Source organism: Urocitellus parryii, chromosome 6 (assembly GCF_045843805.1).
Source record: "Urocitellus parryii isolate mUroPar1 chromosome 6, mUroPar1.hap1, whole genome shotgun sequence".
NCBI lineage: Eukaryota > Metazoa > Chordata > Mammalia > Rodentia > Sciuridae > Urocitellus > Urocitellus parryii.
Window position 1 is genome coordinate 109507238 of NC_135536.1, and position 72089 is coordinate 109579326.

The following is a 72089-nucleotide window of genomic DNA, read 5'->3' on the forward strand; positions in this document are numbered from 1 at the left end:
CTGGAATGTATGAGAACTCAGTAGGAGTTGAAGAGACTCCTACTGTCCAAAAGATGGAGCAAGCAATAAAGATAACAACAATGGTTTGATGGTTTTTAAAGAAAAATGTTTAGGTCCAAATTCATAAAGATACTTAAAAACAAAACTTGGGCAGTGGGTGCAGCTCAGTTGTAGAACATTTGCCTGGCATATATGCAAGATCCCAGGTTTAATCCCAGCACCCCACACCCCACAACAACAACAACAAATGTGCAAAACAAAAATCACTGGTTACCTTTGGGGGGATGTTAAAAACCAATTCATTATTTTATGAATCTGTAAATAAAAAGAATTAAGTATTTATCTCTTGCTTTCCTAAACAAATTATACTCAAGGATAACCAAATAGTTGATGAGGGGAAGTTTCTCTTTTTGTATTCCAGTTAATAACTGAAGAATGACGGAATTAAATTACTACTATTTTCCCACCCCTAATGAATTAATGAATCTAGGTCTTGATTATTAGTGGCTGCTAACATCCCAATGGGACAGACAGTAGAACCTGCTAAACGAAGTACATACCACGTATGTAAAGTAGTCTTGCCATAAAATTCCAATCCAAATGTCATCAAGCTTCTAGAACAGTGTTACCTAGTAGAAAGAATGTGAGCCACGTACATTATCCCTATCTTAATTCAAACTAGTTACATTTCAAGTGCTTACTAGCATATGTGACTATCATATTGGATGGCACAGCTGTTGAACCACTAAACTAAAGAAGTATGGAAACAGAAGGATATGATATCACAAAGATGTAATTGGTGAGATGGAGACTGGGAACTCTTCAGAAAAAAAAAAAACCTCATTAAATGTGATAATAGTACTGTGGTTAAATTTTTTTAAACTAAGGTTCCATACTCAAGTATTCATGGATGAAGTAGTTTGATGGGATCTGCTTCAAAATAATCCAGGTGAGTGGTGGAGATACAGATGAAACAAGACTGTATGACTTGATAATTATTTGAAGCTGGATGTTAAGTACATGGGAGAAAAGGTCACACTAACCTCTTTACTTCTGTATATATATGAAATTTTCCATAGTTAACAAAAAGACTGGACCGTAGGGTAAGATATTTACAATGACACCACTTGTAGTTTTGAAAGTACAGTTCATTAAAGATGCTGTGATTCTTTCTAAGCCCGTAAAGAAATGCCATAGCACAAAGGCAATAAACCAGGAAAAACTTAAAACAAAAACCAAATAAAGTTCACTTTATAAAAACCTTGCAAAGGTCAAATAAAAGGTAAGAGGAATGTTTTTTTCCTCTACCTAAGGATAAATGCTCCCTCTGCTTGGGTTTTGCTGCCTGATTCTCCTGAGTCCCTACCTCACATTCTCCGCCTTCATCAATGCAGATATCTTAGTGACAAGACTGTTCAGGCACCAAACATAGATGGTACAATTCATCTTTTATTTCTGCTCCTACTGCAGTTCATCAGGGTAAATGGTGGAGGTTTCAAAGGAAAAGTCACCACAGGACTGTGGGGTTTACTTGAGGTCAATCACTTCAGATTTTAAGGTTTATGAGCTTGGACACACTTTGGAAAAGTATGGTCCCTCATTCCTTGTGAACTCTGAAACACATAATGTGCAGTGCAAACTGAACAACACAAATCAAACAACAGAAGGAGACAAAGGCATTAGTATCTTGCACCCAGGAGTGTCCAACTATAAATCATTTCTAAGTTGATGGTGTCCATTCTTGCTTAAAAGAGTTGGATGTTGCAGACAAAGTTTGGTGTTTGAGATTCATTTTCCTGTAGCAAATGCCTGTTTAATAAATTTCAATTTTGGAATGAAAATGTTTCAGCAATGTGAAAGTGAAATGTGTTAAATGACTTAAGAGGCAACAAATTGGGGGCAAAGGCTGAAACTAAAAAATAAAAATGATGTTTATTTAGTTTTTCAGAAATTAAATAACAAAATTGGCAAAAATCAAAACAAACCAAAACAAAAGTTGACATGTTATATGACAGATCATCTCAACAGCATTTATTAGTGAATATAAAAAATAAATTTTGTCATTCTTATTTCCTTTTCTCCCAACTATGACTACATGGATGTTTTGGGAAGCTTGAGTTCCTAAGAAAATTCCACAGCTAAACTAGCCTCCTACAATGTGACTGAGTGAGATTAAGGTCCCACTCCCACAGAGAAATTTCTATTCTGAGAGATTCTGAAAAAACTAGACTCCTAGGAACTTAAAAAATCAGATGGTTTCACTAGAACGGAGAACATGAGGAAAATACAGTCATTGTCCACTAAAACATGATCCAATTTGAATATGGGTACTCTTCAGATTTTCTAAGTTCTCTGCATGACAACTGAAACTAGGCCATCATGTTTTCTGGCAGCCCAGCCTGTAGCCACTGCCATCTTCTTAACTTGCCATCTCCCAAGCTGCACAAAAACTAGGATTAAGAAAGCTGAAGGCTTTTGACCTTTACCCCAGGGAATTAGTGTTCTCTAGATAGGAAGGTAAGAAGGTTTTTGCATCAAGCTTGCCTTTACGCTCAGTTATTGGTGACGGGCTGCTAAATCCACCCAGCACACACTTGTTCTGAGTATTTAAGTGTATTGAGTATACTTACCCATCACCATACAAGGAAGCTAGACTAAATTAATTAGTCACTCTAGACCAAGCCCCTCAAAACAGAGGCAAATTTAGTGAACCAAGGTCACTACCTATGGTAATAACCTCAATTCACCTAGGTCCTTTTCTGAAGAACCATATTGTTTTTGTGGTGCTGGGGATTGAACCAGGGCTTTGTGCATGTGAGGCAGGCACTCTACCAACTGAGCTATATCCCCAGCCCCTCCCGAAGAACAATATTAATCTCCTGATTCAAGAGGTACCTCTGGCCAGGACAGAGCATATAAGAAAGCATAACTTTAGGCTAGGGCATTGACACAGGGAGTTTAGCAGTTATGGTTTAGTCTACAGCACAAGATGGCAACATCATTAATATTTAGAGCTGGAAAGAGCGTTGGCTGGACCACACTCCTGGAGCATCTTTCCTAATGCAGCTTAATGGCGGTTGCCCAGATGTCGTTGCTGGGGAGCGGGGGAAGGACCCATCCTTGGGGAACGGAGTTGCCTTTAGGATGATCGGATGGCACCAGGTACTGATCCCAATCATGCCTTAATAAGAACATTATAGAACAATGTTTATTTCTGGTTTATTTTCCAAGCAAGATGTTCAATAATTCTATTTCCAGAATTGAGCTTTCAAATAACTAATGTATTAATCTACTATAGAACATGGTTTCCAGGACATATGCAAAAGGTTACATTTCTTAAATGTATACATTTAGGGAAAAAATTCTGAAGAACTTACAACCTTGTGGGTAACCAAATAATTAACATACAGTTGAGCCTCATTATTAGCAGATTCTGTATATACGAATTTGCCTACTCACTAAAATTTATTTGTAACCCCCAAATCATCACTTATGGTACTTTCATGGATACTCATAGATGCAGGGTAGCAAAAAAATCTGAGTCACTAAAATACTTGTTGTGAGCTAAGGTCAAAGCAACACTCATTCTGCTTTCTTGTTTATAGTTCTTTCATTGTATATAAGTGTCCTTTTTGTGGTCTACTTCCTACCATGTTTCCCCCTCCCCATATTTTTGTGCTTTTTACTGATAGTCTCTCTGTTTAAAATGGAGTGTAGGGCTGGGGATGTGGCTCAAGTGGTAGCGCGCTCGCCTGGCATGCGTGCGGCCTGGGTTCGATCCTCTGCACCACATACAAAGATGTTGTGTCTGCTGAAAATTAAAAAATAAATATCAAAAAATTCTCTCTCTCTAAAAAAAAAAAAAAGATTAAAATGGAGTGTAATGGTGAAGTGTTGGCTAGTGTTCTACATGTCAGAGAACTATTGTGCCTTGTGCTTCATTTGGGCATGGGTTATCGTGCTGTTAGCCATAAAGTCCTTGTTAATGAAGTGACAATATGTGTTCAACAAAGTGTCTTTAAAAAGAAGACACACGAAACAAGGTACAATCAGTTGATGAAAATGAAACCAGAGGCTCGCGGGAATCTCCTAATCTCGTGTTTCCTTTAGACGCAATGGTTTGGTACTCTGTAATTCAGTGTTCATAGTGACCTGATGGAACACAGCTATTGTGAATAATAATAAACTGTACTTATGTTTAAAAGCTGAAACTTGTACATCAGTCAAAAATAAACTCTTGGGGCTGAGGATGTGGCTCAAGCGGTAGCGCGCTTGCCTGGCATGCGCAGGGCGCTGGGTTCGATCCTCAGCACCACATAAAAATAAAGATGTTGTGTCCACTAAAACCTAAGAAATAAATATTAAAAAATTCTCTCTCTTAAAAAAAAATGAAGCCAATGTTTTAAATCCACAGAAGAGCTATGCAAAAGGGCAAGTCTCACAACTGTTTGTTTCTTTACCTGTTAAAATGGATCTAATGAGAACTAAACAAGACGTATGTGGCCTCCATGAAACTTGGCAACATAATAAACCTATAAGAAACTTTAAAAAAAAGTACAGTAACAGGCCTCAATAACATAAGCACTTCATTAAGTGCTTCTTGCTACCCAGGGAAAGACAAGAGGAAGAGAAAAGAGAAAAAGACAAGGCTGCCCCTCTGACCTTATCTGGATGAGTGCTGGCAGGGAGTGCTCGGCTTGGAGGTAATACTGTCGGAAAGGCTGCAGGAGGTGAGCAAGTGGGAACTCATCTGAAAGAGAAAAGGCAGGAGACCACATCATTATGCTTGCTATTGAGGGTACTTGAGAAGCAGGGTGACTGAGCCTATGATTATGACAATATGATCAAACATGTTTTATCTGTAACCACGATTTGCAAATCAGAAGGCGTCATTTGTTGCCTACCACCTCCTAGCTTAAGTGAAAAATCACACATGATAAAAAGAGCTGCCAATTTATTATTTTCCTTTTCTCTACTGGGTAAAGAGAACTTACCTGGATCCCCAAATAACTTGGACTCAATTTCACGTTTCTGAAGTAAAAATTTCTCTTTTTCTTTTCTTTGTTTCTTTTCCAATTCTCTTTTCCTCTCTTCCTCTTGTTCTCCTTCCAACATAACTCTAAGGGCTCTCTCTTCAGCTTCATATAGTTCAGAGCGTTTTTTAATGAGTTTTCTCAGTCGCTGAAGATGGTGCTCAAAAGTCTCATCTGCTGAGGCTGGAGGACAGACCCCTGGGCAAGAAGAACCAAATAGTATTTTAGATAACACTTTTTCTTATCCCAGAATCCATGTTCAAATGATCTGATTCAATGTCTTACCTTTAGTATGAATTTGCTTAGAATTTGGAAATTCTACTCGGTCTTCAAGGCTCAATTTAATCTTTCCGAATCTCCAATAAGGCTGACCCCTACCAGGAGAACCTCCTGTATCTCCTCCCTCTGGATCACACCACTTAATCTTTGGTTTTGTCTCTAATGGTTTTGATCTTCCAGTTGGACAGCAAGCTCATTTAAGGGAGGCATCTATCGTAACTTTTTCATTCGTTGTGAAATTCCCTCAGCATCAGCTCTCAGACCTCATAGACAATTCTCTACCATTCTGAATTCCGAAAGAGCATACTCCTGAGGTAAAAAATACATAATCAACCACATTGACTGACCTCAAAGCCTGTGGTTGACAGTGGGATGACCAACTGTTTGCCTTCTTTAGCCTTATGTCCCAGGAAAACTGGGGTATTTATTAACTCTGATTAATCTTGGAGATCAGCTAACAGTACAATCAATATAACTAAAGCCACAACTGGGAAAATCTACGTACAGACTACTTATTAGGCAATATCAAACAATTATTGGTCACTTTTTTGGTGTAATAATGATATCACAGGAGCCAGGGTTGTGGCTAAGCGGTAGAGTGTTTGCCTAGCATGCGTATGGCATTGGTTTCGATCCCTGGCACCACATAAAATAAACAAAATAAAGGTATTGTGTTCATCTATAATTACAAAATATTTTAATACTTATGTATTCTATTTTTGTGCATGTGTGAAATTTTTCATCAAGTTTTATAAGAAAACATTTAAAATTTTAATGAATACGTGAATAGATTACAGTTGTGCATTCACTACTCTATTGGCCTTTCAATATAAAAGCTGCTGAAGCTGCTAAGTGATTCCTTGTGGACTGATGTGGTTATAGTTCATTCTGTCAAACCTTGAATACTTTTCTTTTAATATTTTTTAGTTTTAGGTGAACACAATATCTTTATGTTATATTTATGTGGTGCTGAGGATCTAACCCAGTGTCTCGTGCATGCTAGGCAAGTACTCTACCACTGAGCCACAACCCCTGCCCCACCTTGAACACTTTTAAAGGAAAATGTATTTATTAACCCAGCATTTGAAAAACCAGAATCAAGGAAGAAAAAAATTCCAACCCCACTGCCTTCATCAACCATTTTTATTTCCTTATATTTCCTTCTAATCTTTCCATCCATATATTAGCAAGTTCATTTAGTTCAACATAACATGTACTTAATTTTCGCATCTCAATATTGATTCTCCCCATTTTATTCCAGTATTTATAGTTAGTTATTTAGTGTCTATCCAATTTCAACAAATAAATGTTATCATAATACACTTAAAAAGCTCACTACTACTGAACTTTTAGCTGTTTCCAATATCCTATTGTTACACAATTCTAGCATGAACATTCTTGGGTGTGTTATTTTTTTCATTCCTTATGTTATTTCTAAGAAATTCTCAAAGTGGAAATACTATGTATAAACTTTCAAAAATTACCAAAATGTACTAAACAGCTTCCTAAAAGAGCTATACATTTACTTATACTGAAAAGGTAATGAATGAATATTTATTTGGTGAATGAATAATTTAACAGTGTTTTAACAATTTATACTGCCACCTGTGAAACATAATACTGTTGGCTTTGAACACTAAAATTTCAATTCTAGCTGACAAAAAGACTAAAATAATGATTCCTCAAGCTTAGTAATTCTATTTCTTGTAAAGTTTTAATTGGAGGTATGATTTTTCTCCCTCAATCACTCTATTAAATGATTATGGAGCTCATTCTCCTATCTTTACCTTCTAGGCTGACATTTCTCTGGATCATTTTCTCATACCTCTCTGCTTGAACATATTTCCATTCACTGATGCCCAACTATGAAACCTCTACAGTTCAAATTCATTTTCTACTAAGTTGCCAGGCTAATACTTTCTGTTGGGTCTGGGCCACCCACACAGCTCTCTTAACATCTCACTGACCACTCCTGGTGCACTTGACACACTCCTTTGGAAAGGGCACTTCTCATCCAGTCTTCCTCTCAACCCCATGTACTAGCATCATGTAGATTCCTTTCTCCTCCACCACACATACCCTTAGTCTGTATCTGTAAAACACAGACGTGTTCACCTCTATTCCCCTTCAGTCATACACTCTGGGACCTCATTCACTCTTTGGATCTTGGCATGATCAGAAAAAAACTTTCCATCTCTGAAATCTAGGTAGATTATTCTCTTCTGTCTATAACTTTCTATCCTCTCAAGATTTTTAGTTCCTTCTCCCCAAATACTGTTAGTTTTTCCCAAAACCTCCAAACCTGATATATCAGATTTCATTGGGGCTGGAGATGTGGCTCAGCGGTAGTGCGCTCGCCTGGCATGCGTGCGGCCCGGGTTCGATCCTCAGCACCACATACCAACAAAGATGTTGTGTCTGCCGAGAACTAAAAAATAAATATTAAAAATTCTCTCTCTCTATCTCTCTCTCTCTCCTCTCTCACTCTCTCTTAAAAAAAAAAAGATTTCATCCTCCTTCCACTCCTTTTTTGAGCAACCACCAACATTTATGGTAACTCTATAAAGTAAAATCCCCAACAGCCCCAAGCTCTGTCTTGTGCGCACTTGTCAGCTGCAGAGTACTCCTGGAAGAAGTCATTTAGGTGGGTGACCTCAATATATATAGGTTTATCAGCCAGACCCACAATATCTCTCTGCAACCATCTAACCACCTTCCATGGGTCTCCTGCTGGCCTCACAGCATTATTTCAAACTTCCATGACTCTCTTAAAGCCCTACTTCTCTACTGATTCTCACCAGGCTGGCTATTCTATTTCCAAGAAAAAACAGACCAGCAGTCAGGAAATCTATCAACTCTCCACCCACAACTGCACTCATCTACCTTAGTTCCCATCTTTTCATCCTTCATTTTCATGCCTGAGGGAGATGGGTCCTTTTTACTTAGGTTAATATCTCCACCTGATATCCAAATCTTCCTACCTTCTGGGAAAACCTGAATCAGTGACTATGTCTCCTGCTTCTCTTTTTTTTTTTGAGAGAGAATTTTTTTTTTAATATTTATTTTTTAGTTTTCGGCGAACACAACATCTTTGTTGGTACGTGGTGCTGAGGATCGAACCCGGGCCGCATGCATGCCAGGCGAGCGCGCTACCGCTTGAGCCACATCCCCAGCCCCTGTCTCCTGCTTCTCTTTGAAGCTTCTTCCTCGCTCCTTCCCTCAGCACTTAAAACATGCTCAAGTTTTCTCATGACTCTAAGTCACATAACACCCATCACCATTACCACTAGACATATGGCCAGATACTAACCTTGCTCTCTGCCTTTTCTTCACAGGCAATCTTTTTTTTTTTTAGCTGTAGGTGGACACAATATCTTTAATTTTTATTTATTTATTTATTTATTTGTATGTGGTGCTGAGGATTGAACCCATGGCCTCACGCATGCAAGGCAAGTGGTCTACCACTGAGCCACAACCCCAGTCCCACAGGCAATCTTTTACTAAGCTGAATTCACTGTATCTCTTATCTCCTATCTACTTTCTAACCTATTCTAGTCCAGTTTCTCACCCCCACCACTACTTTATGAAATGCCCCTACACAGGTCATAATGACTTGTTGCGTATTAATTCCCATGATGTTTTCTAGCCTTCATATTACTTCAGAAATAAAAAAACCACAATAATATGAAACATTTATATAGCGTTTTTATGTGCTAGAATTGCTTTAAGAAATTTACACACACTAATTTAATTCTCACAATATTCACTCATGGATAGGAACTACCATTACTACCCTTTAGCAGATGAAGAAAATAAGGCACAGAGAAATTAAAGTAAGGTACTCTCAGCACCTGTCACTTTCTAGGAGGTAAAGGATTTATGTCTGCCTCTAGGAGACTTCCTTTTCCTCATCTCTCTCTGACCTCCCTTGGTCTGTTTTGTGGTCTGCTCTTTGCTCACATGGATTTTGACATTCTCTAGGATTTCATCTTTTGAGCCCTTAGTCCTCTTAAGGCCATTCTTACTTATGGCTACTTGCTGATTAACTCTTATCCAGGATGTATCTAAGTTCCTCAAACTCAACTGGTCCCCAACTAAACTGATCTACCCCATCCAATTCTTCATCCTCTATATTCCTTTTCAATTAGAGTGGCATCAACTGGGCACAAGTGTGTATACCTATAATCCCAGTGACTCAGGAAGCTGAGATGGGAGAACTCCAAGTTGGAGGCCAGCATCAGCAACTTAGGGAGACCCTGTCTGAAAATTAAATCCCTGTAAAAAGGACTGGGGATATAATTCAGGGGTAAAGTGCCCTGGGTTCAGTCCTCAACCCCCTTCCTGCCAAGGGGTCATCTGATTCTGAGGGCTGAGTGGAAATTAGCTGCTCTGACGGCTGACATGCTGAAGCCAATCACTTAAGTAGTGAATGAGCTTAGCTGAATGCATAATAGTCACATCCCAACAAAACTTTACTAAGGGTCTAAAAGAATCACAGTTTTCATTTCTATTTTAAACCACACGGGGGAAATCATTTCGTACAGTGGCACCTTCTGATCTGTGTACTCTCAAATATCCCTGATGAATGTCAAAGGCTTATTACCTACTAAAAAAGGCAGTATGTGGTCAAAACCAGGTGCAAGTGACAGGAAGCAAGTCATCTCAGCCCAATCAGGGAAGGATGGAGGATGTTGCATCTGTAATCAATTTTGAAGGATAATGAAATCTTAAAATGGAAAAGATGGAACTGAGGGCCGACAAACAAACTGAATGGCAAGAGCAAAGACTGAGATAGGCAAATGGAAAGCATGACTGGGTAATTTCCAGAAAACCAATGTGGCTGGAACAAATCTTTGTGGAAAGGCTTGGAGGCCTGGCTATGGTGTCTAGTACTCCATTCAGTGGCAAGAGGAGACCAGTTAAGTCTTCTGAGTTCAAAAGGAACACATAGGGAAGCTGGGGACATCCATAGTCAAAGCACTCCCTGCCCTATTAAATCACTAAGATCTCTTCAAATAGCAATAATTCAGGTTTGAAACACAAGTTTTCAACACTTTCTGAAGCAGCAAACAAGAGGAGGGAAACCTTTACCTTGGCACATGGCAAAGCTGACCAGCTATAGTGAACCCACTCAGAAAACTGTGGCTTGAAATACCCGTGGCAGGAGTGATGAGTGGAAGGCAAGAAAGTACAGTGGATTCCCACACTGTATTTCTTTTCAACTTTGTCTACCAGGGGCTAAACATCTTCTGAGGCTTTTTGCTTCAAAAGTTCTAAGCTACTGCTGACAAATCCAGTTACCAACACTGTGAAAATATCAAATATTTTTTCCATTAAAACATTTGGGGTGGAGAGACACTAGATAAAGAAGGAGAAGAAAGAGGGAAGAAATGAAAGTACAAATACAAAGCCTTGGTTACCTTTCCTTGCTGCTGCTTCTTTCCTCAGTTTCCTCAGTTTCTCCAAAGCTCTAAGAATGTCCACCATTCTTTTGGTGTCTGCTTGTTTTTTCCTCACTTCAGATAAGACTCCATCAGCAGCAGCCTTGAGTTCCTGCTCCTGGAGGAGAAACAGACCACAAGACTCTGTATTAGAAACAACCTTACAACAGGACTTATAGCTGCTGATTTCAAAGGATCAAACAGTCACAGGGTTAAGAAAGACTCTACTGAATCTATACTAAGTTTCATAGGCCTGGCACAACTACTCCCCTCTACAATGGTCCAATGAAGGCCTTATCTTCCTCCACTAACTGTATAACTTTCTTAAAGGAAAATCTCTCTTTTTTGCATCTTCAACATTGACACTTGGTCCTTGTTTCTTTGTTTCTCAAAGCTTGGTCCAGGGAGTATCTGCTCCCAACTTACTTTGTTAAGTGGGGCACTCTCATTAAAAATGCAAACTCATTGGCCTAAAGATTCAGATTCCCAGGGAAGATAATGCTGTTTCACCCTTCTGCTTAGATTATTCCCTCTGCCTGGAACAGTATCTGATGCCTTTACTTACTTTGACATTTCTTTCAAGGCTCAGCTTACACGTCATTATATCATTTGGACTGAATATTCCTTCTCTTATCTCCTTATAGCACCTATAGATGAAACCCTAACACACACCATGCTACAATGACATGATCCTTCTGAGACTCTAAGATTCTCAAGCACAAGGGCTATGGACTACTCATCTCTATCCTTGGTATTGTGCACTGATTCTGGCACCTAATGGGCTCTTGTTAAATTCCAGCTTAACTGACTCAAATTCCCTTGGGTTAAAGTGCTGCCTGTCCAGACATTCTCCTTTAAAAGCAATGATATTCTGAAGTGCAATGATACAGCTTGCCATTAATATACTTCACTGCAAAGTTATATCAGACTCCAGAGTAGCAGCAGACCATAAAGAGGAGGAACTGACTGGGGAAAGTGGAGGGAGGGGGTAATGGAATCCCAACAGCATTCAAAGGAAAAGAGAAGGCCTTAGCAGAACATCTGACCAATTTACATTTTCACCCTGGTCCTACTTAAGAGCTTGAGACGACAGGCTTTGAAACAGACAACTGGGGCATAAATCTGAAGTTAAACTGCCACAAACTGGTTGTGATTGTTGGCAAGTTAATCTCTCTATGCCTCATTTTCGAATCTGTAAAACTGGTGAAATTCCTCCTATATCTTGGGGTTGTTATAAAAACTCATGATCTAGTTTATTTAATACCTTAGAGTAGCACCTAGTACATGTATAGTTAAGTGCTCAAAAACATGATTGGTAAACCTAGGGAGGTTTTATTTATTGATACTGGGGATTGAACACGGGGCTGCTTTGCCACTGAGCTACATCCCCATCCTTTTTACTTTTTGAAGGTTTCACTAAATTGCTGAGGCTGGCCTTAAGCTTGTGATCATCCTGTCTCAGCCTCCAAGTCGCAGGGATTAAAAGTATGTGCCATTGCACCTGGTTGATAGATGTTTTAAAACCAGCAAGCAAATCCTGGGAAAAACACTATTGCTCCACCAGCCAATTAGGGTACGTTCCTTGAGGCAGGGTCCCAAGTTCTCTATATTTTGCATTCTTAAAGTCACTTAGGGAAGTAAAGTCACTTATAAACCTTATAATTTTGGTTTACAGTCCTTTACAGTGCACTAGAGCTTTGTTTTGTGTGCCATACATCATTAACACGCAATTAATATAGGGGTACCAGGTGGAAAGGGTGGCTAACATTTAACAAATAAGGAAACAAGACTATGCCCTGAGAAATGGCAGCTTAAAAGCTTCACACCGCTCAGGTTCCAACCACCACCACCCCTACAGCCATGTCCTTCGCTGCTCTCACCCGCTTCTTCTCCTCCACCTCCTGTACGCACTTGACCCGCCAGCGGTCAATCTCCTGCTCGCGTTCCGCTGCCCGCGCGGCCTCCGCCTCCCGCTCGGCCTCGCGTTCCCGGGCTCTTTCGCGAAGCCGCAGCCGGCGGCGCCGGACCCTCTCTAGCCTCCGCCGCGCCTCGCCCATATAGGCGGCCTGGGACAGTGGCTGTAACCGCTCAGCCAGTTCGGTGCGCAGCGGCGCGGCCTGGGCATGCAATAGGGACCAGGCCGCGCCGTCGGCCTCCGCCTCGCGCAGGGCCTGACCCAGGCCACGAAGCCGCCGCACCAAGCGCAGAGCACCACGCAACCGCGCGCGTACGTCGCCTAGGCTGGGCGCGGCGGGCGCACGCTGGGGCACCGGGCAGCCCGTCCGCCGGGGGGTCCCGAACACCGCCTCCAGCCACTGCCGGTCGCGCAGGCGCTGCAGGGCCGCGTCCCCAAGCACGTCGGGCGGCGGCGGCGCCTCAGCCCAGCGTGGGCTCCAGGGCGGCCCCGGGCCTGGAGGCGGTGGCCTCGGGCGCTCGCCGGCATCGGTCCCCGGGAAGGGCCGGCACTGGGGCGGCGGCGGAGGCAGCGGCGGTGGCGGCACCGAGTAGAAAGCGCTGCCGCCGCCGCCGCGGGAGGCTTCCGCGGGGGCCCGAGGCTGCAGAGCCAGCGGAGGCTGGAGGAAGGGGACAGAGGCCCCCGGAAAAGGGCCGGGCCGCTGGGGAAGAGGCGGCGGAAAAGCCGGGGAGGGCAACGGCGGTGGCGGACAGCCGAAAGGAGTAGGAGGCGGTGGCTGCGGGGGCGGCGGGCCCGGGCGACCCGGGTTGAAGAAGGGCGGTAAAGCCATATTCACGGAAATACTGAGAAGTGACAGGAATTCCAGCGGTTCTCCGTGAGTCTTCCGGGCGGAAGTGACGTCTTGTAATGCGCGACTCCTTACGACACGTCCCTCCAAGAAGCGCAGTGTAAGGGTGGGCGTTGATTGCATTCTCACTCTTTCAAATCAAAAAATACTCTTCTAAGTATTCTTGATGCGTAGCTATGAGCTCCGTGCAAGTGAGACAACGAAGCAGTCTATTCCTGGAATTGTCTAGTAAAAGAAAACCTATTAATCATGCAACAAATGTCGAAGTGTAATGATGATATTCGACTTGGTCAGAGTTTTAAAGTTCGTCCTAAGGATTTAAGGCTTCTGTTGCGATCTGAAGGACAAACAGGAGTTATATGGAAGAGACAGAAGCATGGTCCAGATGGGAACAGCATCTGCTAGTGGATAGGAGTATAACTAGTGGTGGTGGGGGACCCAAGGGGAAGTGAAGGAATGCCCGTGTGTGTGGAGCTAAGACCTGAGGGTGTCACCGTAAGAGGGTTCGAGGAGACGTTTACTTAGACCTTCCAGGCTCTTGACACATTGCAGAAGAGAATTTAAGAAAGCATCAAGTTTTAGAACATATGAAGGTGTTTATTAGAAAGTGAAAGGTGAAGATAAACATTTTCAAGAGCAGAACGCGGGTTTGTTTTAGTTTTGGTACTGGGGATTGAGCCCAGAAGTGATCCACCACTCACCTTCACTCCTAGTCCTTTTTATTTTTTGAGACACGGCCTCGCCAAATTCCTGAGGCTGGCCTCAAATCCCTAGTCGCTGGGATTATAAACCCGAGGGCCACCATGCCTGACTGGGGTTTTTCTTTTAAAGGAAACTTTATGAAGGGTAGACGTGGTAAGGTTATGTGGGACCCTTGTCAGCCTGGTGAACTCAGTTCTTTGATCATAAATCACAAGCTGTTTATGGTTATCTGGTCTGTATCCAGGATTTTCAGCTTGACAATATCTATCTAATCAATCTTTGGAATGTGTCTAAATTATGTACGCTAACAGTGCACCTATTTAATCAAATGAGGCAATTTTCATAGATGAGTGAATTTGTAGTAACTCTTTTGTAGATTTCTCAGAAATCTGGGAATGACAAGCCTGGGAGTGATATCTGGAGAGAAGGTCCAAGCTTGGGGCTTTTAGAGTTACAGCTATAGGCTTTTTTCCTTCCCTTTTGTCTCCTTTTTACCTATCTTTATTCCTTCTATCCTACTTCAAGGGGAACCTCGTGATCTTGGGGAAGTGGACAGAAGTTATAAAATCCAGAGGAAACAATGGTGAAGGGAAAACCATGCCATTTGAAGACAATTGCAAATTAAAATGCAATTGTAAGAAGAAATACAGGGAGATCCTGTGTACTTTCCCCACTTTCCCCTAATGACAACATCTTGCAGAATTGCAGATTACATATTACAATTACATATTACAACCAGTATATTAACAATTGCTACAGTCAAGATACAGAATGTTTCTGTCCCTGCTAGGATTCCTCATTTGTCCTTTAATAGTCACGCCATTTTTTCCCCTTAACCCACCTTCTCCTCAATCCCTGGAAACCACTAATCTATTCTGTATTTCTATAAATTTTGTCCTGACAAGAATGTTATGTATTTATATGTGGAATCATATAGTGTATAACCATTTGGGATTTACTTTTTTCATTGTGCACAATCCTCTGGGGGAACAAAGTGTTTAAAAGTATACAGATCACTGTAAATATATGAAGCACTATGGTAAATACTCATTATAGTGAACAAAACAAGTTTGGTCTTCACCCTAGTGGGAATTATGGTGTAGTTGGAAAGATAAGTGAAAAGGCTTGGGAGATTTGCTATAGGATAAGGAATTCTCGGCAATATTTTGATGTTTCTAGGAATAATTCACAAGGAAGAAAACAGTTAATGTAATAAAAGAACTGGAGGCTTTGAGAAATGAGAGGGGATTATGGGACTCAAATCATATGTGAAGTGTTTGCATTTTGGTAAGGGGGACCCTTCGGTTTCAACTAGAAAGATTGGATGATGCAGTTGGTAGGTTCAGAGATGGCTTCTCAATGAAATAATAACAGAAAGCCATAGTTGCTACCTATTTCTCAACTCCTAAGGTTCTCTAGTTGTTTCACACTTCTGAGATTCCGATTTTAACCCTTTTTTTCTTTTCTTATTTTAGTGACCCTGGGGATTGAACCCAGGGACACTACTATTAAGCTACATCCCTAGCACCACCACCACCCTTTTTTTTTTTTTGAGACAGAGTCTTGCTAAATAGCTGAGGTTGTCCTCAACTTGATCACTCAGCTTTCTGAGTCACTGGGATCACAGTTGTATACCATTACTGATTTTAATCCTCATTTTCCACCGGACAATTCCTACTTATTAGACTCATCTGGGCCACCACACCCCCACTATTATAATTCAATGAAGTCTATGCTTACTTCCCTTAGAAAACTAGTAAGGTTCTTGAAAAGCTTGGTCTGTGGTCCTTAGTGTCAGATTCCATGCAGGATATTTAAGTAAGGATTTGCAATAATGTTTAACATAAATTTTAATAAAACTTTCTCTGAATCTATAACTAGGAATATTTGTTAGAGGGACATGAAAGGCCAGGGATTAACCAATCCCTGGAATAAAGCAGCTCATATAACATCTGTGCCCTTTTAAAATGGCACTGCTAGCCAGGCATGGTGGCATGCATCTGTAATCCCTGCTACTGAGAGGCTGAAGCACATGGATCAAAGCCAGCCTGGGCAACACAGCAAGAGCCCACCTCAGCGCTGCTCTGGCTGTCCTTTTTACTGTCAATGTAGAGGTTCCTGCATTGTTGCAATATTGACACACCACCACAATAGCTTTCATTTAGTCCTTTTGTTTTATTCAAATGCCAAAACATAAGTTCCCAGATACAAACTGTAGTTGTATTCATTTGTGTTTGATTTAAAAATATCAACTATGCTTTGTTAACAACTTGTGAAACCAAAGGTAAATTGTTGACCATAATGTCACCCAGTCCATTTCTGGAGGATCTTAATATAACTACTCCCAATTTTCACTCTACAAAAAGGAAAATGATGCTATAAGAGAAAGATAATGAACAAAGTTAAAATACGAAAGGTTCCTAAAGAGAATGTGAACCATTATTAGGGAGAGTAAGGATAACTCTTTCTATTCCACACTATAGCAATCAGGCTATACTCTGCAAAAGTGCATTTCTGGTCCTACCCCAGCCATAAATAGGTACCTCACATCCTTTTTATTATATCATAGCCCAAGCCTTCAATAGGATTTCTAATCTGTTAATAGCCTAAGAAAAAGTGAGTAAAAGGAAAACTAAAGACTAAAAACCAAAAAATGAACACAAATACTTAAAGGTACTCTGACTTAAACAATTTCAAATGAGACTGAATTGAACAATAATATAGAAACTGTGTCATTACAGAAGGAAAGAAAAAAACCTTAAAGGGTACCCAATTTAATAATAATGGAATTAAATAATATAATTTTCATTTGTTAAGTCCAAAAAATTTCCTTTTTTAGTTTTGCTATATAATGAAGATTAATAACTTATATTAGTGTGAACACATTCACTTTGGCTGATGGCAAAACACATTTTATTTAATGTTCTATGAAGCCAAAGAATTAGATGTCTAGCACCAAAACAAAACAAGAAACTAGCTTAGTACTTTGGGAAAGTACACTTTATCAGGGTATTTTACTTAATTCTGCACATGGCTGTTACTATGACACTGCATGCTAGTTAAAGAATGAGATGTATGGTCTTTTTCTGAAGATTTATATCAGACTTAATTCCATCAACTCACCCTTAGTATTAAAAATGGCTCAAAGATGGCAAATAAATGAGACAAGTCGGTAAGACAATGTCTTTTTTTTTGTAAGTACCAAATGGGAAGTTAGCATCACACAATAGCAGATAAGACTAAGAATATAACGAAACAAATAATCAATTTATGGTCTTCAGGCTATTTTTTTCATGAAATTTTAAACTTCTTGAAACTACCTGGTCCAATTTTTAAGATGAATAAAATTCTAATATTTTCAGGAAATGAATGTTGGTAGAAAAAGGTAACACTAAAGAATGGTACCCCAATATTCAATTTTAAAGAATTTATTTTCCCATTTGTAGAGTAACATTATTGTAAAATCCACAGTTATTGCAATACCTGCATTGCTTAAAAGAACACCTAAGAATTTTGTTAAAGCATATTTTTTAAAAACTGAACCAAAATAATATACATTTTATCTCTAAACATTGTGCCATTAAAGTCCACATAATGTCCTCTGTATAAATCAATGTGATGTTACAATAATATACATGATCTGATTCTTATCCTAAAGGCTTCTGATCATGTATGATATCCAAGATAGATTCAATGCCTTTAATGTCAGACTGTAGAAACAGTTATGATCCTAAACATAAGAAGGAAAAGCTTTATATACAGGATAGAAGTCTGACAGTTTAGCTGTTTGCAGCATCTGCTTGGCGAGGCCATCCTTCTTCCTCAACTCCAGAGTCATACTCCTCTTCAGAGGATTCTTTTGTTGGGGCCCTATAATGAAAGTCATGTTTGTTTTTTAAATAAAAACTGGAGATAAACAGGATTTCTAGATTCAAAGTAGTAAATTAATTTCCCTATCTAAAAAATCCACAAAACAGAAAATCCGCAAAACAAGCACTTTTAAGATTGCTTAGTAGTGAAATATGGGAAAAACTACAACACAGATGCCAAGTACACTTTCCAACATTTTCCCTAATAAATTTCTTATTAAAACTATAACTTATGAGCCAGATTCAGTCCATTGCCTGTTTTTGTAAACAAAGACTTTCTGGAAAACAGACATGCTTATTCATTTACATATTGTCTATGGCTATTCTTGTGCCACAAGGGCAGTTCTGAATAGTTGCAATACGGACCATAAAGCCGTAAAGTATTTATCTAGCCTTTTATGAGAATGTTTGCGGATTCTTGGAACAGATTAAATAAAGTAGTGAAAGATGTGAAATTTGTCAACTGGTACAACTACTGAAAGAAAAAATTATGAACACAAAGTTTTAGTTTTATGAAAGATATGAAAAAAGTCATTTTTTCAATTAAGAATTATTAGTAAAGTTCATTTTAATCTCTTAATTTTGACTACTTTTATGTTTCTTTTGATAATTTTTCCTTAGGGGGAAAAATGGATGCTAATTTTGAAGATCAATTTTCAAAAAGACTCACAAAATATTATTTCATAGGCCCAGATTAGATTTTTCAGAAAATTCATGATTACTTCCTTTATAAAAACACAAGGATTATTATGCAATTTTAAAATGACAGACCAATAAACTATAATAATAAAGACCAAAAAGGATCTTAAACTTTAGATCTTTTCTGGTTTGAAATACACTTTACCGAATGTATCCTGGTTCCTTTTTTCCTTCTACTACTTCTTTGTCAACCTCCACACATACAATATCAGAATTAGGGACTTCAAACATTGGTTCTAGTAACAATTTTTCCTAAAGATATAAAAAGTAATAACAGGTTACATACAAAATACTTTTGTTCTATAGGTCAAGTGAATCCATTCACTCAAGAAAGACTGTCTATTATACACTCAAAACTGAAATCAATGTAAAAACCTTCGTGTTCTTTATATAAAAACAGTTTCTAACCAAATTCAGAAAAAATCTTTTTACAAATAAGCTATTTGTCTGTAGTTTTGCCTATTTAGGTCAACATGCATGTACAAAAAGACTATGCTTTCAAGCTCACATGTTAACTCAGAGCTGTCCTGGCTTATTCTATTATTGAAGAGATCAAAAATAATCCTTACTTTGAAAACAGTTCATTCTAAATCACTTCTACCAAGCTCTTCAATTTCAAATGATGACTCCAAATGAACACTGGTCTCAAATGCTGCAGTGGATCTAAAATTGTTTATTACAGAAAACCAGACTTGCCTTTAGGTCAGGGCTTTGCCTCTGGGTGGTATTCTAAAGGAAAACACTGACTGAGGACCTCAAATTTTCTTAAAAATGTCAACTCTATTACCTTCTCTTCATGTTTAAAAAACTGTCCTTAATCATTAACACTTTATTTCCAAGCCCTTATCAGATATCCCACACTATCTGTGATGGATGAAGTGTTTCAATCAGAAGTCCTTCTAAGGAAAGGGAAATGATAATTAGCAGTGAAAACATTAAAATGGCCAGGCTCAATGGCACAACCTATAATTCCAGCAACTCAGACAGCTGAGGCAGGAGATTCGCAAGTTCAAGGCCAGCCTCAGCAACTTAGGGAGGCCCTAAGCAATTTAGTAAGAGCCTATCTCAAAATTAAAAATAAAAAAAGGCTAAAGATATAGCTCAATGGTAAATGTGCCTTTAGGTTCAATCCCCAATACCACAAAATGAAAAAGAAAAAAAAATCCTTAAAAGGAAATAGGAACGGGGCTGGAGTTGTGGCTCAGCAATAGAATACTCGCCTAGCATGTGTGAGGCCCTTGGTTCGATATTCAGCACCACATTAAAATAAAGGTATTGTGTCCAACTACAACTAAAAAATAAATGTTAAAAAAAAAAAAAGGAAATAGGAACATGGTCTTGCTTTGGGAGCAGGTTGAGTATATAGTAATTCACTGTACAGTCAGACCTGGAGGGCAGGGAAAAAAAACTCAAGAGAGGGTAATAGCAGGGAAGTATACAAAATTTAAAAGTATGTTCAGGCTAGGCATGGTGGTACACACTTATAATCCCAACTACTAGGAAGGTTGAGGCAGGAAGATTCAAAGTTTGAGGCCTGCCTGGGCAACTTAGTGAGATCCCCATCTCAAAGTATAAAATAAAAAGGACTGGGGATGTAACTCAGTGACAGAGTACTTGCCTAGCAATATGTGAGGCCCTGGGTTCAATTCCCAGTACAGAAAAAATAAAAATAAAAATGTGAGTTCACACCTCATAGAAGAACTGAGGGGGGTAAAATGTCATGGTGTCTGCAACTTACTTTCAATCAAATAAAAATGGGGCTTTCAATTGGTCTCAGAAAAGGCTCAGTACTTAGAATAAAGGACCACATAGAATTTCTTCAAATTGTTCTATGATCCTGATTTTCTATATTTCACTTATCATATTATGTATGTGTCCTTGTTTGCAAACACCTTAAAGTTCCTTTTTGTTTTCTGGTGCTAGGAATTGAATCCAGGGATTCATGCATGTTAAGCATGTGTTCTACCACTGAACCATTCCCCCAACCCCAAAGAACCTTTCTGGGGGAAATAAAAGAAAAAGAAAATCTGCTGTGACCTCCATCCTCTCTGTCCCCTCAAGATAGTCACACAAACACATACAAAGAAACTTTAGGCTGATTCTGTAAATACATTTGCAAAAGCAAAACAGGAGGCTTAATAGTCTCAAAACTCATGCCAAGAAATAATCTATTTTAGAATAACACCAACTTACCATTATGGACCGAAGGCCTCTTGCACCTGTTTTTCGTTCTAGTGCCAATCTAGCTATGGCTTTCAAAGCATCCTCAGTAACATTCAGTTCACACTACAAATAGATTAAAAATAAATGAAAACTTAGATAATCCTTGATAATATTTTTCTAATATAATCATATAGCATTTGAGCTATTAACTATAATTATCACCATTATTCTTCTTAGAATCATAGAATTTTAGAACTAAATGAAACCAATGCTTTGACTTTCCAGATAAATAAGTTTTAGAGGGATAGGCTGATCCAACTACAACTCTGGTGGTAGTGGTCAAAGATAGCCTTGGGCTGTGGATGTGGCTCAAGCGGTAGCACACTAGCCTGGCATGTGTGTGGCCCGGGTTCAATCCTCAGCACCACATACAAAGATGTTGTGTCTGCCGAAAACTAAAAAATAAATATTAAAAAATTCTCTCTCTCTAAAAAAAAAAAAAAAAAAAGATAGCCTTGAAACAGGGAGACCAATTGGGAACCAAGGCAGAGGTCAAGAAGAATGATGAAGGGGCTTGATTTTAGGCAGTGACAACAGAGAGAAGATGACTGATATTTAGAGACGTTAAATTCATAAAACCCAAAACATTTACTATCTGGTTGAATGTGTGGGCTAGATTGACTTATCATGTGTTTACTACAGATATGTAGATTTGAAAGCTAATAAAGTTTCATTTAGACAAGTGTACAACAATATAAGCAAAGTGCCAGTCACACACCTGTAATCCCAGGGAGGATTACAGGGAGGCTGAAGCAAAGGATCCTAAGTTAGAGCCCAGCCTCAGCAATTTAGTGAGACCCTGTCTCAAAATAATAAAAAGGGCTGTGGGTGCACCTCAGTGGTAAAACATCCCTGGGTTCAATCCCCAGTAGTAGGGGGAAAAATATATGAAAGTATACATAGTATGTGACAACAAAAGTATTTAGAATGTCAGTGATAAAAGGACAATGCTGTGTATTTGGTTTAGAGGGGAAGGCCAATGACATCATTTCTTTCTATATACATCCTTGGGCTTTACATCACAATGATTAATTTAGAAAAAAAGGAACCCTTAAATGTCTATGTAACACAATGTGCCTTCCTAGATTCATAGATCTATACCTAGTAAGAAATAGACTTATACTTAGTGAGGAACATTCCAGATGAACAGGATTCCTTTTTAAATCTGGAAGGCTAATTTAGGTATTTTAGAATTTCAACAGCGAGAAAATAATTAAATATGAAAAATAAAAACCTAACCTTATCCATGCTAAATAAGGCTTGGTATTGAGGAATAACAGCATTTCGTGGCTCGGTTAGTATTTGTACAAGCGTTTTCTCATCTAGGCTATGCAAAGGAACCACCACAGGTAATCGTCCCACAAACTCAGGAATCATGCCAAATTCAATGAGATCTCTGGCTTCTACATGACGTAATAACCGATCTTTTTCTTCAATGTCTTGTTGAGTATTTGATTCTCCACTTCGATTAGCAAGATCTGCAGCAGCTGCAGCCCTTCTGCCTTTTCCCAGATTAGATGGTGTTCCAAATCCAAGATACTGCCAAAGAAATCATGCATATTATAAACAGTAGAATAAAGCTTAAGCACTTTACATACATACCTCATGTGATCTTTGCAACAATTCTACAAAGAAAGTTTTATTATTATTCACATTTTATAAAGGTGTAAAACAGGCTTATAGAGATTAAGTCCTTTGACCAAAGTCTTGCTGTAAGGGGCAAACCAAGAACTTGGGTCTGTCTGCCTTCAGAACTGTGTCTGCCTAATCACTACAGAATAATCAACTCTCCAAGCATTCTAACAGAAGTAGATATGTAAGACCTATTAAGTGAAGTCCCTTAGAACTCAGATAATAAAGTTGCAGAGTTTAGCCAAGACCACTAGACAAGTGTGCTTTCTAAAAGGTATAAGAACTATGAAAATTGAGATATCAATTTTTGTCATCAAAGTTAATTTTGTAGTACTATAAATTAGGATAATGCTTATGGAATAAACAGTCTTATAGAAAAATTATATACAAACATCAGATTCTGCACTGCTGTGGCTTTGGGACTTCATTTGGCATTGACATCCCATTGTTAAACATTCTACTAAAATCATGATTTGGGGCTGCATACATCAATCTATGAGTTAGAATAATTCAGATTTTACAAGGAACCTAAGGATGATCCTAACCCAATGCTAACTTTGTTGAACGAGGGTTGATTATTGAAAGGTTTATAGTCTTGATGCAGTCAACATAAAAGAACCATACTCCAGTCAGCTGTTACAACGTTTAATCCTTACACATCATATAGTTTATGTTAAAAGTACAAGAGAAGCATGTTATACAAGAACATAGCCTAAGCTAAAAATTGGTCCATACTGCACTAAATGTTTGTGTTTCCCCAAAATTCAAATGCTGAAATCTTAATCACAAGGTGATGGTATTAGGAGATGAGCTTTTGGGACATGATAAAGTCATAGGGTGGAGTCCTCATGAATGGGGTTAGTATTCTTATACTAACTCACACTATCCTTTGCCCTGTAAGGTTACAGTGAGAAGATGGTCATCCATGAGGAAACAGGTCCTCATAAGACATCAGATATGCTGGTGGCTTGATCCTAGACTTCTCAGTCTCCAGAATTGTGAGAAAGAAATTTCTGTTGTTTGCAAACCACCTAATCTATGGTATTTTATTACAGCAGCCTGAATAAATTAAGACATGGGTCCTCTGATTCTCCAAGCTGTGTACATGAAGAGTTGCAAAATACCTTTCATTCAATAATTTTAACATTAAAATTTATCTAACATAAAAACATATATAGTAATAAATCTATATACTCATTTTATAAAAATGTTAAAACTCAGGATACATGCCTGAAGACAGACTTTACCCCTAAAGGGGTAATCTTAAGAGAGAGAATATATAAAGGTATAAAAGTATTACAAGTACTATGAGAGATGACTACTGGGCACTGTGGCAGTAGAAAAGATCCACATACTGGGGAGAGGTGACCAAGAAAATCTTCACAGAGAAATTAATTGATCATTTAACAGGTATTTGCTGACTGAATTGATATAGGGGGAAAAAAGAGGCAAAATCAAGTAGAATAAAAGGACTGTAAACAGTTTCATATGGTTGAAACACAGGTATATTATTTTTTATATTTATTTTTTAGTTGGACACAATATTTTTATTTTATTATTTTATGTGGTGCTTATTAGGATGGAACGCAGGGCCTCATATGTGCTAGGTGAGTGCTCTATCACTAAGCCACAACCCCAGCCCCCACAGGTATATTATTTAATATTGTATTCTTGGCTTTTAATGAGGGTTGATAAAAACAATACCTGCATGGTATCTTAATCTTCTATAAAATCACTCTTGGAGAGTCTCATGTCTCTTTCTCCATTAGATTAAGATTTATGCAACATATCCTTTTAAAACTATCTCTCCTAAAAATCTGATATGCTTCCTCCCTTTTTCATGTAATAACTACAGCCCATGACTTCCCCCTACTTTTTTATGTATAGGTTCCTAGCTAAATGAAGTAATTTAATTCTCAATAGGTCAAAACTATATCTAAACCTTTCTTTTACATGTTTTTTATTCCTTTCTGATATTACTTTTAATTGTTCTATACTACATGTTTCAGCATCAAATTCTTTTTAGAAGTATAAAGAAATATTAAATGTAAATTAATATGAGTACATGGTCCCTGTTTTTGGTTATAGAATTTCAAATACAAAGTTATCCCTTACCCACACATGAAGAAAAAAAGAATTTCTTCTAATTTGTTAATTTATGCAGAATAGCAACAGTAAGAAAATACAGTTCATAGTTAATTTATATTTTTCCTACTGTTGCAATTCTGCATAAATTCATAGAAAAATAAAAATCTAACCTTATTCATGCTGAATAAGGCCTGATTACACGGCTCAGTTATTATTTGTAAAAGTGTTTTCTCATGTAGGCTATGCGAAGAAACTACCAAGGGAACAAATACTACTCTACTGCTACTTAAACTCATGCATTAAACTAGACACTGACAACCAAGAAGACTCAAAGAAAACAACACAGGGAACAGCTAATGTGACATTCATTTTGGTAGAATGTTATAATAATATACAAGTGAACATTTGTGGCTAGTTATTAAGTAAAACATAAACACATGGAAAATACATGTGTGTTCTGTACTTCTTGCCACCATGTTGATGTTACATTTTATATAATCAATCAACAGACAGGTCATGAGCATGTAATTTGAAGACCTGAAGAAGTTAAGTCCCAGTCTCAGTTAAAAACAGGGCTTGCCAGGTACCCCAGCAACTCGGGAGGCTGAGACAGGAGGATCACGAGTTCAAAGCCAGCCTCAGCAATATCGAGGTGCTAAGCAACTCAGTGAGACTCTGTCTCTAAATAGGGAGGGTGATGTGGTTCAGTGGTCAAGTGCCCCTGAGTTCAAACTACAATACCAAAAAACAAACAAACAAACAAAAAACCCCAGGGCTTAGCCAGGAACAGTGTTGTCTGCCTATAATCCTAGTGGCTTGGGAGGCTGAGGCAGGAGGATGGTGAGTTCAAAGCCTGTCTCAAAAAAAGCAAGGCACTAAGCAACTCAGTGAGACCCTGTCTCTAAATAAAATACAAAACAGGGCTGGGAATATGGCTCAGTGTCAAGTGCCCCTGAGTTCAAACCTAGGTACCCCTCCAAAAAAACAAAAAACAAAAAGAAACATCTATGAAACTAGGTAAAATGACAACCCCACTCCCAAATGGTTTCCTCTATTTGTAAATGCCAGCAGTGATTTATGACAGACTCTATGGGAAGGAACAATGGAGACAAGCTGTTTAATAGACTCTAGGTAAACATGGCAGAAGGAATGAATAAAAATTTTACTAATATAGCAGCTACCTCAAATGATAAGAGAACTCCATACATAAATATAAAATTGAATTCATCATGTTATACTTTAAAAATGCCCACATCTAGTATTTTGAAATCCTCTAATTTGTTTTACAGGTTGTTTTAAAATTAAAACAACCTGTAATATACTTCTGATATACTCTAACCCTCAATGACTGGTAGTCGTAGATATGAGAACAGAAACTGAGTTTCCATAAAATCATTACATAACTTTCTTTTAAGATCAGAACTACTTTAAATGTAACTACTTTAAAAAGTAACTCTGTAATGCTCCAACTCCTCAGAAAAACTTACCTTCTCATTTTTCCTTCTGCTGATGATTCTGTCTAAACCATTAAAAGCACCGGATGCAACAAACAGGATATTTGTTGTATCAACTTGTACTGTTTCTCCTCGTAGCTTTCGGGAATTCTTCTCTGGAACATTGACTATTGTGCCTTCTAGTAGTTTTAATAAGCCCTAAATAAAGAATGATTTATAGCATCACCATATATAAGTGCATTATTTATCATAATTTACATAATGGCATTCAATGGGGAAAATAATATGTGGTTATGGTCAATGAGCATAACTAATGAAAACTCCCACATAACAACTAACATAAAAAATCAAATGTACCTATCATCTTAATAATTGATTAATTTATTTGAAATGAGTACAAGACTCCTGATGCATTGTAAGTGAAGAAATAGTCAATCTAAGAAGTTGTTTTTGATAACAAAGCCATAACTCTGACCAAAAGACAGAATTATGATTCTATAAAATGGTTCCTAAACATAGTGGGAGCATTCAAAATTTGAAAATAGTTGGTTTGTGTTTCATATAAATTAAAATTCTTTTCTACTCCAGTTTAAACTTTGGAAATATATTTTGAGATGCCTTCATAAAAATAAAATTATCTAGCACATATCTTTGTTACTGTTTAAAAAGTGAAGCAATTTGCTATACCTTTTAGTTTATATCATAACTAATTACCACTAAAAGGTTAAGTTGGCCAATAGATCATTGTAACTTCAATTATGACTCTGAAGGAATGACACACTATTTGACACCTATCTTCTAACTAAGTGGAAAGAATAAAACATGTATAGTTCATTCATGTCTAGTTAGAATCAGAACTTTTTCAAGAGTCTTCTAGAATGCTTAACTGGGCCTTTGAGGAATAAAAATAATGAAAATTAAGTTTTGTTTTTTCTGTTCTTTAAAATATTTTTAATTTCTCAAGAAAAGTAATTTGTTACATAAAATCATTAATAACTTTCTTTTAAGATCAGAACTACTTTAAAATGGTATGTGAAGTTTAGTGTGGGAGGAATAAAACAAATTTAAAAAAAAAAAATCTAATTGAATGTGAAACCAAACGTACAATATTTGGGAAGCTGATGTATTCCCTTCCTTTTAGTGGGCTTGAACAAAATATTCAACTGCTTACTTGCTGAACGCCTTCTCCACCTACATCCCGTAATTGATGAATGCCTGGCACACTGCCAATCTTATCTACTTCATCCAGAAAGACAATTCCTATAATTTAAGGAGGATTCTATTTATAATATGAAAATGATATACACAAGATAACCTCAGCTTTAAAAGACTAGAGAACTACTGAGCAAGGTTGTTCAATTTTTCAGACTTAACATATGCAATGGATTGATCATATTAAAAACATACTGCTCTCTAATTCATCTATTGTTTTGTGCAAATACTTTGAAATATATTCAATAATATCATTTGAGTATGATAAGCAAAGCTCTTTGATAACAGTTATCTACTCCACTAATATACTCAAGTTCTTTAATATGAGAAGCTGAGATACAGTGTGGAAGCATGAGGTACATGCAGTGCTGGCAGTAGCAAAACTTTAGCTTGCTCTTTCCCATCTACATTCTTGCATTTTTAAAAAATATTTATTTATTTACTTTAATATGGTGCTGAGGATTGAACCCAGGGCCTTGCATGTGCTAGGTGAGCACTCTACCACTGAACCACAACCCTAGCCCCCTACATTCTTGTCTTAAAGGAATTTGGACAGGAAGCTGTCATGCTCTTCATGTAAATAAGTACACAGGATAGATAGAGAAATGAAGCATTTATGCCATCCTGTAGGTCAACAGGCTAAACTGTTTCTAGACTCACCCATTCTAAACTCACCTGCTCTTGCCCAAGTCCCCACTCCTGCCCCTACCCCAGCATTAGGAGTCTGGAGGGTAGTTAGACAAGGAAAAGCAATGATAATGTTAAGGATCTAATGGAATAGTAACTTGACCCTAGCAGCCACCTTAGTGACCATAAGATAAAGCAAACTTGTGGCCCTTACTGAATATGCTAGAAAGTATATAACAAAGGTACTTCTATAAAATTATAGAATTTTAGCCATTAACTCAAAACAAATGTTGTTTCTTAATATTAATTTCCCAAAATATTAAATCTGGGGATAGACAAGCTATGCTGCCAACATACCTTGTTGTGCTTTTTCTACATTATAATTGGCATCTTGGAGCAGTTTGGCAATCACAGATTCAATATCTTCACCTACATATCCAGCCTGAGTCAAAGTTGTACAGTCACAGATAGCAAAAGGGACATCAAGGCATTTAGCTAAAGTTTGTGCCAGCAGGGTTTTACCTAAAAACAGAAACAGAAACTAAAAGTTTACTAAAAATAAATTGACAATAATTTTCTACAAAAATCAAAATAAATTTGAGTAGTTTATAATAAAAGTCATTAACTGGAAGATCTTTTCTCCACTATTATTCAGATCTAATTTTATCTTATTATTATTCCTGTTAAGAAGTTAGGAATTGGCCAGAAGGTCAATACTAACATCTCAAGGTCAGCTTGAAGCCTAAACAAGAAAACTGTCAATGTATTTAGAAAATCAGTCTTAAATTTTCTTCATAAAATCCAGAATCCCTCAATCACAGGTATAAATTACAGAATCATTTATATTCTATTTTTTTAAGTCACTAGTAAAATTTCCCAGGAAGTTATTTACCTGACCCAGTTGGTCCAAGCAGCAAAATATTACTTTTTTCAAGTTTTATATCATCATGAGAAGAATCCAATACTTCACCTCCTCGTTTTTCTTGAGGTATTTGTTGATTTACCTGTTGCTGCATTGATGCTCCTAAAGCATTACCATGTGGGCTAATTCCAGCAATCTGAAGCAATTCTGAAAAAAAAGCCAAAGGAATTACTAGAGCTGCATCTGAATTTTCTTGAAAATAGGCTCCATAAAACTCTATATCGAAAACTAAATTCCAATTTAGAAAAATTCATATCAACATTTTTTCTTATCTAAAAAAGGAAAAAAAATCTCCAATTATGTCTAGCAAGAAATGTACAACACAAAATTATACAAAGAATCAAGGAAAGAAAATGGATTCTTTCCACCCTCATTATTTAATAAATGTTAAAGAATGCTATTTCACCCAAAGGAAGGCAGTAATAGTGCTAAGAGTCAGAAATCTTTAGCTAAATGTACCACAAATAGCTACATGATCCTTGGCAAGTGTATGTTTATGGCACAATGTTCACTGTGATTCAAATAGCAATAATACCTGTCCTATTGATTTCAAACACACAATTGAAAAGAGTAGATAAAATGCAACTGATTTGGGGGCATGCTGAAAGATGAAAATGGGATGTTATTATTTTTTTTCAGCAAGAGAAAATGATGAATGGAAAGAGGAAAAAACAATTGGATTTTAGTCTCAATTCTGTTGCTTCAGGGATATGGGACCATGGAAAGACACTTAACTTTCCTGGACCTGCTTCCATATTTACAATGGGAAAATACTAAAACATATGACCTTTATAGTTTCTTTCACATCTCAAAATGATTGTATGAGTATCCAATGTAGTATGCAATGCTAAGGATCAAATCCAGTATCTCAGACATGCTAGGCAAGTGCTCTGCCACTGAGCTACAGCCCCAGCCCCCCCAAATCAATCTTCATTCTCGCTTTCTCTTGGTTGAGGGAAAGAATCCAACTAATTTTTAAAGATTATCCAAAATTGTAAATATCTAGATTATTCCTGGTTCTTAGCATTTGAGAAATCTATGATATCATACTTGTTTATATTTCTGGATTTATTTTTAAGTTGTTTCTAAGAAATGGGTTAAAAATATCAGTGCTTTTTCAATGCATTATTTTAATCAAACATGGTTCAGTAGACATACCTTATTATGGTCCTATTCCATCTGGCTGTCACTTTGAAACTCTCTTCATACTTAAGGTAAAGGGTTAATCTAGTCATCAAATTTGTGTTCAACTAACATTTGAATTTAGGTTGTGCTCCATTTGAGAAATAATGATTTGTGAAAAATTCATAATCTGCATCAGGTAAGAAAACTTACTCTCCTATATGAGTTTAATTAAATTATTGGTAAAATCTTTTTTTTTAATTTCAGAAAAATCTAATTAGGAATTGTGACAATGTGGAAGGGATCTGGCTGCAGTTTAGCTGTGCTCAATGGAAAAAATAATTCAGATAAATAATTTGAACAAAATTACAAATGCTATATTAACTACATAATAGGTGTTTAATTTACTCAATGATTCAAATTTTTAAAAAGAGGAATAATTTGCCAGGCATGGTGGCACACACCTATAATCCCAGAGACTCGAGAAGCTGAGGCAGGAGAGGCTGAGGCAGGAGGATTTCAAGTTCAAAGCCAACCTCAGCAAAAGGAAAGTGCTAAGCAACTTCCTGTCTCTAAATAAAATACAAAATAGGACTGGGGGTGTGGCTCATTGGTTCAGTGCCCCTGAGTTCAATCTCCAGTACCAAAAAAAAAAAGAAAGAAAGAAAGAAACAATATTATGTTCCAATGATAGAGGAAAAAAGTTATATCAGTATAAAAATTGTATGCTGATCTCCAAGAGATTTCCAAAGGGTCTTAGGAGAATAATTTTGATTATATATGATTTTGGTCTAGTGGCCTAACTTAGAACCTAAAATCCTATGTAAGACTTTACTAAACTGTACATAATGATACATTAAAACAAGTAAATTGCTTTTACCTAAGTTATTCAATACTGTCAATTGTTAACATTTAATAACATTAAATTACTACATGTATTACAAGACAGGTCTTTCAAAATACTCACTACAGACTTTCTTTACGAATTCATGCCAGTTCTACTAGCCATCAGTATACTTATGAATATACTGCTGAGTCAATATGTAATTATATTTTTGGACTATGAAATATAAATTATACATGCACTTAGTTTATTATTTAGATCTTACATTCTTATATAATCTAATTCTATTGAAATTGGTTAAATTTCTTAATTTTATCATGCACAATATATCAGCATTTCCATAGATTTAAAAATAACTAGTGACAAATATACTTTTCTTATATGCAGAAAATTCATGCCAGAGGTGATAAAACAGTTATATTATAATGGCTCAAATGTATGTGTAGTATACTTTAAAGAGTAGATATATAGTACTGCTTGGTTCAAAGGCAAAGGTGCAAGTATCAAACTGTCAATTTTCCTCTGTTATTTCAATTAATAAAGCAAAAAAACATGTTAACCTTATTATGACACCTCTGGAACCTTCACCTTCTGTGCAGCAGCCAAAAGAATGGTATAAATTTCAATGGTATAAGACTCTCTTTGATGTATTAGGTTCAATTCCAAACCCTCCATCAGACTATCTGATGATTATAGGTGCAAAGAGCTAGAAACAATGAACTGGGGCTTATTCATAATTTAGAAGACTTTAAATTTCATAAATACTAAAAAAGAAATGGAGCAAAGAGTAGCTGGAAGATACTTTGCCCTCTATTAAAGTTCTAATCACTTACAGCAGGCCAATTCTAATTTTATATCTTTATTTTATTATTATTTTTTTAACCAAAGATATAAAATTGCAAACTACAGATTTTATTTTATTTTATTTTATTTTAAATGATCTTATTACTTTTTTTTTTAAGAGAGAGTGAGAGAGGAGAGAGAGAGAGAATTTTTAATATTCATTTTCTAGTTCTCGGCGGACACAACATCTTTGTTGGTATGTGGTGCTGAGGATCGAACCCGGGCCGCACGCATGCCAGGCGAGCGCCTCTACCGCTTGAGCCACATCCCCAGCCCGCAAACTACAGATTTTAAGAAGAACCTGTTAATGTATTTATATTTATAGAGAAAAACTACATAAAATACTTTGTGTTTCTCCAAGCTATGCTTTAATAAGAGTGTCATAACAGAAAAGAAAAAATCAACTACTTGAAATAACCCAACTACACAAATTAGATATGATAAACTGTTCCCAACTTAGTATCAACCATGTATGATAAGCACATTTAAAAAATACACATCTTTCTGGTATACAAGAAAATATATGTTTATCATTACTATCAAATGTTGAGACATTTGACTAAGGTAAATCTCAAAAGGAAGGAAGATTACAGAGGAGGACCTGAGAGATCACTTACTTGTAAATCTGTACTCATCTTCCCGTCTTCTTATTTCTAACTCTAAGAAAAAGATGGAAATAGTAACATGTGAAAATATTATATATTAGTTTAGTTTTGGAGAACAATGAGTATCCCATCTCTTGCCCTCTTTCAAATATATTTAACAGATGTATTCATTAACATTGTTTTTAGCTTTTCACTTCAGCCTTCCAAGTTCCTGGAAATGAAAAAATTTATACACTATATCCTTTCTATATTAAACAAAACTAAACCAGGTTTAATGATGACTGCCTGGTTGCTAATATTCACATTTGTCAGATTAAAAATAGGCATCTATTATGAGTATAATGATTTAAATTCTCAATAAGAGTTAAAAATCATTCATATTATGAATATCACAACTGTTGCTCTTTCAGTACCTAAAACAATATTAACTTACTGACTAAAGGAAACAGAAAAATTTTTGCTCCATGACTAGACAGTGCCATTTGGACCTTACAAAAATGAAGGTTCCAAGTCTTCCATTAGTTATGACTCTCACTTTCTAAAAATAAAGTAACTGATACTATCACATAACTATTCTGCAGTTCAACAGATGAACAAGTGTCTTCACTGAAATAAGTTGTTTATTTAGCAGCCACTCAAGGTAATCAAAAGATATTATAGAGTTATAAATTTAAGTATTTAGCACAACTTCCTCAAATTGTATAGTAATGACAAAAAAGAACCTAAAAGGATAGACTGTAGATATAAATCAGAAATCAGGACTCTCTGAACAACAAAACAGAGTTAAATATTTACATTTTATTCATAGTTATTTTTTAATGAAAGAATTCTATTTATATAATATACATTACTGTCCACAGTAAGTTGAGATTATATGGTATACTGGTATATAGAATCTAAGATTATAAAAATTGCACTTACAATGACTTACAAATTTGCCCTTCACCTTGCACTCTGTAGTTTGGGCCCACAAAAGAAAGAGTGCAAGATATCTTGTATTAATAGTTACCATCTCCACATATCTCTGACTTAGGCAAATGAAATTCTGTATCCTGAACCCAAAAGAGAACTGATATTTTCATGTTGAGCTAGTTGTGGTGAAGTCTGTAATTCAAAGACAATAACTCAATCTGTACCCCAGTGGTCTTCAACATTTTTTTTCTTTCTGTAGTGCTGGGTCTCTCTATACTAGGCAAGCACTCTACCACTGACCTACACACCCCTTTCAAACATCTTTTCCTGAGACCTTTAACAAGAAATATTTTATTTTGTGACTTAGAACCCATATATGCATAACTTAAAACTTATCTACAAGTTAATGTACTCTGGCATTTTCTTTCTTTTGGTACTGGAGATTGAACCCAGGGGCACTTCACTATAAGCTATTTTATTTTTTTATTTTGAAACAGGGTCTCATTAAGTTGGTGAGCCTCTCACTCACAATTCTCCTGCTTCAGCCTTCTAAGTTCCTGGAATTACAGGAATGTGCCTCCATGCCCAGCTACTCTGGTAGTTTCTATTCACTCCTAGTTTTTTTAAAAAATGCTATTAGCATCCTGTCAAAATGATTTCATAATCCACTAAGAGAAAGCAACCTGCATTTTGAACAATGCTACATTGTACTAAAAGCATTTTAGGCAGGCATTGTGGCACATACCTGTAATCCCAGCAGTTTAGGAAGCTGAGGCAGGAAGATCACCACAAGTTTTGAGTCCAGCCTCCAGCAATTTAGTGAGGCCCTAAGCAACTTAAGTAAGACCCCATCTTAAAATAAAAAATAAAAAGGGCTAGGGATAAGTGGTTAAGCACCCCTGTGTTCAATCCCCAGAAAACCATTTTAAGACAAAAGCAAGGAATTACAAAAAAAGATTAATTCTAAGTACAGTAATTTCTATTTTGGTCAATTATCAAAAGCACTAACCTCTAGGTGTTAATGATGTCTGCTTCTCAACTTCTGCCTGCTGTCTTAGATTGGCTGGGATATTATTATATATCCTCTTATAATGATTATACACAGCGACTGAAAGCACCTTCTTAGCAAATGACTGGCCAACAACATATTTATCGAGGTAGTTATATATCTGAAAAATGATTAGGTATGAATAAGTTACTATGAGTTATCATAAATCATACACACTATAAAGTTATATGCTGAACATATTTGTAGAGTTTTATTTTGAACAGACTCTCACTAAAAATAAAATGCTAAGGACATGATACATTAAGTAGAAATGATTCAAAGATCTAGATCTTAAATGAACAAAAACCACATCATTAGTTTTCTAGCTTAACAAAGTATTACTGTTTCTCATTAGGCTTATGCTAATTTCTATTCTATAAATAATGCCATAGATTATATTTTTTTAAAAAAAGTTAATATTAAAGTCATTAAAATACCTACCATGCCACCATATATCTAAACCTATCATCATTAATGTAAATAATCTAAAAATTTCTTTTCTATACCTCTCTCAATCACATGGACATAACATTCTTCATAGATACTATATTATAAAACTACCCTTTTCAGAAAGAGACATTATAGCCAGGCACGGTGGCACACACCTGTAATCCCAGCAACTCAGGAGGCTGAGGGAGGAGGATCGCAAGTTCAAAGCCAGCCTCAGCAACGGCAAGTCGCTAAGCAACTCAGTGAGACCCTGTCTCTAAATAAAATACAAAATAGGGCTGGGGATGTGGCTCAGTGGCCAAGTGCCCCTGAGTTCATTCCCTGGTACCAGCCCCCCTAAAAAAAAAAAAAAAAAGAAAAAAAGAAAGAAAGAAAAAACAAAAAGAAATAAGACATTATATAAGTAAAAGGCATAAGTTATACTACCAGTTTCCATGTGTTTTACTACTCATAAACACTTAGCTTTTTCTCTGATATTAATCTTAAAGCATTCATTCATCTAAGTGGCAATCTAAAAGCCTTATTTTTAAAATTTTTTTTGTAGTTGTAGATGGACAGAATGCCTTTTTTTTTGTTTGTTTGTTTATTTTATGAGGTGCTGAGGATAGAACCCAGTGCCTCACGCATGCTAGGCAAGTGCTCTGCCACTGAGCTACAGCCCCAGTCCAAAATGCCTTATTTTTTTTCCCCCTTGCAGTATAAGAGATTGAACCCAAGGGTACTTTACCCCTGAGTTATACCCCCAGTCCTTTTCCATTTTGAGACAAGGTCTTGCAACCTCTCCCTCAGCCTCCCAGGTAAATTCCTTCAGTTTTTAGTGAATAAAAATGAACTGATAATAATCACCAACCCTTGAAAATAGTTAAACTGCTTATTTTCTAAAACTTTGACTCAGCTGAAGTCTACACAAATTAGGAGAGATAAAAAACTTAATAGCTACACAAACACACTTTTAATGAGGTACTGAAAATTAAACCCAGGGGTGCTCTACACCACCGAGCTTCATCCCCAGCTCTTTTTATTTTTCATTTTGAGTCAGGATCTCACTAAGCTGCCCAGGTTGGCCTCAAACTTGCAACTCTCCTGCCTGAGCCTCTTGAGTCAATGGAATTACAGATGTGTGCCACCATGACTAGCTCTTTTTTTTTTTTTAATTATTTTTTAGTTTTAGGTGGACACAGTATCTTTATTTATTTTATTTTTATGTGGTGCTGAGGATTGAAACCAGTGCCCAATGCATGCTAGGCAAGCACTCTACCACTGAGCCACCGCCCCAGGCCCACCATGCCTAACTCTTCTTAGCTATATTTTCCATGACATTACTTTTATATGACAAATGCTTTAGCTGCTACACAACTAAATTTTATTATAGATTTAAAAATACATAATATGCTTCTCACAAATTAAATATATGAATCTCCAAATCTGTCACAGCACATTTGGGGATAGAGACAAATACATTGTATAAGATATAGTTTAAAAAAAAAAGATACACTGAGGCAGAGTGAGAAATAATTTAAGTGTACACATATCTGAGACACAGAGGAGTAAGTACAAGTCCAGGAGGAAAGGGCTCTTGGTTCTTTAAAACCACACATCATGTGCCCAAAGGAGCTATCATGTGCACACTCTGCCATGTTTCACAAAACCAAACCACACTCTATTTGAGACTTCTGGCAAGAGCCCACACAACAAAAGCCATGATTATATACAGGGCAGCCCTAGTAGTGATTGTGAAAAAAATTACTTGACACTGTTATACTAAAAGCCTTTCAACCATAAGATAGACTAATTTAAGGGGGAATAATTGCAAACTGGTGTTACTTAGGGCCAAGCTAACAAAATAAGTTAATAGCTGAATTTTTTTAAGGGTATTATTTCAGACTAGGTATTAATACCATTTTAATAATCATCCAAATATATTTCATTAATACTAAGTATGGTAATCATGACAAGGGAAAAAGCAATGGACTCCAAATGTAAATTCCAAGTACTAAATCTCAGTAACAATTAGATACAGCCTACAGTAAGAACTTATAGGTCTGGGGTTGTGCGGCCCAGTGGTAGAGCACTTGCCTGGCACATGTGAGGCATTGGGTTTGATTCTGAGAACTACATAAAAATAAATAAATAAAGGTATCTTATTTCATAATAAAGACACATGTCCATCTATAGCTTTTGAAAAAGAACTTATAGCTAAGCATAGTGGCACACACCAGTAATTCTAGTGACTTGGGAATTCTGGGGCAGCCAGCCTCTAAAACTAAGTTAAACCCTCCTGTCTCAAAATAAAAAGAATTATAAAAAGGACTGAGGATAAAGCTTAGTGGTAGAGCATACTGGGTTCAGTTCCTGGTAACAACAACAAAAAAAATTACAATACTTATTTACATACCAGTGTTAGGATTCAGTATAAACATGAGAGAGGAAAATAATGTAATGTTTCCAAGACAAAATACTTATAAAAGACCAAGCTAAAACCTATACCTTCTTAGGGGGAGGAGGAGGTTTCTGTTGGAATGCCAATTTTACAGCTTCTGCAGCTGATTCTGGTTCTTTAATTATGCTTTTCTTTGAGTCTGCTTCAGATAGGACAACAAAAAAATGATGGCATTTTTCACACTTTACAAAGCGGGTGGATGCTGAAAAAGAAAACAGAAATCAGCAAAGGAACATTTAAAAATAATCCCAATAGTGTTTTTTAACCTTAAAAACTCACTGTAGACTGCATGACCAATGTGATTCTACAAACATGTATCATCAGAAAAATGAGAAATTATACTGCATTTATGTATGACATATCAAAGTACATACATGCATTCTACTGTCATGTATAACTAACTCGAACAAATTTTAAAAATTAAAAACAAAAACAAAAACAAAAGACTCAGGTAAATGAAAATTTATGCAGTGACAAAAAGTAAGCTACAGTTCACTCCACTAGCCATGATAATAGCCTCATGTATATAATAAGTATATTACAAGGACAGATGAATTCAGTAAACTCTTTATTCATTTTACTAGGTTGCTTCCATTTTGTGATATATTTCATTTTGAGATTATTTCAACTTCCTGTTCATTAAAGACAGTTTCAAAAACCACTTTGAGAATATTGAGAAATCATATTTTACTAAGTATTTGAATGAACAGTGAACAAAAGTCAAGCACAAATAGATTAAAGTATTTTTCCAATGTTTTATTATGAAAAATTCCAAACTGTGACTTGGTAAACATTTCAAAGTATTTCATAATTTACCCTAATTACTCCACTAATTCTAATTTTTCTTTATTTTTCCCCCAGTGCTGGGAATCAAACCCAGGACCTCATGCATGCCAGACAAGCACTCTACCACTGAGCCACATCCCCAGCCTCTAATTCCTATTTTTTCTGATTGAAAAATCACTAAGAAACTAACAAAATAACCTTGGTTATATTGATTTGATTTAAAGATAATCATAGTTTTTGAAAGCAACAAAATGAGGATAAAATGGGCTTCAAAAGCATCAGCTATAGTTTATCTTTTTTAATATTTATTTTTTAGTTACAGATGGATACAATATCTTTATTTTTTATTATGTGGTGCTGAGGATCCAACCCAGTGCCTCATACATGCTAGGCAAGAGCTCTACCTCTGAGCCACAACCTCAGCCCTATAGTTTATCTTGTGTTAAACCAAAAGTGACTTTTCCCCCCATTTCTCTTTTTTTAAAATTTGGCTATATATGTAATGTAGACTTATGGACATGTTTTTGACATTCTCCAAGCCTAATCCTGTAACCAGGGACCTCAGAAAGCAGCATGGTAGAGCATCCCATATAAGTGCATATAATGAATACAGATTTGGTATGTCTAGATAATACAATTTTGTGGGATATTTGTGTGTGTGTGTGTGTGTGTGTGTGTGTGTGATCCAGTTAGATAGGTAAAAAACAAAAGACAAAATGAATTTTAAGAAAAACTGAAAATTTTTCTTCTTTGGGAAAATTATAAATAGTAATACCTATCCATAATTACCAAGCAAGCAAATCTAATAACTGACAAGCACACCTAATCTTCACAAAATAATTTAAATGAGGGCTGGGGCTGTGGCTCAGTGGTAGAGCACTTGCCTAGCATGTGTGAGGCACTGGGTTCAATTCTTAGCACCATATATGAGTAAGTAAAATAAAGGTCCATTGACAACTAAATAATATTTTTAAAATAATAATGTGAATGAAAAGAATAGAAAACTACATATTTAAAAAAATAGAACTCACTATTAAATCAATCAATTTAATTTTTATTTTTCCAATCTTAAACACAAGGCAATTAAAGAAAACAACCTGGATAAATTCTAGCATAAAACTTTAAACTCAGGGCTGGGATTGTGGCTCAGCGGTAAAGTACTCGCCTAGCAGTGCAAGGCACTTAGTTCGATCCTCAGCACCACATAAAAATAAATAAAGATACTGTGTCCAACTAAAAAATAAATATTTTTTAAAAATTTAAATTCCAGGAGAGCTCATACATGTTTTCTATTTAATGATCACCTATAAATGTTAACCTAAAGAAAAAGATTGAGCCAGTCCAAGTACTTGCAATTAACACAAGCCCAAATGCGTAACCACCATTTCCCATCAATGGGAAAAGAGCCAACACCTTATTTTATAATGAGGCAACGATTTACAACTGTTACTGATGGTAAACAAGGAAAGAAGGGGCAGAGACACCTCTGATCTAGTTTGGGCTGTGTGACAGGAAAATCTGGCCTAAGAACATAAGAACAAAATATTTCTCCAAGATAAATAGGTCAAAGGGAAAGAGATTAAACATCAACATATCACATCTCTCTTTGCTTGCTGTGGAAAGACTGTTTAAATTCAACTTGAATACTGTATTTGCAATATAATTTTACAGTGAAACATGTTCCACATATACCCAAGTTCAAGGAATGAATTTTATTTATCAAAATGCTACATAAGGATCAAGAGTACTCAGTAAATTAAAGCTGAAGAAATTGATGTAGCTTGTGAATTCATTGTTATTCAATAAATTCTGACATTGTTGAAAGACAAAAAAAATGCTACATAAGGAAAAAATATAAGAATTTAAAGGCTTTTTTTTTTTTTTAATTCCTGAAGGGAAGGGCACAAAATTTAATTTTGTTAAATTACCAAATATATGCACTTTTTCCCTTTAAATGATTACTACAAATATCATACTTTAGTCCTTTCTATAATACTGACACCAAAAATATGTTTGCAGAATATGCCAAAAACAAGAGCGACCACCTTAGTGAAACCTTCTCAGAAGATTTTTTTCTTTCTTTCTTTTTTTCTTCGGTTTTTGTTTCTGTTTTGTGTTTTCTGTGTGTGGTGCTGGGAATGAAATAACACACTTATGCATGCTAGGCAAGTGGTCTACCACTGAGTTACACCCTCAAAACCGGGAGATTTGTTTAAATCAAAGTTCCTCATGATTCCAAATACATTTCAAGGTCCAAAATAAAATCTTCAAGCCAATGTAATAATGATTAATACAAACCTCAACAGACACATAAGTACAGTAAGCCTTCATAAGTATTACATAAATAAAAATAACTAAAGCTCTATCTTAAATAAAAGAAACTTCTTGTTTGATAAATTATTTTTAATAGATAAAAGAAAATTTAAGAATACATAGCATATTAGTCCTTATAATAAAAACATTCTTAGATTTTCTTTTTACTTCCCTAATTTCTGATTATTTTCTACATATTCATATGGTACCTATACAAATTGTATTTTATTTCCACAACACCAAACAAGAATACCTGATGTCAATATTAGCTAAGAAAACAGCAAAATCTCTACAACTATTCTCGTAAGATGGACGTATACTTCAGGACCCATGAGCTAAAATAGTTTTCGCATTTTTAAAAAACTTAAAAATGACAACAAAAGTCATAAAAAATTCAAATCTAAGTGTTTACATACAAAATTTCATAGGAGCAGCCACATTTATTCATTTACATTGTCTACTTTTGCTTCTGCACTTTAATTGCAGAGTAGAATAGTTGTAACAGAGACCAAATGTCCCATACAGCCCAAAATATTTACTATCTGGCCTTATACAGTAAAAATTTGTTGACTTATGCTATACTTATACATTTAAAAGAAAAAACTACAAACTGCGAAATATGATGTATTAAGAACTATGTAATGTTTTGAACGACCAACAATAAAAGAAAAAAAGAAAAAATTACCCACCGAAAGAATACTTGCAAATCATGTATGTGGATATGGGTCTAGCTTCAAAAATATATGAAGAACTCTTCAACAAGAAGATAACCCAATTTTTAAATGGACAAAGGATTCAAATAGCTATTCTTCCAAAAAAGATACACAAATGGCCAATAATCACATGAAAAAATTTTGATCATCATTAGTCACCAGGGAAATACAAATTAAAAACCACCATTGAATATTATTAAACAGCCACTATGAATAAAAAGTAAGCAATAAAGAAGATGTGGAGAAACTGGAATCTTCATATACTGATCAATTGTAAAACAGCAAAAATGCTGTAAAAAACAGTCTGGAAATTCTATAAAAACTAAACAGTTACCAGCTGACTCAGAAATTCCATTCCTATCTACCCAAAAGAAGTAAAAATGTATGTCCACATAAAAACTTATGCATGAATGTTCATAGAAACATTACTCACAATAGCCAATGAGAAGAAACAATCCAAATGTTCATTAAAAGATGCATGGCTAAAAATGGGATCTTTTCAGCCACAAAAGACAATGAGGGGCTGGGGTTGTGGCTTAGCAGTAGAGTGCTCACCTAGCATATGCGAGGCACTGGGTTTGATCCTCAGACCATATAAAAATAAATAAATAAAGGTACTTTGTCCAGCTACAACTAAAAAAATAATAATAATACATATTTTTTTAGAAAGACAATGAAATATGGGGCTGGGGTTATGGCTCAGTGGTAGAGCACTTGCCCTGCATGCATAAGGCACTGGATTCGGTCCTCAGCACCACATAAAAATAAATAAATAAAGATATATATAAAAAAAAGACAATGAAATATTGATACACGCCACAACTGGGATGAACATTGAAAATATGCTAACTGAAAGAAACCAAACAAAAATGCCATCTATTGTATAATACCACTATGAAATATCCAGAACAGACAAATTCAGAGACAGAAACTAGGTTAATGGTTGCCATGGCTAGGAGAAGAGGAAGGTGAAAAATGACTACTAAGGGCTGTGAGATTTCTTTCTAGGATGATGAAAATGTTCTGGAATTAGAGAATTCATTGTACAACTTAGGAATATATTAGTCACTGAACTGTATGTTTTAAAATGATGAATTGTATCATATGTAAATGAATTAAAAATCTTAAAAAGTGAAAGAATGAAGCCTACATGTATTGATATATATTATTCTCAAAACATTGCTTTTAGGGGGTCTGGGGATATAGCTCAGTTGGTAGACTGCTTGCCTTGCATGTATAAGGCCCTGTGTTCAAATCCCACCACCACACACAAAAAAGTATTATCTGATATCATTATATGAAGGGATTATAAATACGATATGAACCTCTCTTAAGAAGGCATAAATTAATTGCTGCTTAAGATACTATAGAGTGGGCTGGAGATGTGGCTCAGTGGTAGCGCGCTCGCCTGGCATGCGTGCGGCCCGGGTTCGATCCTCAGCACCACATACCAACAAAGATGTTGTGTCTGCCGAGAACTAAAAAATAAATATTAAAAAATTCTCTCTCTCTCTCCTCTCTCACTCTCTCTTAAAAAAAAAAAAAAAGATACTATAGAGTATGTATCTCTTTAATAAGAAGTTTGCCTAAAAGAATTCCAGAAAGACAAAACATTGCTTTTAGTGAAGAGAAGCAATTTGCAAAATATATGAAAAACAGACCACTTATATTTTTTCAAAAAGCATTATGTTCAATAAAGATATATTTCCAAAACCTTAACTTTATCTATAATGTCTAATTTTTTTAAATGATTATATATATGTATTCAAGTAATTTAAAATAATGAAAAAAATTTTTTTTAATTTTTTTTAGTTGTAGATGGACACAATTTTTTTTTTTTTTTAATCTTTATTTCTTAGTTTTTGGCGGGCACAACATCTTTGTTTGTATGTGGTGCTGAGGATCGAACCCGGGCCGCACGCATGCCAGGCGAGCGCGCTACCACTTGAGCCACATCCCCAGCCCCTGGACACAATATTTTTATTTATTTTTATGTGGTGCTGAGGATTGAATCCAGTGCCTCACATGTGCAAGGCAGGTGCTCTACCACTGAGCTACAGCTCCAGCCCCTGAAAAAAATTTTTAAATGAACAATTACCTAAATGAGCCATTCACAAAGGAATTACAAGTGACCAAAAAGCAAGAAAAAAGATGTTTACATACTTACTAGTATATAAGTGAAGATTTAAACAAAATAACCTGAGACCAGACAAAACTCTTTAGGATGAAGATGACACAGGTTTTAATGTGTACACACAGGTCCTTGGCATTCAAAAAAGACACATTCTGAAGAGATTTTTTATTGTGGGTAGGCAAAAACAAGAGAAGAAAGGCTTGTTATACTCCAAGGCCTGTAAGTAAAGCTCCAAGGAGAGGAAACGGTGTCATAGTCATCTGTATTTTCTGAGCCTGGCAGTTATATGACTCAACAGTTGTTTGCTTGGTAAATTATGTATAAGTGCAAACTCTTCTTTTTACTCTTTTCTTTCATATTTTCTACTTCCAAGTCCCCACCTCCAATTAGAATTCCCAAAGGAAATAAGCCTCAGCTTTGAATTGATTATAGTAAAGTAGTGTTTCCACCCTTGGTCTGACTGTTAAACACAGATTTGAGGACCCCTCTCAACATCTACAGATCTTAATCTCTAGGGAAGAAGCCTTGAAATCTCTGTTTAAAAGTTACCCACGGTGGTTAATTACAAACTGGCAAGGTTTGAAAACATAAAAGAGAAATATTTAATCCCAAGAGGAGCTAGTTTACCCCTAAAGAATCTTCAATTGGTAAGAATGAATGGGGTAGAAACTTCTGAAAAGCAAATTTTCACAGCTATGTGAACTAAAGCCTCAGCTTCTTCATTTATAAAAATGAAGATATTTTCTGGCTTAAGAAAAGTGAGGTTGCAAGATAAAATTATATATGTTGCATTTACTAAATTTAGTCTCTTTCTTGGCATTTACTAAATTTAGCCTCTTTCCCTTCTACTCTAAGAAATTATTCTTTGGGTCTATAAAGATTGAACTTGTTCCCTGAAAAAAGAAGAAAAGAAATATTTCCTGATTAAAATATACATGAAATTGTTCCAATAAATAAACTGAGCAATTCTCAGATTCTAGAATTGTAGTATATCACATTTTGTGTGTGTGTGTGTTGCTGGGAAACTTACTGAGCTATATCCCCAGACCCTCACATCAATTTTTTTTTTTTTTTAAGAAACTTTTATCATTTGGTTCTACCACTTTCATTGTTTATGGCAATCCAAATTAAATCATTCAGACTGCTTTTTCTGATACTCACAAAGATCTCTGATACTCCAGCTATGAAATGGAATCATTTTAAAAGTCTTTCCAAAACTGGGACTGGGGATTTTGTTTAGCAGCAGAATACTCGATTAGCATGCTCAAGGCCATGGATTCAATCCCCAGCACCACAAAAAAGAAAAAAAAAAAAGGTTCAAAACTGTAAAAACATGCTATGTATAGTACTCTTTCATATGGTGGTCAATTAATACTAATGGTAAATGTGAAATGGTAATTAAAGCCTCAATATTAGGGTTACAACATGGAGAATCTTCTCTAGCTAATCACAAAAAGTGAGAGTCCTACCAAACCCAGCCATCAGCTTTTTTTTTTTTTTACCACTGAACCGTACAGAAAGGCTGACATAGTCGCACAATGTAATTTACCCTTGAGTCATTACTTCAATTCTAAACCATATGGCAATGAGTTAATTGATTATTTGATAGACTAAAGAAAACATCTGCCAGGCATGGTGACAGACACCTGTCATCCCAGTGGCTTGGGAGGCTGAGGCAGGAGGATCGCGGATTCAAAAGTCAGCTCAGCAACTTAGCAAGCTCCAAACAACTTAGCAAGACCCTGTCTCAAAATAAAAAATAAAAAGAGCTGGAGATGTGGCTCAGTGGTTAAGCACCCTTGGGTTCAATCCCTAGTACCAATAAATAAATAAACAAACAAATAGAAAAATATCTGTACTTGCACCTTTGTATTTCAGACACTCACAGCAAAAGTTGAATAGTTGATCTCTCCCGTCTCTTGAGTGAATCATTAATAAATATCTGACACTTCCTAGAATTAAGGGCTTACTCCTCTAGAGAGTTCAGAGAAGGAAATTACCTTAATATTTGAATGACTGATCTTTTAGTTAATGAAATGTTTAATAGTTATTTGGAAAATGTTATAATAAATATAGAATAAGTTGGGCTGGAATTGTAGCTCAGCAGGAGAGTACTTGCCTAGCACATGCAAGGCCCTGGGTTCGATCCTCAGCACCACATAAAAATAAATAAAAGTATTGTGTCCAACTACAACTAAAAAATAAAAATCCAAATTTAAAATAATACACAGAATCAAAATAAAGATTTGGAGGGGTACTGTGATTGAATCTAGAGGTGTTTTATCACTGAGCTCCATCCCCAGTCCTTTTTTTTTTTTAATGGGGGCAGGGGTGGTGGTGGTACCCGGGATTTAACTCAGGGGCACTTGACCACGAGCCACATCCCTAGCCGTATTTGAGAAATGTTATAATAAATACAGAATAAGTTGGGCTGCAGTTGTAAAATTTTGTATTTTATTTAGAGACAGGGTCTCACTGAGTTGCTTAATGTGTTGCTTTTGCTGAGGCTGGCTTTGAACTCACAATCCTGCTGCCTCAGCCTCCCAAGCCCCTGGGATTACAGGCATGCGCCACCAGACCCAGCCCCAGCCTTTTTTATTTCCATTTTAAGACAGGGTCTCACTAAGTTGCTGAGGCTGGTCTTGAGGTTGCAATCTTCTTGTCTCAGCCTGCCCAGTTGCTGGGATTCCAGGCAGGCACCAATCATACCTAATAAGAAGCAAATATTTTTCCTAAATTCTTTTTTTTTTTTTTTAAAGAGAAAGGAAGGAAGGAAGAGAGGGAGGAAGGAATACGCTCCTATAGAGAAAGGTCTAGGTCTCCATCCCTCTCTTAGAGAGAGAGAGAGAATTTTAATATTTATTTTTTAGTTTTTCGGCGGACACAACATCTTTGTTTGTATGTGGTGCTGAGGATCGAACCCGGGCCGCACACATGCCAGGCGAGCGCGCTACCGCTTGAGCCACATCCCCAGCCCTTTCTTAAATTCTTATACCACAACACAAAGTACTAAAAGCACTAGCGAGTTTTCATATCTGGTGAACATTTAGAGAATCACCTAAGCTCAGGAGCAAAATAACTTTGATATATATAAAATGTATATATTTCTATATATCTAATGACTTAAAAGGAAAGGAGGGGCTGGAGTTGTAGTTCAGTGGTAAAGCACTTGCCTCATATGTATGAGACACTGGGTTCAATTCCTAGCACACATATAAATAAGCAAGTAAAATAAAGGTCCATCAATTAACTAAAAAAATATTTAAAAAAAAAAAAAAGAAGGGGAAAAGAAAAACATCAGAAGTAATACTTACACACAAAGGTCTCTACATGTGTGCACAAGTCACCACATTTAGGACAGCGCAGCTGGTTTCCACCTTTCCCAGAATTCCCAGAGCCTGATTTTTTACTGCTGCCCTCACTCACCGACTTCTAATGTTTGTGGAGGAGGAAACAAGAGTGTCAGATTATTAGTTTCAGGCAATCACTTTATATATACCTTAAATATAAGTGATGTAGCTTATATTTAATCTTATAATTTTTACAATTCCTAGAATGGAATTATCAGCATATAATATCCTTACTATCATTAGTTATCAAAAGAGCTATTTACCACAAAAAATCAAAACACGTGTATTAATCTGTTGTTGTTTTTTTTACCCAGTATGTGCAAGCATGTATAATAAAGAGTTTTCTTTCGATGACTCAATAAGCAATAGAGGAAAATTGTATTTCAGACAGTTATTGACACTGACAGTAAAAGTAGAAGAGTTATGCAGCTTCTTCTACAAGGCAATATAAACCCAGAGGTTATACAGTACTATTATTATATTTAACTATTAAATGAGGGGAAAATGGGGCTATGGATGTTGTTCCACAGCACAGCACTTTCCCAGCATGCCCAAAGCCCTGGGTTCAACCTCTACCACTACAGGGGGAAAAAAAATTTACATGGGTTTCAATAAAAATAAAACAATTACCTTATTTCCATCTCCAGAGCCATCTTTATTTGTCCCATCTTTTGAGGCAAAGTATGCTGGTGTTTCTGAAAAGGTTCTTAGAGGAGCTTGGCGCAGAATCTGAGTTTCAAAGGTCCCAAACCTTCCTAAAACTGGTATGTGAATGCGACTACATGAAATACCTGAAAATAAAAGGAAATCTATCAGTTTACCTAACCAAATATTGACATGCCTTAATAAATCCCCTGGAAACAAAAATCTTTGAGCATAAAAGTGGCAGAAAAGTTAGTTTTCACAGCAATAGAAAACACTAATAAAGAAAACAGTGAGTGATACCATCAGAGGCCAAAGTCCTCTCAAAAAACAACCAGGCCATAGCCTCTGAAAGACTCTTAGTAAGCAAAGAAATTGTTTCTGGTTCTATCCTTTCAAAGTGAGGTAAGACACCCCCCACCTTTGTATAACAATGTGTGGCTCTTTTAAAATGTGAAAGGAGTTCAACATCTGCTTTACCTGTAGGTTTTATTAAAAGACCATTTGTGCCCTATATTTTTATATAAATAAGCATGTGAGAGCAACAGCTGTGTCTTTGATTACATGGGGGTAATATATAAGACAAAGTAAACAAATTTCAATTATTCTTTTTAAAAATTATGTGTTATTCCACTTATGAGGTACTTACTAGTCAAAGTTATAGAAATAGAAAAAGGAATGGTGGCTGTTAGGGAATGGAAGAACTGAAAGTTATTGTATCAATGGTTATAGAGTTTTAGTTTTATAAGAAAAGAGTTATGGTGATGGCTGTACAACATTGTGAATGTACTTAATTGGAGGAAAAGCAATCTAATGTACTATTCATTAAAGCATCCATATTAATGAAATATTTCAATATAAAGCATTGAGCAAACTAATCTGGGAGTTTTAATCCTTTTTGTGACATGAATCTCTTGGGCAGTATGATGTAGCCTTTGGATTGATCTCTTTCCAGAATAATGTTTTTTAAATGCATAAAGTATAGAACAAAAGAAATTAATTATACTGAAGTACTTATCAAATTATTTTTTTTGGACTAGGAATATGGCTCAGTGATTAGCATGCACAAGGCCCTGGGTTAGGTCCTTAGCATCACTGGAAGAAAAAAAGAACTTAAAATATGCTTCTTTATTTACAAAATTAAATAAGCGCTAACAATTCTTTTAATAACTACTATGATTTTGAAGTAATAAAAAGTACAAACAATATTTTGAGATATCAGCAACTATAATGTGATATGAAAATACTTGAGATTTTGACTAATGACAAATTCACAAATACTTCTAAGACTACTGTGATTTGTTGCTATATTCATAATTAAAGGAAATAGTATATTTCAGTTAGAGACTACTGAAAACAAAGTTCACGGAATCTCTGAATCCTATTCATAGACCCCTTGGGAACCATGAACTTCAGGTGAAGAACCCCTGAAAGCCAAAAAAGGTAAGTATTTTTGTAAAGTATATTTTGCAAGACTACTTGGCAACAATGATAAAAGCCAGTTAAAAGTTAAACTATTTACAAAACTTCTGTCAAGCAGATAAAGCTTTCTGAGTTTCAGGACAACTGCTTTTAAAAATAAATATTAGAATTAGATACATCCAATTTAGGGCTATTAAGAAGTAGAAGTAGAAGGGTAGTTTACTCAAATTTTAAATACTATACTTGACTCTTGAACTAAGGAGTCTCCAAAAACATAAAAATGATTAATCTTAAATACATGAATGTTTTAGAAATAGTGTGAAAGAATTAAAAATTACCATCTATTTCAGTGCAAGTGTGTAACAGTTGGTGAAATAGTAAATCAAGTTAAATTCTTCCTCAAAAACTTGGTCTTTGGCTGGGCACAGTGGCACATGCCTGTAATCCCAACTACTCAGGAGGCTGAGACTGAAGGATCACAAGTTTGAGTAACTTTGTGAGACCCTGTCTTAGAATAAAAAAATAAAGAAGGGCTGGAGATGTAACTCAGTGGTAGAGCACACCCCTGGGTTCAACCCCCAGTATCACAAAACAAAAACAAAATGGTCTCTAATTTCTAACACAAATTGAAAAAATTTTTTTCAACAATAACTCAAAAATAATAACAGCAACTTCACAGATGTTTTCCCCATTTATTTAATATTTTTCTTTTTTTTTAAATATTTATTTATTTATTTATTTTTTAGTTATTGGCGGACACAACATCTTTGTTTGTATGTGGTGCTGAGGATCGAACCCGGGCCGCACGCATGCCAGGCGAGCGCGCTACCGCTTGAGCCATATCTCCAGCCCCTTAATATTTATTTTTCAATTGTAGTTGGACACAATACCTTTATTGTGTCCAAGGCCTCGCACATGATAGGCAAGCGCTCCACCACTGAGCCACAATCCCAGCCCAATTTCCCCCATTTATTAATCTCAAATTTCCATTTTATGCTCAAACTATTGTTTCGGGAGCTCTGAATATTTTTAATAAAGTAATATCTTTCCTCACGTTTAAAAATGTTTGATGGGGGGCTGGAGTTGTGGCTCAGTGATAGAGCACTTGCCTAGCATGTGTGAGGCCCTCGGTTCGATTCTCAGCACTGCATATAAATAAAGGTCCATCAACAGCTAAAAAAAAAAATTTTTTTTAAATGTTTGATGGATTTTCATTAAAGACATTCTGCTACCCAAGAAAAATCTTCGACCTTGTTTTTTTGTGTGTGTGGGTGTGGGTGTGTGTGTGTGTAGAGTCAGGGATTGAACCTGGCCCCCATACATGCTAGCCAAGCGCTCTACCACCAAGTCACACCCCCAGCCAGAGAAATCTTAAAAATTTTTTTGTAGAAACAAGACACACTGGCACCCACCTGTAATCCCAGAGGCTAGGGAGACTGAAACAGAAGGATCACAAGTTTGAAACCAGCCTCAGCAATTTAGCAAGACCCTAAGCAACTTAGCAAGACCTGGTCTCAAAATTAAACATAAAAAGGGCCAGGATATGGCTCAGTGGTTCAGCACCCCTAATTCAATTCCCAGTACCAAAAAAAGTTTTGTGAGAGACTCTGAATTCAATTCCAAGCCCTGCAGGAGGTGGAGGGTATTTTACAATGCCAGAAATAAAGATGCTCCCTCGTTTATTCATTTTGCCTTATTTAATTTGTATTATATTAGAGTGGAAAGAGAGAGAGAGAATTAAAATCTAGCTCAAATGTGAAATAAGCTAGACTCAGAAAATCAAGGGTGAATATTTTCTCTCACATGAGGAAGCTACAGAGGAAAAAAAAAAGAATAAAAAAGGATCTCACTAAAAATCAAAAGACCAATAAGGAAGATTGAAAGGGAAGGAGAAAGCAAAGGGAAGTACTGAGGAACAAAATTGACCAAATTATGCTACGTCCACATATATATGACTATTTCACAATGAATCCCGCTTTTATATATAATTATAATGCACTAATTAAAAAAAATAATAATAGGGGCTAGGCATATAGCTCACAAGGGTGTTTGCCTAGCATACACAGGCCCTGGGTTCAATCCTCAGCACCATAAAAACAATAATAATGATAATAATAACAATAAAAAAGAAGGCCAGTAGAAGAGGTATCTGGGGGAGTGAAATTGATCAAATTGTATTAGATGCATGCATAAATATGTCACATTGACTCCCACTATGATGTACAATTATAATGTACCAACAAAACAAAATCTAGCTAAAAGTTTCAAGGTAGGTCCATTCCATAACTATTATGAAAATTATAGATGCTAACATATTTGAGTTCTTCACTTACACCCTACATTTCTAGTCTTAAAACAGCCACATTCAGACCAAGCATTGTCATTCAAAAAAATTTTAAATGGAATCAAGCATTTCTTAATGCACATATTTGGAATGCAAAATATATTAAATATACATCACAACTGGAAAACACTAGCAAAAAAATTTTAAATTTCTACTTTATTATAGCTTTATTATAGCTTTCATATTCAAAGAGAATAGTGCAGAAAAACACATTAAATTTGATATACATAGCTCATCAGGAAAAGAAAACAGATCCAGTATCAAATGCAACAAATTACTAAGCTTTCAAACTATCATTTGAAAAATTTTAAGTATAGCTTGGTAGGCCCATCATAATAGAAACTATTCCAGAAGTTCTGAAATTACCACTTCTATTCTTAACTCTTTAAACTGAGAATTCTCCCACCATCTCATTAGAAAATTATAAGTATTTTGATGAGAAATTCTTAACTCTAATGTGTATAAGAATAAATAATAAAATTTAATCCTGATTTTTCTCTTTCCCCTCTTCCTCTTTCCAAGATTCTCAAATAAAAGCAATCCTCCTGGTATTAAGTCCCCTTTCTTGTAGCCTATATATAGAGACTTTCTACAATAAAAAATAAACATTTCAGTCACATTTGGTGTTGCACACCTGTAGACCCAGCACTCAGGAGGCTAGAGTAGGATCACTTGTACTGGAGTTAAAACCAGCCACTTCATTAGGGAAAACATAGCCACTTCATTAGGGAGAAAAAAAAAAAAAATACATAGTTAAAGCTTGGGAAAGTCTTAAATGTGTAAACCATCTGCCCATTTCATAAAAATATTAAATTCTATGATACTGGGTGCTATCTCATATTTGAAGCTTAGCTTACTCCTTTTCAATGAAAACAATAGTTCTGTATTTCTGAAACCCCCTGGCAAAATATTAATGGATACAGAAATAGATAATAAGCCATTGTGTTGATTTACCTGTTGATGTATTTAAATTTTAAGGAAAAACAGTGACGGGTTTGAAATAAATAATTGCCTGTCCTGTGACTCATAGTTTTCAAGGACTCCTGACTAGAACAGATCAAAAACTTTTTCAAAGCAGCTCTGGGGCTATCGTTGTTCTATCTTTTAAAGAAATCTTGCTTTCTATGCTAAAAAAAAAAAAAAAAAGTGCCCCTGCCCCAAAAGAATACCGAAATACTGTATACACGCTAGAAATGCTACTACTGTCTACTCACCACATTTAAACATGAGGGTAAAGACTTATTCAACCACCTCCAGCATCAAAACGTCCTGACACAGAATAGGCCTTCAACAAATGTATGTCAAATAAGTTACAAACATCCGTCGTTTTCAAATGTTTATAAATATTTAAAATACATTTGTTGAAGGCCTATTCTGTGTCAGGACGTTTTAAGGTCCAGCCCTCACATCACTTTACAAAATGCTTCGGCCCACATTACTCTATGTAATAAACTGCCAGGATAGATAGGCATTTAGTAAACAATAAAGTTATAATTAACCAAAAAATTAGGAAAGGGGGAGTTTTATTTATCCAAGGATCATAAACCGACAAAATAAAAAACGAGACGAATTAGTCTGGAAGTTAGTGACAATAACAGGTTCTAGCCTCAAAGATTTGGGGAAGAGAAAGATGGTTTCTTTTTCCGGAATTTCTTGGCTCAAGTGGCATTCTTTCGCAGCTCCTGATAAACAGAGAGGAGAGGTAAACATGAGCCACTCTAAAGATACCAAGACTCAAGTTCGGGGAAGCCAGCAAACGACTTCTGGTATGGCCAAATATTCCAAAAAGAATTCCCCGGTAGTTCCCCCCATCTCCCCGGCTGCTTTCCTGCGGGCCCCGGGCTTTGCCTGGCGCCGCGAAGTATTGCGAGCTCTGTTTGTGTCCGGGTGTTGACCGCCGCACAATGACACCTCGAGTGTTGCGCGGCCTGCGTCCGGACGGCCAGCTGGGCGCCTCGTGAGACCCCAAAGTGACAGCCCCTCACTCTGGCCCTCCCGGTGCCCCCGACAGCCCAAGGGAGGCTCGGCCAGACTCCGGAAGAGAAGCTGCCTTCATAGTCGGCGGCCCCCGAAAGGACCGAGTGGGGTCTCAGGACACTTTTTAATGAGAGGAGCATTTTGTGCCTCATCCAGAGTTCAGACCCCAAACTCTGGAGGCCCGAAAGCGAGCGGTCAGGCAAGAACACAAGGATTTTCTTCAAATTCGAGAAACACCTTCTCCAGAGACTGGTAGAGAGAGCCCCATCCCAAGGGAAAGTGTGGGTAGGTGCTGAGTAGAGCGCCTCACAACTCGCAACCCGCGAGTGAGGAACGACTCGGGGCCTCCCCAGGGTCCCCACCCGCCGCGGGTCCACGCTCCCAGGGCCGAGAGCTCAGACATGGGACTACTTCATTACCTCTCTGCGCGGAGGCGAGCGAGGTGGTGATGAGCCGAGCGGCGGCCGCGCCGCAGGTACAAGCACCGCAGCTGGACATCTCTGCTGGGCCTAGGCCGGGGCTTCGCCCCTTGCTGACCTCTGGATCCCAGCAGTCGGGCTCCTACTCGCGGGGCGCGCTGACTTGGTCCTGAACGGTCCCGCCGGCCCAAGGCCCAGTGCAGGGTTCACCCGCCTGTCAGAGAGGCCTTCGCGCTCTCCGTCTCCCACCGCTGTCTACTCACTACAGTAGACACTTATACCCCCTCCCTTTCCCTCCACCCCCCACCCCCCCGCCTACCGGGCCCGGGGAGCGTGCGCGCGCCTGCGTCCTAGCCCTGGGAGGGGGCGTGGGCACGCGCCGCGTGTGCGTGCGTGAGACACCTACGTGAGGCGAGGAAAGGGGGTGGTGACCTGGGCGCCAATGAGCGCCCTACGGCAAGCGGCTAGCCCCAAGTGTCCCAACGCGGAGTTTTGGCGCCTGCTCCTTCATCCCAGAGTTGAAGAGACACCGAGTGCTGCTACATCAGGAGTTGCCTCAACTTGTTTAGTTAAACTCTTCCCCTGGTCATTTTCAATGGTGGAAGGGAAGGTCAAAATAAGGCAGGTGGCTTGGGGTGGTGGTGGACGGTGTTGAGTGTGTAGCTCAGCGGTAGAGCGTTCTGCAGAGCGTGCACGAGGCCCCGAGTGCACGAGGCCCCGAGTTCAATCCTCAGTGCTCCCCACCGAGTGCACGAGGCCCCGAGTTCAATCCTCAGTGCTCCCCACCGAGTGCACGAGGCCCCGAGTTCAATCCTCAGTGCTCCCCACCCCCAAAATAAAGTGACCTGGCAGCTATTAGCCATTCTATAAATTCCTTCCTTCCTGGATTCCGTATCCTGTGTTGTCTTCTTATCCTTGTTTTCCTTGATAGTGGCATGGGCGTGGTAATTTCACCTGATTCCCACCCCCACAGCTGTTAAGGTGATAGCACCACTTGCTCTTTCAGGCCTAGTGTTGGTAATGCTTTCACTGTTGCTAGTGCTTGAGTTCTTTATAGTTTTTAGAAGGTTTTAAAAATCTGATCACATCCTTAAGTGCCTTAAATCAGTCTCTTCATTAATCCCTCTTTTATTACCCTTTGGGTGCAGTCGGTAGGGCCTGTTTACTCTGGACAGCTAAAGCAGATCAACCTGCTACACTAGGTAGAGGATTGTGAGAAATGAATGAATGAGGCCAGTCTTCTATCTAGGCTGGTGCCAGACTAATTATTTACCTTATATATAAGAATCTGACCAACTCTGAACCCCAGAGTAATTACTAGGTCAGCTTGAATGCCTTTAGTTCTGAGCTTTGGGGAGAGAGGGGTGGAGAGAGTCAAACTGAGGCCAACACCAAGGCATATAAGTCAGTTAGCCCTCATCAGTGTCTCACGAGAAAAATGTGACTTCTAGTTTCCTGGGTCTGGCTATGAAAAAGGGGCACTGGTCTTGGCCCAGATCACACAGTTCTTTTTCTTTTGGGGTACTGACTCCTGCTACTTCCTCAGCTTAAAGTGGCAAACACCAGAAGAGAGCCTAAGTCTTCATTCAGCAAGACCTGATCATTCCCCAGCTACCTTAAGAATTTTGAGAGATGAGAGACTTCACAGTTCCCTTAACCCAGTATTTTCATTTGTTTACTTATATGGTACTGAGGATTGAACTTAGGGCCTTGTGCATGCTAAGCAAGTGCTCTGCCCTTTTTTATTTTGAGACAGTGTCTTCCTAAGTGCCCAGGCTGACCTCAAACTTGGGATCCTCCTGCTTCACCCTCCCAAATAGCTGGGATTAAAGAATGTACCACCACACCCAGCTCCATCCAGTGTTTCAAACCGTGTTCCTAGAATATCGAAGGAGCTATAAAGCTCAGTTGTCATCGTGAGGGCATCAAGTAGATTAACCTCCTCTGCCTTCTACCCTACACCATCCCAATGTCAACCAGAGAATCTCTGTTTTTAACTGTTTCATTTATTCGGGGTTTTGTTTGACAACAGAGTTTTTCTGTTTTGAAACAATGTTTGAAATTGATTGATTGTGGGACATTCTTTCAGGAATGAGCCAGGAGGGCCAATTTAAATTCTTTGCATCCCACCCCACCTTCTCTTTTTCAATTACATGTATGCACATTTCTTTCTCATTAAAAAATAAAGAATAGATTGTTTGCCAACATCTATAGATGGCTGTAAAGCAAGCTGAATAAAAGTGTAGTTAGGTCAAAGCCCAGTTGGGGACACCACTGCTCCAGGAAGCCTTCTCTCTATCTGTTCTAGGGACTTATTCATTCAGTCAACAAATATTTACTGAGCATCAGTTACATACCAGGTGCTGAGAAAATAGAACTGAGCAAATAAAAATGTACCTTTTCTCATGGAGCTTCCATTCTAATGGGAAATATAGGACTATAAGTAAAATAAAAATATATACCAGTGGTATTATGTGGTAATATCTTTATATGTTGTATAATATATATTATTCCCAGAATGACTTGAGCATTGGATTTGATTTATGGGTTGATATTTTGTATGTTTAGCGTTGTGTTCCCAACTGAATGGTGAGCTCTTTGAAAGCAGGTACTTCATTATATACTTGGGACTGAATCCATAGTACTAATTCCATAAATATTTGGATTGAGTCCCAACCATAGTTTTTGTTTACTGGCATGGGTTGGTCATAATATCCTACACATAAGCAGAGCAAATTTCAATTGACAAAGAGGTATTGGTAGACGTATTCTAGAAACTTATTTACAAGGTTTAATGCAAGTGACTGAGTGTCCAGGAAGGAAGTCCCTGGGGTTGCCTGATTAACAGTATAAACTTTGCCCTAGAAAGTACAAAATAAAGTCAGCTGTACACAACTTAGGTTAACCTTTCCTCAGCCATGTGACCAAGAGTCATGTGGCTTTGGCATTGGGCTGGTTGTGATTTCATGACTCAGGCAAAACAAATTTGGTAGTTTCAGTGCATCCTTTTAAAATGTGCTCTGACAAGTAAGAATACCTGGACTATCGGGATTAGCTCCCAAGAAACCTGTATTGGATGACACTTTGTATTAGGTTCTTGGACAATAACAAGCCTTATAGTGGTATTCAAACTGAGGAACTTATACTAGGGGTTCCCAGGAGTTATATGAGCACAGATGGGTGTCAAGTTTAAATAAAATAAGATCTGTGTTTGAAGTGGTTCAAACGTTAAGGACCATTCTTTGGCAACTACTTGAATGTTTGACATAGGAACGTGTTCCATTTTACATGTATACATTCCCTGACCTGCATTCACAGGTTGGGACAGGTCATTTCTCCAGGGTATATCTGAGTAGCCATAAAATGGAGCAGAGCTTGGGTTCTAGACAAAGAGTAATGGAGCTCCAGAGGCATCCTAGGACTTCTGTCTCACTTGGCATTGCATGAATAACCTCTAGTCAGATTTCCATCTGATCATCCTCTCAAGTTCTGGATTCAGAGCACAGGACCATTTGAGATTTTCCTTGTCATAAAGTAGATTCTCTGTCAAGAAAATGATGGCAAATATCAGTGATTACATTCTTTTTTTCCCCCAGGGGTTACATTCTCCCCCCCCCCCCCAGTGGTTACATTCTTATCAGCTCTTTGAAACAGAACATTTCATATCACACATACATTAAGTTGATGATGCTTGAAAGAGAAAGTTAAGTACAGTTTTCCCTTAAATAGTTTCACTGGAGGAACTGACTCCTTTTCTTGAGTTATTTACCTTTTGTGACCTACCTAACTGAAGGCACATAGCTTTTAATGTCTTCATTCTATGCAAAACTAATTTTTTGTTTTATGCTTGATTCTACCTCCCAATATTGTGAATGAGTTTTTCCAAGAAATATTTTTACAGATCAGATGAGGAAACAGGTACATTAAAATGCAAGAACTTGATCAGGGTCACTTAGCAAGCAGAAAGAAAATAGAGCTCAATCTTTTGATTTTAAAACTGATTTTTTCACTCTTTTCTGACTCAAGACTCCGTTCAATAAACATAAAAATCTCATCCTCTCCACCAGAAATTCTGGCACTGCCTTCCTGAGAGCCCTCATTCTGCTGGAAATCATTGTATCTTCTTTTTTTTTTATTTTATTTTTTTAGTTGTCAATTGGTCTTTTTATTTATTTATATGCAGTGCTGAGGATTGAACCCAGGGCCTCACACATGCCATGCAAGTGCTCTACCACTGAGCCACAACTCCAGCCCCTCATTGTATCTTCTGAATAAAAACATTTCTTTTTGATGGCTAAACACTATTCCTTTATATCATCAGACATTAATCATCCCTGGCAAGAAGTAAATATAAATGTTAAGGCACTCAATATTTATATTTTAAACAATAAGGACAGAAGCCAAGTGCAGTGGTACATGCCTGTAATCCCAGCAACTCAGATCCTTCTTCTGAGGCAGAAGGATCACAGTCCAGCCTGAGCAATTTAGAAACAAGCTGTCTCAAAAATAAAATGTAGGCCAGGTATGGTGGTACATGCCTGTTACACTAGTGGCTCAGGAGGCTGAGACAGGAGGATCGAGAATTCAAAGCCAGCCTCAGCAACTTAGCAAGGCCCTAAGCAACTCAGCGAGACTCTGTCTGTAAATAAAATTCAAAAAAGGGCTGAGGATGTGGCTCAGTGGTTAAGCACCCCTGGGTTCAATTCCCAGTACCAATAATTAAATAAATTGATTAAATGTAGAAAAAGGATGAGGGAGAAGGAGAGGTGCTGGGGATGTTGCTCAGTGGTAGAGCACTTACTTAGCATGTACCAGACCCTGGGCTCAATCCCCAATACTGCCAAAAAAAAAAAAAAAAAAGATAACCTGTTATTGGTGTGACATGCAAAATAATTCTGAGCAACTTAGGAAGTCTTGTCTCAAAAAATAAAAGGTGTGTGGAGGATATAGTTCAGTAGTAGAGCAGCCCTGGTTCAATCCCCAGTACTAAAACAAAACAAAACAAAATGAAAAAACCTTTAGAAAATGTTTTCACATTCACATTCTCATCTGATTATCACAACCTGGTGAGATATTGTTGTTAGCACATTCCGGTCTCACAACTGAGAAAATAGACACAGAGGATTTAAGTGACTTGTCCATTATAACAGGAAATCTGAAACTCAAACTAAATCTCCATATGGGTTTCCATTGGTTCCCTATTTCCTCCTCCAAAAGCTGGTGAGATTTTTGGAGTTTGTGAATCTCAACCCTAAAATATTTTACTTTTAGGACTAAAAGGCCATCAATCCAGTATGGCACTGATCCCCCCATCTTCTCTTAAAGAATCCTGGGGTATTCTTATAATCTAAGCCCTTACCCTCAAGATTTTGATAAAGTAGTCTGGATTAAGGCTCAGAAATCTATTCTTTATTGCTAGAATTGTGAAATGCTAAAGTTTACTTGTCAAAGTGGACAAGGTGTATTTTCACTGTGGTGATGGAAGCCTGTGCCTTTATTTCTCAAGGTCTCTTCCTTAGGCTCCCTCCAGTTGCCACCACTTCCACAGGAAGTCGCTGCCTAGCCTTGGTAGCATAAGAAGACCACAGAGGGGGTGCTTATCATTCCCTTGTGCCAGTATTCAGTGCTGGCCTTATAAGATGAAACCACGCCCCACCCCCTTGCCACTGTCCTTCCTCTTGATGCTTTTAGGGAGATGGTCAGCAGATGGCACTAACTCATCATAGTTTCCCTTTGAATTGCTGGTGGAGGAGGCAAGGTTCTTGAAGCTAATTCTGTGGAATGTTTTGGTATATCTAATCTCGTAGCCAGTGCTGATAAATATTTGTTTGTATTCTCTAAAGGACACAAATGTTAGGGGTAGAATCCAGCTGAGTCACTTACCAGCTGTGTGATTTGGGGCTAGTTAACTAATCTCATAAACCTGTTTTGTAACTCTAAAGTGAAGTGCCCTTGACCTAGGATAATGTGAGGAATAATTGATTCTTTAGTTCATAGTACATAGCACATGCTTAATAAATAATAAAGACTATTCTGCTGTACAGTGCTGTACTTTAGTGCCTTCCCTTTATGTCTTTGAAAAAATTTTGCTGGGTATGGTGACTCACTCCGGTAATCACAGCAGCTCTGGAGGCTCAGGCAGGAGGATCACAACTTTAAGGCAAGCTTCAGCAATTTAAGACCATGTTCCAAAAATAAACAAACAAAAGTACTGGCAGTATATCTCAGTGGCAAGTGCCACGCTCCACCCCCATGCCAAGTATGAAATAAATATCTTAATCCCAAGTACAAAATAAATATATTAATCAATCTCAAGTACGAAATAAATATATTAAGTACATAAAAATACCTTTTTAGTAATGATTCTTAACTAGCTTATTGACAATCTCACCTGACTTCATTATAACTATAGCATTATGAGAAATTTGCTTAATTTTAAATGAAAAACTCAGAGAGGTACAAAAGAGAATGTAATTTGGTTTATAAGTCTTTCAATTTGCAATACACACCTACATTAACCATAATATTAGATAATAAAAGTGATATTTGCTTCAGTAAAAATTATAATCATTTATAAATGATTGCAAGCAATATTTATTTATACACAAGCACCCACTAGGCTGTGTATGAATAAATGCCTATGGGTAAATTAGACAATAACAAGGAAATGAAAAGAGAAGGCTTCTGAGCCACCAAAATAGATGTTATAATGTTGGTACATCAGTGTTTATGCACTTTGCTAATTATCTTGATCTTCAGATGCTTACTCTTAAATCTCTTTGCTATAAATATCTTTAAAATACAGACTTGGTCATATGGAATTAATTTAATTTAATTAAAACTATATGGATACATTTGTGTTTTTAGCCACCTGAAAAGAGAATTAATGGATTAAATAACAGATCAAAAAACACTATCTAAAATACAGCACAGATAAAAAGAAATGGGGAATACTGAATGAAAAGATTTCGAATAGTTCCAGACAAAATGAAGAAGCAATATTTGAAGAGAGAAGAATCTTCCAAAACTGATGAAAAACATTTATGCCTACCTAGAGTATGTGAATTCATGATTCAGAAAACACAATGTTTTCAAGACAGAATAATTAAAAATAAATAAACACTTAATAATTTAACAAATTCACAACATAAAAAAACCAATATATTTTAAAATATCAAAAGAGAAAAAGTTCACTTACAAGGAAGTAACAAATCAAGAGCAAAATGGATGTGATGTTACTTAACAATGACAGGGAAAGCTAGTGGTTAACTCTCAGCCTGGAGCCGGGTAGGGGCAAGATTATTTTCAATCATGAGGATGAAATAAAGACATTCCAGGTAACTAAAGATAGGTAGGACAAAGATGGAGTATTGAAACTTCCTGATTTCAAAGCTTACAAAATTACAATAATCCACTTTGTGGCACACACCCGTAATCCCAGTGACTTGGGAGGCTGAGACAGGAAGATCCAGGAGGATCACAAGTTTGAGGCCAGCCTAGCAACTCAGTGAGACTCTATTTCAGAAATTTAAAAAAGGGATAGGGGACAGTGGTGCCGCCTGTAATCCTAAAGGCTAGGGAGGCTGAGGCAGGAGGAACACATCAAAGCCACCCTAAGCAACTCAGGGAGACCCTGTGTCTAAATAAAATATTATAAAGGGATGGGGATATAGCTCAGTGGTTAAGCTCCCCTGGGTTCAATCCCTAGTACCAAAAAAAAGGTGGAGGGATGTATCTCAGTGGTAAAGTGTTCCTGGATTCAATTCCCAGTATAAAACACACTCTAGACATGTAGAACAAAGAATTGAATTATAAGTCCAACGAGGCGGGGGGGGGGGGGGGGGTCTTCACATTTACAGTGCCAAGACCATTCAATGGAGAAAGAAGAGTTTTTCACCAAGAGTGCCAGGTCAACTAAATATCCACATCCAAAAGAATGAAGTGAGATCTTTACCTCATACCATGAACAAAAATTAAGTAAAAATGGTTCAAGGACAAAATGTAACTTAAACTGTAAAACTCAGGGGAAAAAATAGGTTTAAATATTTATAACCTTGGAATAGGCAACGGTTTCTTGGACCAAAAGCATAAGCAACCAAAGAAAAAAATTATAGAGATCATCAAAATTCAAAATGTTCAGGTTGGGATTATAGCTCAGTGGTAGAGTACTTGCTTAGCATATGTGAGGCACTGGGTTCAATCCTTAGCACATAAAAGTAAATAAATAAAATAAAGGTATTGTGTCCACCTACAACTAAAAAAATATTTTAAAAGATTTAAAATGTTCATGTTGCCAAAAGAAAAAACTATCAAGAAACTGAAAAGATAAACCACAGAATGGGAAAAATATTTGCAAATAATGTGCTGATAAGGGTCCAGTATTCAAAATATATAAAGAACTCTTACAACTCAATAAAAGGACAACCCAATTTTTTAACTGGGCAAAGGATTTGAATAGACATTTCTCCAAAGAATATATGCAAATTATCAATGACCAATGAAAAGATGCTAAAAAAAAAAGATTCTCAACATTACTAATTGTTGAGGGAAAGCAAATCAAAATCATGATAAGATGCCACTTCATAATCACCAGAAAGACCATAATTTTTTAAAAATCAGAAGATATTAAGTGATGATGAGGATGTAGAGAAATTAGAATCCTTATACATTGCTGGTAGGAATGTAAAATGGTACAACTGCCATGGAAAGCAATTTGGCAGTCCCTCAAAAATTAAACATAGAACTACCTATATAACCCAGCAATACTCTTGGGTATATATCTAAGAGAATTGAAAACATATATTAATACAAATATTCTTCATAATAGGCAAGAAGTGGATATAACGCTAATGTTGATCAACTGATTAACAAATTGAATATGAAATAACCACACAGTGGAATATTATACAGCCATAAACATGAATAGAATACTGATTGATAGATGCTACAACATGATGAACCCTGGAAATATTCTGCCAAATGAAAGAATCCAGACACAAAACCATGTATGTATGATTGCATTCATATGAAATGTCCAGAATAGGCAAATCCATAAAGACAGAAAGTAGTTGCCAGAGCCAAGGAAAGAGCAACAGGGAATAACTGTTAATGGGTATAGGGTTTCTTTCTGAGATGAAAATATCTGAAATTAGAAAGTTATGATGGTTGCACAGCCTTGGCAATATACTAAAACTCATTGGATTGTACACTTTAAAATGGTGAATTTTATGGTTTGTGAATTATATCACAAAAGAAATTTTTTTAATGCAGTGCTGGGGACTGAACCCAGGCAGGGCCTCACACATGTCAGGCAAGTGCTCTACCACTGGGTTATATCCCCAGCCTAGTTTTTAAAATCTAATAGTTCTATCAATAACATATCTTCACCAAATATATTCTTCGGAAAGAAGAAAAATGACCTTAAAAGCAAGATCTGAGCCGGGCACAGTGTCAGGAGGTTGAGGCAGGAGGATCGAGAGTTCAAAGCCAGCCTGAGCGATTTAAGGAGCCGCTAAGCAACTCAGTGAGACCTTGTCTCTAAATAAAATACAAAATTGGGCTGGGGATATAGCTCAGGGGTCAAGTGCCCCTCCCCAGTACCAAAAAAAAAAAAAAAAAAAAAAGCAAGATCTGACAAAATAATCACATCTAAACAAACATGGTATAAAATAATAATAATAAGCTTATTTTGAAGGGTTTAAAAAACCTTATAGCAGGACAATTCACAATAGATAAACTGTGGAACCAACCTAGATGCCCTTCAATAGACGAATGGATTTAAAAATGTGGCATATATACACAATGGAATATTACTCAGCAATAAAAAAGAATAAATCATGGCATTTACAGGTAAATGGATGGAGTTAGAGAAGATAATGCTAAGTGAAGTTAGCCAATCCCAAAAAACCAAATGCCAAATGTTCTCTCTGATATAAGGAGGCTGATTCATTGTGGGATAGGGAGAGGGAGCATGGGAGGAATAGATGAACTCTAGATAGGGCAGAAGGATTGGTGGGGAAGGGAGGGGGCATGGGGTTAGAAATGATGGTGGAACGTGATGGACATTATTATCCAAAGTATGTGTATAAAGACATGAATTGGTGTGAATATACTTTTATACAACCAGAGATATGAAAATTATGCTCTATATGTGTAAAAAGAATTGTAATGCATTCTGCAGTCATATATAAATTTTAAAAAATTTAAAAATTATAAAAATTTACATATTATTTGAGGTGCAATTTTTGTTGAGTGTTAAAATAAGTTCAAAAGAAAACACTAAAGGAATAGAAAAAGTGTGAAACTTTCAAATCAATGGAAGGAAAAAAATTGAACTAAGAAAGATATTACTCAGTCAGGTGAAATGGTGCACAGCTGTAATCCCAGCAGCTCAGGAGGCTGAGACAAGAGAATTGAGAGTTCAAAGCCATCCTCAGCAAAAGCAGGGCACTAAGCAACTCAGTGAGACCCTGTCTCTAAATAAAATACAAAACAGGGCTGGGGATGTGGCTCAGTGGTCGAGTGCCAATCCTCAGTCCTCAGTACTCCCCCCATCCCAAAAATCAGGTAAACACAAATCCAAATACATCTATAATAATTATGTATTTATTAAACTCATCAGTTAAAAGACAGATTGTCAAATTGGATAAAATAAACTAAAATTTAACTATAATACCGTTTACACGAAACATATCATTAGGAAGACACAAAATATTTAAAATAAAAGATATAAAAAAGAGGGGCTAGGGTTGTAGCTCAGTGGTAGAGCACTTGCCTAGCATGTGTAACTCACTGGGTTGGATCCTCAGCACCACATTAAAAAAGTAAATAAACAAAATAAAGGTGTTGTATCCATCTACAACTAACTAAATAAATAAAAAAGGATACACTGAATAAATACTAAACAAAAAAAAAAGTGGGGGTGAACTGGGTATAGTGGCACACACCTGTAATCCCAGTGATACCACATCTCTAATAAAATATAAAAAGGGGCTGGGAATGTGGCTCAGTGGTTAAGTGTCCCTGTGTTCAATCCCTGGTACAAAAAAATTTAAAAAGCATGTAAGACCTGGCTGGGGATGTGGCTCAAGCGGTAGCGCGCTCGCCTGGCATTTGTGTGGCCCAGGTTCAATCCTCAGCACCACATACAAATGAAGATGTTGTGTCCACTGAAAACTAAAAAATAAATATTAAAAAATTCTCTCTCTCTCTCTTTCTCTCTCTCTCTTAAAAAAAAAAAACATGTAAGACCAAAGAACAAAACTATAAAAAAATAAAAAATTCTAACTCATAAAAAGGCATGAACATTCAATACTTAATATATACCCATTAAAATATCCTCAAAATGTTTAACCCCCAAATTGAGGAATCAGAAAAGTTACCAAGTGTATCATCTAGTGGAAGATTTCAGCATATTCCTAATTTATCGAACAGAACAATTCAGCTTGAGTTAATAGTCCCGTATACATGAGCCCTGCACCCAATGCAAATTATAAAAATTGTTCAAGTACTAAGTAATGAAGCCAGATTCAACAGATTTCAAAGAACAGGTATCACACAGATCTTATCTGATAAATCTAAAAATCCCACCTGTGCAATGGCACACACCTGTAATCCCAGTGATTTGGGAGGCTAAGGCAGGATGATCACAAATTCAAGACCAGCCTCAACAGCTTAGAGAGGCCCTAAGCAACTTAGAAAGACCATGTCTCAAAATAAAAAATAAAAAGGCTGGTGATGTAGCTAAGTGATAAAGTGCTCCTGGGTTCAATCCTCAGTACCAAAAATAAATAAACAAAAATTCTTCCTGTTTGGAAATGAAAACCCTAAACTCTCCACAGCCCCGCAGTGGTCTGCTCACTGAACACATGCTGAAGAATTTATCTTTTGGGGTGTCTCCTCAGCTCACAAGGACTCTTTCTCAGAATTGCTCTCACCTACCCAGCAGTATAAAGCACTATCCTTTGTGCTGTGATGGTTTGGATCTGTAATGTCCCCTGAAGAGTTCATGTGTTGGGCAATGCAGCAATGATCAGAGGTGAAAAGCATAGATCATGAGGGCTGTAATCCATTAGTGGATTGATCCATTTGGTGGATTAACAATTTGCATGGACTACTGGTAGGAGGGGCGTGGCTGGAGGAAGTAGGTCACTGGAGGCTGTGACCTTGGGGATTATATCTGTCCCTGAACTCTTTTTCTCTCTCTTTCCTTCCTGGCTGCTATGAACTGAGCTGCTTCTGCCATGATGTTCTGCCTCATCTTGTACCCACAGCAATGGAATCAGCTGCCTGTGTACTGAGACCTTGGAAACAGTGAGTCCAACATAAACTTTTCCTCCTCTAAGTTGTTCTCCTCAGGTATTTTGGTCACAGTCACCAAAAGCTAACACATGTCCCCACCCCAAAGTAGACTAAAGTGCAGAGGTAGACTTCACTGAGGAGAACCAGATTCTCCCTCTTCTCAAGGAATCTGCTTAGATAATGGCCTCAATTGATTGGACTAGAGGTGGAACCCCAATTCAAACTGGACTGATCGGATTTAATCTTCAAGACAGATCATGAGAAGGATGCAAATATGATAACCATCTTCTATGTGCACAGAATGGAGAAAGCTAATTTATCAAGAACCAAGGATTCCTATATAGAGGAGTGAAAGGAAGAGAATGAAAGAGATTGCCAGAGAGAGAAATCTAGAAATAGGAGAGAGAAAGAGAGAAGTCACATCAGACAGATAGTCTGAGAAGTGGGGCATAAAGAGTAAGATCAAGTTAAGAGACTGAGAGGGCAGAAACCACTGAGTGTGAGGGAGGATAAGAGAATCAAAACTAGAGAGTGATGACCTGAATCCTGATGGCTCTGCAGTTCCTGACTCCAGTGGTTTCCTGAGGTTAGCTGGCATCGTGTTCCTGACTCATCATCAGAAGACTTCCAGGGTGCAGGGCCCCCTCTACTTCTTGGCTGTAACCAGTTCTCTTTGTCTGAAACCTCACCCACCCCTGCTCTGCTTCCAGTTTTGCTTAAATCCTCTCAATCCTTTCAGACTCTGATCTCTCTGGGATATCCTGGTGACATATTTCTCTATCACCCCAGCTGCTAGAGCTCTGTGAACTCTTGAGAGCATTCTGTTTGAAAAATCCCTGCTGGTAAGCAGAAGCAGCCCCTTGGGCCCCCTACCTTCCTGTCTGTGCCTTTCCTCCTGCTGTCAGACATCCATCCTCATACACTTCACACCTAGGAACGGGTGATCAGCCACTGTCCAGCAGGCTGCGACTGAAAACCCAGGGCTTTTCTGAGATGAACATTTGTCCAGCAAGAATGCAGTCTACACAGAGGAAAGGAATAACTGGAGAATAGGCAACGGTTCTGAATCAAAGCCATCCTGGGAACTGTGCCCTTAACCTCACTGAAAACCATGGACAGGACTTTAAAGATCATCTAGTTTCTAATCTAGACCTGTCCCTTCATTCATAGGTGAGGAAATTGAGATCTAGGGGAAAGGTGCACAGCTGGCAAGGAGCACATCTGGCTTTGGAAGCAAGACAAACATTAAGGAATTAGGTGACATGAACTCAGCTCAACAGGGTTTCCTCGTCTGAAAGAAAAGTATCTGCCTGCCAGCCCCTCCCAGCCTCTATCTGCTTGTGCCCCTTGTTCCTGACAGCTGCACCATCAGCAAGCCAGATCCTAGCTATCATTCAGATGTCAAACTAGATGTCATTTCCTTTAAAAGCTCCCCGAGACGGGTGACCCCAGGTGTAGGATATTTTCTATTATTTCATATATAAGTCCTGTCTACTTGCACTCATGGCCTGGCATCTAGCAGGCATTGGACATATGTCATGGTGAGTGAAGAAAAAAGTCAGGTACTAGCTGATGCCTGCTGGATTCCATTTATTCAGGCTCTCAACTGAGAACAGCAAGGGAAGGGCATGGAGTGGAGACCCAGTCAGTCCACCTTCCCCCGAAATTCCTCTCTATGAGTTGGGAGGAACTAGTGGTCAGGTTGAGGCAGCATGTCCTCTGACTTCTGAAGCAGTCTGTGCTGCAGATAGCTGAATACTGACCCTTTTGCCTTGGCAGTCAATACCCCCCCACACCACCCGCTCCCATAAGCCATTAGTGAGAGCTATTCCCTGGAAGCAGTGGGACAGAAGAGAAATTTGGAAATAGGTCAAATTGGAATCAAAGACTATAAGGAAGCTGGACCTGGTGGCACATACCATCAGGTATCTGTCATTGCAGCTACTTGAGAGGCTGAGGCTGGAGGATTTCTTAAGCCCAGGAGTTGGAGACCACCCTGAGCAATATGGTGAGACCCTGTCTCTAAATAAATGAATAGATAAATACATACCACTAGGCCTAGCCATGCCTGTGCTCACTTTCTCAATGATCATAGGGATGGACTGTTCAACCACAGAATTTCTTTTCTTTTTTTTTTTTTTTTTTTTTTTGAGATAGAGAGAGAGAGAGAGAGAAAATTTTTTAATATTTATTTTTTTTTTAGTTTTTTGTGGACACAACATCTTTATTTTTATGCAGTACTAAGGATCGAACCCAGCACCCCGCACATGCCAGGCGAGCATGTTACTGCTCGAGCCACATCCCCAGCCCTTCAACCACAGAATTTCTAATTGATTACAAACTCAACTCTTAGGGACTGGGCAGATGTTGATTTAAGAGTACAATTCTGGGGCTGGGATTGTGGTTCAGTGGTAGAGCACTTGCCTAGCATGCGTGAGGCACTGGGTTCAATCCCCAGCACCACTAAAACTAATTAAAATAAAGGTATTGTGTCCATCTACAACTAAAAATTAAAAAAAAAAAGAGTTCAATTCTGGCCAGGTGTGGTGACACATGCCTGTAATCCTCAGTGGGAGGCTGAGGCAGGAAGATAATGAGTTCAAAGCCAGCCTCTGCAAAAGCGAGGCACAAGCAACTCAGTGAGACCTTGTCTCTAAATAAAATACAAAATAGGGCTAGGGATGTGGCTCAGTGGTTGAGTGCCCCTGAGTTCAATCCCTGGTATCCAAAAAAAAAAAAAAGAGTACAATTCCGGCATAGGCCAGAAGTGGCCAAAAGGAACTATGAGGTTGGCCGCAGGTCAAGAAAAGTTTTTTGTCCTGATTATAATAAAGAACGCTCTCTCCTCTCCTAATCTTTTGGCCTCTTTACTGCCCATTCTGGAGGGGTTGGGAGAGGAACAACCTGAGTGCACCTTACTCCACCCGACTCCCCACCACCCTGACTGTTGATGCCTACAAGATTGTTCTGGCACCAGCCACTGGCCTCTGATTTACTATTTTAAACTGAAATGTCTTCTCCAAAAACAAAGCCCTGTCCATTTGGACCAGTTGTTTTACTCCAGGGACAGGGGTTATTATACACAGCAGAGACCTTTTGTCTGGAAAAGTAGAACGTCTTTATAAGAGTTTTGAAAGAAAAAAAAAAGACAAGACAGACCCACAGAGCACCCAACATTTGGGAGTGAGGTCAGCCATCCCAGCTGGAGAAGGCAATGAGCTTGCGGGGAACTGAAGTACCACTTGGCCAACTTGCCTAAGCTATTGGATAAGCACCACAGTATTGGAAAGAAAGACAAAAATTGGGACATATTTTTAGTCTTGCTCAGGAGCCCAGAACATGCTCACAACTCCAGGAATCTCTGCTCTTCTCTGAAAATGGAAAATATGATCCATGAGAATAAACTTAACTGCTGGAGTGTGTGTCTGGTTGCCCAGCCCTTAACTTAGGGACTCTGGGCCTCACGGGGCCTTGTAACTGGAGTCCATGTGCTTCTCTGAGTAGCTGGCTCACTGTAATGGTTAAAAGACAGAACAGTGGCCTCAGAATCAAAGTTCACAGTGTACATTTATTGACATCTGCCATGAGCAAGAGTAAAAGCAAATATGAAGGAGACACAACCATCAACCTAGTATGGCTAAGGATACAAGGAGATATTCTTTCTGGAGTTGGTAGAGGAACTATGACTATCCTATTTCAATAGCCTAACTTTGTGTACTAGAGTTCCAAATTCAGCAAAGTAATAAATAAGTTCTTTACATTTCAAGTAAAAACATTGTAGTTTATTTCTTTATTTCACCGCCACTTATTTGTATGAATTGTGAAGGAGGCCTCGCTTACATCTTGCAGAGCATGGCCAAGAAATATGCTTTATATTGGTTATTTAATCTTCAGCATAGATTATCATTATTGCAGAGGTGAGCAAAACACGCTAAAAGAAAAGGAAGTACACTTGCATTAATGGCACTCAATGAAGAACAGTCAAAGATACAGGGTTTTACCAGTGGCCAATTTCTTGTGCTTCCCATGGCAGATGTCAAGATGTCACATAGCACACAGAGGCTTTATTTGTCATTTTGGGGGCTATGTGCCAATCAGTGTCATGGGACAAAGACAATAAGTAAAGGCATGAAGAAACAAACAAGCAAATTGCACCAAAACAGATGTGTTTAAATTAACTGAGTGACAGTTTGTGCATCAGTCTCACAATGGCTGTCACGTGAGGTGGGGGGAGAAAAGTATGAAGAACCACAAGACTTAGTTGCTCAGAGGCTGTTGAGCAACTCCAGGAATCCTCAGAGAGGCCACCCCTACACGCCGGCTCTGGCCTCCCCTACTTGCCCGCTGCTGCCTCCTTGAGGGCACCCTTCCTTGCACAGTGCCTGCAGCCGGCGACTGGGCCGGGGTGCTTTGGAGGTACTGGAAAGCACTCTGACGGCCCACTTGCCTCTCTGCACAGTTAAAGGTGAGGGCCACTCCCACGTTGCTCTTCATGATTCTGGAGGAGCCATCCGATGTGCCATCAAAGCACCTGCCAAGTGCAATCTCCTTGGCCACGCGAGGGTCCTGGTCCGTAACAGTATAGATGCCATAGTTGTGTCCCAGTGGGTCCAGGGGTGCCAGCATGGTGTACTCACTAGTATCATTGTTGACTGCCAAGGGTAGGTGGTTGACCAGGTACTCATGTAGCATGGAGTTTACACTAGCTCGATGGCAGCTTCCCTGGGGGATGATCTTCACCAGTGTGCGGTCCACACGGTCCTGGTCATAGAGCATCCCACTGCACTTGAACTCCAGACAAGCAGATGAGACATTGGGCTGGTCCCTGTCCCGAGTACTCCTCACGTCTCGGATTCCATACAGCTTCCCCACAGTCCGCCGGTGAGTGCCCCCCATGTTACGCGATCGCACATTCACCTCCACTGGCCCCACAATCTTTACCTTGATGTAGCATGCCCTGAACTCCATTGGCTTGGGCCACCATGCCAGGTAGTCTTCAGTCCAGCTCATAGGGTCATCTTCATTGAAGGGAACTGTGTTGTAGTCATAGTGATCCCCCTCAATCTGGTAGAACCGAAAGTGGGCTGCACTGGGTGGGGCCTCCTCACATGCCCGGAGGTTCTCGAAGGCATAGATAGGCCCATTGCTCTCCTCAGCTGAGTTGGGCCTTGGCTTGGCCATGCTGATCTGGAAAGCTGTCTTTTTGACCCGTGGGTCCTCGTGATCTGTCCGACGGTACTTGAGCTTATTGAGGTAGGGCTGAGGGACACCAATGGCATTTGGGTTGAATTTAGGAGCAGACTCCACTGCTTCCAGTTCCTCCCCTGCCAGGCTTGCCAAGACATAGGCAGAGTAGGCATCAGGGGACTGGTCATCACAGAAGGCAGGCAGACAGGCCCCATTGGGGCCTGTGATGACACTGTCAAAGCGACCCCAGGCCCTCGGGTTGGATGAGAAGCCAGTTCTGGGCTCCAGATTGATCACAGAGACTACAACCCCTTGGATTTGCTCACTGGGCAAGAACCTCTCGCTCCGGTAGGCCCTCACCTTGATGTAGCACCTCCTGCTTTCAGGGACATCCAGGTTAAAGAGCCTCCTCTCACGGATCTCCATGTTGCCCACCAGGAAGGTTCTTTCTTCCCTTTTGTTCCTCCTTTGGCTTTCAAATTTGAAATCGCCTTCTTCCTCCCACAGCCCTGTGTCGGGGTTGAGGGACCAGAGTTTCATTGTGGGCACGTGCTCTGGCATCTTGACCTGGGTCGAGTCAAGGTGGACCTTCACCTTGCCAGCATTAAGTGGCTCTGAGTTGGCCTCATCTGTGAAGTCCACAGAGAACATGCCATATGTCCGAAGAGGGAAGGTGTCTCCTTCATCATTGATGAAGTTCAGGTCACTCTGGGTAGCTGTGGCTGTGGAAATATTCCGGGGATCCAGGAAGGTCACACTGGCCTTCACTTTTCCCATGTAGGGCTCTCCATTCTGCCTGTAGAAACTCTGGGCCGGGATCTCCAGTTCCGCCACAGGGTCTTCTCCAACCACCTCCCCCAGAGGGATGATATTGGTCTCCATGGCTTCCAGAGTGATGGGCTCTTTCCGGCGGAGCATCTTGATCTCATGGAACACAGCACTCCCCTTCCTGTTGAAGGGCAGCACTTTGGTAGTGTTGACAAATTTCTGCAGCCTGTCCACGAAAGTGAGCACCAGCCTCTCAGTGTCCTGGGGGACATGGAGGGTGAAAGTGCCCTTGTAACCAGTCATGCTCACACGGCTGTTCCCCATGTACACATGGCCAAAGCGCATGGGCTCCCCGTTGTCAGCAGCACTGACACGTCCCCGCACAATGCTCCGGGTCTCTGTACACCGCTGGCAGCTGCACTCCGTGGCCACTTTGGTGGGCAGCGTATATCCACTGCACTGGATCTCCCTCTCCTCAGTTTTGGAGATGCCACAGCAGTTCTCCACAGCATCGCGGCACCTGATCC

The 72089-nt window shown here is 38.0% G+C and overlaps 3 protein-coding genes across 3 annotated transcripts in view; all 3 read right to left on the reverse strand.

Annotated features, from left to right (window-relative positions):
* Positions 1-1913: 1913 nt before the first annotated feature.
* On the reverse strand, positions 1914-15186 carry Pdcd7 (programmed cell death 7). Its single transcript, XM_026384910.2, has 5 exons — positions 12634-15186; positions 10733-10871; positions 4995-5231; positions 4663-4750; positions 1914-3181 (listed from the first exon to the last, which is right to left on the reverse strand). The coding sequence occupies exons 1-5, from the start codon at positions 13636-13638 to the stop codon at positions 3058-3060; spliced, it is 1593 nt and encodes a 530-aa protein (XP_026240695.2). The 5' UTR covers positions 13639-15186; the 3' UTR covers positions 1914-3057.
* A 2156-nt stretch (positions 15187-17342) lies between these two features.
* Clpx (caseinolytic mitochondrial matrix peptidase chaperone subunit X) lies at positions 17343-53584 on the reverse strand. The gene is made up of 14 exons (XM_026384909.2): positions 53308-53584; positions 47134-47294; positions 46468-46585; positions 37255-37409; positions 34279-34438; positions 32370-32411; positions 28914-29090; positions 28379-28543; positions 27354-27442; positions 26216-26380; positions 22248-22547; positions 20979-21071; positions 18931-19037; positions 17343-18087 (listed from the first exon to the last, which is right to left on the reverse strand). The coding sequence occupies exons 1-14, from the start codon at positions 53384-53386 to the stop codon at positions 17997-17999; spliced, it is 1902 nt and encodes a 633-aa protein (XP_026240694.1). The 5' UTR covers positions 53387-53584; the 3' UTR covers positions 17343-17996.
* A 15564-nt stretch (positions 53585-69148) lies between these two features.
* Positions 69149-72089, reverse strand: part of Cilp (cartilage intermediate layer protein) — a 15281-nt gene continuing 12340 nt past the window's right edge. The window contains exon 9 of the mRNA XM_026384844.2: positions 69149-72089. This exon is cut by the window's right edge and continues 144 nt beyond it. Coding sequence (XP_026240629.2) covers positions 69865-72089 — 2225 coding nt within the window. The 3' untranslated portion in view covers positions 69149-69864.

Excerpts from the sequence above, each read along its gene's own strand:
- Pdcd7 (XM_026384910.2), bottom strand. The coding sequence starts at position 13,638 with ATGCAATCAACGCCCACCCTTACACTGCGCTTCTTGGAGGGACGTGTC. Across the intron at positions 10,872-12,633 it reads AGGTGGAGGAGAAGAAGCGG|GAGCAGGAACTCAAGGCTGC; the intron begins GTGAGAGCAGCG and ends TTTCTCCTCCAG. Across the intron at positions 3,182-4,662 it reads CCAGCACTCATCCAGATAAG|GCATGATTGGGATCAGTACC; the intron begins GTCAGAGGGGCA and ends GTTCTTATTAAG.
- Clpx (XM_026384909.2), bottom strand. The coding sequence starts at position 53,386 with ATGTCCAGCTGCGGTGCTTGTACCTGCGGCGCGGCCGCCGCTCGGCTC. Across the intron at positions 47,295-53,307 it reads GCTCGCCTCCGCGCAGAGAG|GTATTTCATGTAGTCGCATT; the intron begins GTAATGAAGTAG and ends TTTTATTTTCAG. Across the intron at positions 46,586-47,133 it reads GCTCTGGAGATGGAAATAAG|AAGTCGGTGAGTGAGGGCAG; the intron begins GTAATTGTTTTA and ends CACAAACATTAG.